This window comes from Aegilops tauschii, chromosome 3 (assembly GCF_002575655.3).
Source record: "Aegilops tauschii subsp. strangulata cultivar AL8/78 chromosome 3, Aet v6.0, whole genome shotgun sequence".
NCBI classification, from domain to species: domain Eukaryota; kingdom Viridiplantae; phylum Streptophyta; class Magnoliopsida; order Poales; family Poaceae; genus Aegilops; species Aegilops tauschii.
The window spans coordinates 475,225,178-475,297,266 of NC_053037.3; the positions used below are offsets into that span (position 1 = coordinate 475,225,178).

Sequence of the window (72,089 nt, forward strand, 5' to 3'; positions counted from 1 at the left end):
GGCGTACTGCGCTCTAAGTCTTTGGGATGTTACCCTTGCTGCATATGGCGTTGTAAGCCGGTAGTGTGAATAAATTGCATAGGACGTTGCGCTCTGAGTCTTTGGGCTGTTACCCTTACTGCATATGGCATGGTAAGCCAGCAGTATGAACAGATCTCACAGGTATGATATTTAATTTTTATGACTACATGAGGTTTTGATAAACCCGCCCTGGTTATGGACTATACAGTCACTAGTGGATTTTATATAGGGCATTATGACCCGCCCTAGGGTAAACCGCCAGGGCACGTGTTATCTTCTTGTGTGCAGGGAATATGATAAACACAGTCTGCATGATGGATTCTATAAGCATAAAGTAGCTGATCTTCAACATATGATCGGCGGTTCAACAGTATTATGCAAATAAACATGCACGATGGCATGGCAGATCATTGTTTTCATCTACCTATTACAAGGCGCTAGATGGCCCAAAAGAATAAGTGTTTTGAAGCACACATTGACTCATGCTGCAGAGGTTAAGCCGGCTCTTGAATTAGCTTTCCTGGCCCTGGTGAGTTGAAGATTCCGGGTTCTCTTGTGCCGGCTCTTCTTCTTCTTCTTCCTCACCCGTTGGCTGGAAGTCAGATCTGGCCCAATTGATCCCAGTCAAAGCTTTGAAAATAGCTTCCTCGTCTATAAGAGTTGAGGGGTCAATGTCAGGGGAAAAGGTATGCTTACGGGTTGGAGCGATGAGGTCCACGGCCTCATGAACCGGCACCTTCACTTTGGCATTTTCTGCATCATAAACCGAATGGTACTTGGAGAGGTCTGGCTCTTCAACCAATTTACTTGCCCAAGGATGCATCTCCTTCACTATTTTGGTGAAGTCATCAGCACTGAAGCGAGACCCATCTTCTTTTAAGCTGGGGCAGCCGGTTGATATCTGTTCCGGGTCAAGTTTAGCTTGCCATGCTTTTGCCCGGCTCAAGGCAGTGATGGCACCGGCTCTGGCGACTGATCGCTTTAGATCCTCAACCCTTTGGTGCAGCACAGACCGCTTTTCCAGCGTGTCCTTGATGAGGGACGGTGGTTGCTTCTTATGAGAGGCAGCAGAGATAGCTCATTGCGCGCCAGTATATAATTGCTCTACAAGAGTGTAGGCGACTTTCGGCTTCATGCGCATATCTGCGCCAAGATGAGAAATTCTGGAGCCTGCATTCCCAAAGAAATGGATAAGCTGGATGAATGATTATTCAAGGCATTGATGTTAACAGATTGAAATACAGTATTACTTACCAAAGATGGCGGTTGTCAAGCTATTAATTTGATGTTTTAAACCGGACAACTCATCAGTTACCGGCTTAAGAGCAGCCTCGGCGTCTTCTGCTCTTTTCAATAGAGCTACCTTCTCGGTTTCCCAGCCGGTTTTATCCGCACTAAAGTCCCGTTTTAGCTTTTCAAATTTTTCCAAGGCAGTCTTCAGCTCTGATTTGGCCTTTGAAGTTTCAGATTGTTGGGTTTGGATGTTGGCCCTCAGATCATTGACTTGGGATTCTTCATATTTAATTCAGCCTGCAATATAAGCAAGATAAGAAGTATTATGATCATCTTGTTTCAATGTCCCAAGCACAATACAAGTATGTCATTGGCACTTGGGGCTAATGCACATTGCTCTTTTTTGAAGACAATTCTATGACTATAGCCGAGTCATGGGGGCTACATACTTGGATTTTATTCACAGTTATGGTGATAAGTCCTGGGTTATCCATGCTGATTAAGCCGGCCCTTGGGGGCTACAGGTGCAAAGTTAATCACTCTCATTTAAAGTCCCGGCTTAGCCATGCTGATTAAGCTGGCCCTTGGGGGCTACCGGTTCAAAATTGCGTGCTATTATTTGAAGTCCCGACTTAACTTGTTAGTTTAAGCCGGCCCTTGTAAGCTATATATGTGAAATTAAAAACTATATTTGGAAGACTCGGCTTCAGCTATGTACCTTAAAGCCGGCCCTTGGGGGCTACTTGTGTTGATTCTGCAATTCTGACATGCTATGACATGGATGTCAAGATCAACAAGGATATTTAAAGTCTACAGCATATTCAAGTTTATCTTATCTAGTAGACTTGGCGGCTGACAGGGATGTATTTATATGGAGAAGATTGTAATGTTAACCTCAAAGCGTTCCTTCATAAGTTTGACCAGGCCAGCTTCAAAGTCACGGCTGGTATGAAGGCGGTTTAAGTAACTGGAGTGAATCTCTTGAGCACTGAACTGGGCATAGTTTTCCAAGTCCACTTTCCACTTGCCCTTGTCAACAACAGAAAACTCTTCTTTGGCGTTGTGCTTGGATAGGGCAGTGGGGTTGTGTGGGGCTATATGAGTTGTGCCAGTAATCATTATGTCTTCAGTCTCTTGAGCCGGTTGGGCAGGACTGGGTGGCTTAGCAGGTTCTGGGTCAATATTCATAGGATCCACTGTGACCGGGTGTTCTGGTGGCGGATCATCCATGGCTGCTTCTGAAGTTTGGTGCAAAGACTCAGATATTGTCTTCTCCGGGTGAGTGTGCTTGGCCGGTTTATCAACCTTCAGCTTCTTGCTGGGTTTGGCCATAGCACTGCAAGTATAACACATGATGATATTAATATGTCAATTGGCTCTGTGTTGAAGCAAACAAAGTTTAATGATCTTTACCCAGGGACAGTCTTGAAAAGAGGGACCTGAGTCCGAGTTGAGTCGCCATAAGAAGAATGAGAGGTCCCCTGATAGTTTGAGTCAGACGGGTTAAGAGGTTGTCAAAAAAGACCCACCTTGGGATAAGCTAAGTCGGAAATATTTGAAACCTCTAGACGATGCTTGCGAGGAGCCGGCGTGTTTGGTAAGCCGGAGGAGAGAATCCCGCCACCGCTGTTCCAGGTCGTGCAGCAAGCTTCATGTTGCTACTTCTTCAAACTAAAGTTGGGATCCAAATAAGCTAAAGGATGATAAAACCTTACTTTCGGGCTTGCTTGACGAACTTTCTGTCTTGGCAGAGGTTCTGAGTCGGAGGAACGGATAGTTACCTCTTCGCCATCTACGTGGCTGCCTTCCGCGTCATCCTGATAGTGATCATTGTCAATAAGATGTACAAAAAATGAGCCAAGGGCGGCAAGTTCTACCTCCGACTCAATGTCATCCAAGTCAAACAGCTAGGAGGTGTTGGACTTCTTCTTGGCAGGCTTTTTCTGAGCCTTATTCTTCATCCGGGTCTTCTTGACCTGTTTATCCTGCAGCTTCCTATTCCAAAAAGATGAATCAGCCTGCAAAAATCAAATGAGTATAAGAGGGCAATTTAAGTGAGGATATAATTCAACTGGAAATTATTTAAAAGCTTACAGTTGGTGGCTTGTTGAGAGCGCAGAAAGGATTCAGCCCAGTTTTGCTGCAATCTGCCAAGCTCTCGTTTAGTAGAGACTTGGTCATATCGTTGATGTCATCATCAGTTAGCTGAATCTGGGGGTGGCATTGTGGATCTTTTAAGTCGCCGGTGTACTCGGACATCAAGCTGGGGCGGCGGCTTAAGGGCAGAACTCTCGAGGCGACCCAGCATCGAACCAGATCGATTCCGGTCAAGATGTTGGCCATTAAGGCTCTAATCTTCGAAAAGATGGTCATATATTTGGCCTGTTTGGCTATGCTAATCCGATTGGGGAGGGGGTTCCTGTTGCTGAGCCGGCCCACACGATAAGCCGGCAGAGGGTTCTCCCCTTCTGGAGAGGTGTCTTGACAGTAAAACCATGTTTGGTTCCAGTCCTTGGGGTGACTGGAGAGCTTGGCGGCTGGGAAGGTGGTGTCCTTCCGCCTATGAATTGAAATACCGCCTAATTCTAGGTTCGGCCCGTCCGTGAATTCAGTCTGGCGGATTAAGTAGTAGAACTCTCTGAATAGTTCTTCAGTGGGTTCTTGCTGAAGGTATACTTCGCAAAACACTTGAAAATTGCAGATATTGGTGACAGAATTGGGTCCGATGTCTTGAGGATGGAGTTGGAAGAAGTGCAATACATCACGAAATTTTTTTGAACCAGGCGGTGTGAAACGCCGGAGCATGTGATCAGTGAAGACGAAAACTTCGCCCTCCTTAGGTTCGGGGATGGTTTCTGTTCCCGGGGCTCTCCAATGAATGATATTCTTTGCCGCTAAAATGCCTACTTGAACATGTTCGTTCAACGTTTGTTCGGGAACCCGGGAAGTGACCCAGTTGCAAGAGGTGACAGTCTTGGTCATTTTGAGAAGATCTAAAAAGGAAATATTGCCGGTTTAAAATTATGCTGTTAAGCCGGCCATTGATTCAAAAGTAAGTGCTATAAAGAGCCAACATGTTAAGCCGGAAGATAGTACTGAGTTATGCAGGTAAATATATTGGCGGCTTAAAAGGGGACTAATGATATATGGCGGGTTATGGTTTATCAATTAAGCCGCCCGAAGAGTTGCCATATTTCATATCTATGGGTGAGGTTTTGCTAAGTGATGACAAAAAGATTCCACAGATTTGTGCTATAATTTTGTATCTACAGCAATTCAGAAAATAAAATGAATTCTAAACCTAAGGTGGCGGCAGTAGCAGAGCTCGTGTGCTCAGATGAGATCTGTTACCAAGGGAATATCTTCTACTATTGAAAATGAATACTAAAACAATGGCCGCACAACTTTAACGCCAAGTTCAGATCTAACCATGCAATCTAAGAGAGGAAGCGGAGGAACAGCGAAGAACTTTGATGAACACAGAAACCCGAAACGCAGATCTGATATAAGTTAAGGCAAGTACCTGGAGGTGCCGATGAACAGCAGAGAGGCACCGCTATGCTCTGGTCCGTTCAGGTTGATGCAGCGGCCGGAGTTGATGCAGTTGACGAAGGACGATAGCGGCGGAGCTCGGGAGCGCGTAGGTGTTGCGAGGAGGAAGACAAAGACGAGGAGGCAAGGGAAAAAATGAAAAGGACCCCTGTCCCTATTTATAAGGAGGTGGATAAATGGCATGTGCGGGAATCAAGGAGGCTGAACAAATGATTATGTGGCTACAAGGACGCCTCGATTTTCGGGAGGTCCATTAAAAATAAAAGATATGATGAGATGATCTCGGTTTCATGTGAAGTTAATGCGAGATGGCGTCATGGCGGGTTAACACAAATTTGTGAGCTAACGTCATGGCAGGTTACAACAATTTCAGAAGGTTGATGACGGAAGATTCTACTAAGTCAAGTACTGAATATTGATGTGAACAAGTTCAAATCAACCTGGGGCCTAATGTTGGGGATATCGCTATTGGGTATGACCTGCCCAGGAGGGCCGGGTCATACCGCTGGCAACTTAAGGATGAAGATGGCGGGTTATGAAGCAAGCCTATTGAAGGCCCAAGACCCAGAGGCGACTTGAGGCCCAAGAGGATAAACCGCCATATGTGTCACTTGTATTGTAAGGCAAGCTTAGTTAGTCACCGAGCCGGACACGTTGTGTATGAGCCAGCCGGGGCTCTGTAAGCCGCCGGGCATCAACCTGTGTATATGAAGGGGTGATCCGGCGACGGGTTGAGACAAAAAACAAGAGATCGAGAACTAGGTCAAGCGTATTCGTTCCCTGGTAATCGAAACCCAAGCAATACAATGCCAAACTGGAGTAAGCCTTTAACTCATTGAGAGGGGCCGAACCAGTATAAACTCTCTGTGTCCTTTGTCCTGATTAACCCTTCAAGCTAACCTAGCTGCGATGGCTCCACACCTAAGTCCTTTCGCTAGGGCATCTGCCGTGTTAAGTCCACGACAGTTGGCGACCACCGTGGGGCCAGCGCAAGGTGGTTTCGAGTTCTTGAAGGCCAACTTCGTAGGGATCAAGGGATACGCCATGGGCCGGATGACTAAGAGTCGTCGCGGCAAGCTCTACATCGACGACGCTGGCTGGGGCCTCGAGGCCGGCTCGATTGAGTGTGGGTACCGGGTCCCCTTTGGCAGAATCCATGTCTTAATCGACAAGATCGGCGAATCGAGGCCTGAGCCGGACACCTGCACTGACATCGTCGAGACGGCTTAGCGCGCACGACCCGCCAAGGTTCAAACCACCGTGAAGCACGCCTTTGTTGGTGTTGTCCATGGGGCGGACTATGAGGAAGGATCTGTGTCCGGTGGAGAGACAGCCATCTAATGTGACGGTGAATCATCAACCGGTGAGACGAATTCTATATATCAACTGCAAGACGGCCGGCTTGGGGGTTGTTCTGATGGCAACAGTATTTCGGACCCCTATGAGCCACCGGGCCAGGTTGCGATCTTCATGGCCGGTACACAACCAGTGCTCGGTTCGATGACCGTTGCAGCTATGACCTCTAGTTCAACGGTCGCAGCGACGGCTGGTGCTGGCGGCTCTGCGCGCCTGCCAGCTCAGGTGTTATCCGAGCTCTTGGAGGCTTTAGCGACCTTATTAGCTGCGGAGGTGACGCCAGAGAATCAAGCACAACATAAGGTGGATGTGGCAAGATTGCGAGATGAGGTAGCTCAAGCCAAGGAGGAATTCAATGCTGAGAATGCTAGGATGGCAACGGAACAAGCTGCTTTGCACGCTCAGGCACAACGGATTCAGGCAGAGTCTTTCTGACTTACCTTGGATCGAAACGCTTCGAACGCCATCATGACTAGGAGGCACGAGACCTGTCTACCCATAGAGTTTGATGCTAGGAACCTTTTTAACACGCCTGGGGCAGGGACCAATGATCCGCCCGTGGTAAACCGGGTTGTTGAGACACCCGTGACCGGAGCGCCGTTTCAGCCACACGCTGCGGACCCGCCTCGTTTGAATTTGACTCCGCCTCAACATGTTCCGACACTGCCGGGTCATTATTCTAACCCTCTAGACAATATCATCGCCGCGGCGACACGATTGGCGGCTCTCCCTGTTGAAGGCGAGTCACCGGCCACGATGGAGATATGGAGAGCTGGAGAGCTTCTTGAAATAGCAGTGGCACAGCAGGCGGCGTATTCGTACAGTGATGAACGGATTCATTCGACCCCACGTCCAAGCCGGAGTTATAGAAGGCATATTGATTCGCCAGCAGTTTCAAGCAGTGAGCGGCAACGTAACCAGCCCCGTAGGCATGACCTGCCACGTACGGATAATAATGCCCAGGCTTTGGTGGATCAGGGCAGGGCACATCAAGAGGCGGAGCTGTCGGCTCAGTTGGCGGCTCAACAGCAATCTCTGGTTTACCCATCGGTGTTTGTTGAGGCAGGAGTGACCTCTAGAACCCTTGGTGTACCATGTTTGGTGCCGGCTCTACGTAATCAGCGCCTGCCCAAGGATTTTAAAGGCCCCCATAAGGTGCCTAATTACACGGCGGATCAACCCCCAGAGGCTTGGATTGAGAGCTATGAGATGGCCATGGAGATGTTGGATGTTAGCGATGCGGCGTGTGCCAAGTACTTCACCATGATGTTAGATGGGCCGGCTGGTACTTGGTTTAAAGGATTGCCCGCTAACTATGTTAGGTCATGGGCGGAGTTGAAGACGCGGTTTATCCAAAAATTTAAAGATACGTGCAAGCACCCTATGTCGATTCTGGATTTAGACTCTTGCGTCCAAGGTGAGGGCGAGTCAACAACCAATTGGGTGCGCCGGATTTCAGCCATTATCCACTCATCGGACAGTATCAACGCCGGGTCAGCAGTCCTGATGTTGAAGTAGAATTTTCGGTTCCTTCCCCTTAAGCAGAAGCTGGGGCGGCTTCAGCACCACTGCAATGATATGCGGTATCTTATGGCGGCTCTTGTCAAATATGCCGACTTTGATAGTACGAAGGACCCTGAGTCTGATGAGGAGAAGGCTGGCAAAGGGAAGAAGAATGGCACGCCAAGGGGCAGCACAATACGGCGGGTCAAGGTAACAACGGTAAGCGCAAGGCCGATCATAATTCAGACTTTGTGGGCTAATACCAATGCGCAGAATAATAATCAACGTCGTAAGGGAAAGCGTCAACGCCCCGGTTTGGCGGGCCAAAGTTCAACCTTGAGGCAACGATGAATCCGCCTTGTCCAAAGCACGGTACGCAATATAAGCCGGCCAGCCATCTGTGGAAGGATTGCTTCATCATGAGGGAGTATAGAAATTCCAGTTTCTTCCAGAATAATCATGGCCCGAATGGCGGCTCAGGATCCGGCTCTCACGGACCTAGCTTTGGAGGCGGCGGTTCAAGCTCTGGTTTCCAAGGCCAAGGTAGTCAAGGTGGCTTTAATCAACAATCTGGTCAAGGGAATCAGCAGTAGCAGACTTGTTATAGGAGTAATCCGAAGCAGCTGAATAGTGGGCAGTATCATGTGTTCACCACAAGTTTATGCAAACGATTCCAGAAGGTTCATAAAAGGGAAGTGAACGCAGTTGAGCTGGCTGTCCCTCATTACTTGCGGTGGTCTGAACATCCTATTGTCTGGAGCCGTGAGGATCACCCGCCCCGGGTTGACAATCCGGGTCAGTTGGCTTTGGTCGTCATGTCTTAGGTTGGGAGGAACAAGTTTACTAAGGTGCTCATGGATGGAGGCAGCAGCATCAATATCCTTTACTATGATACTTTCCATCATATGAATTTGACTGACAAAGATCTTAAGCCGTCTAATACTGTTTTTCATGGCGTGGTGCCTGGTAAGTCGGCGTATCCAGTGGGCAAGATAGCTTTGGAAGTGGTTTTGAGTGATGATCATGATTATAGAGCTAACACATTGACTTTTGAGGTGGTCAAGATCAAGAGCCCTTATCAAGCCTTGTTTGGGCGGCCGGCTCATGCTAAGTTTATGGCAAGACCTTGTTATGTCTATCTGCAGCTTAAGATGTCGGGTCGTAAGGGTACTATCACAGTGCATGTGAACAGGAAGATAGCCTTAGAGTGTGAACAGGGCGATGCTGCTTATGCTGAGTCTGTTTGCGCAATAGAGGAGTTGAAGTTTTACAAAGATAATGTTGACCCGGCAGATATGACACCTTTGAAGAAGCCAACCATACAGCATGACCCTTTGTTGAAGTTTAAGTCGGCAGATGACACTATGCTGGTTGACACTGTTCCCGGTGACTCGTCCAAGCAATTCAGTATCAGTGCTAATATGGATCCGAAATAGGAAAGCACGCTCATCAAGTTCATCCGTGAGAACCGGGACATCTTTGCATGGAAACCTTTTGACATGCCAGGTGTACCGAGGGAACTCGCTGAGCACACTCTTAATGTTGATCCAAAGTTTAAACTGGTCAAGCAATTCCTTCGTCATTTTAATGAAGAGAGGCACAAGGCCATTGGTGAAGAAGTGGCCCGGCTCTTGGCCGCTGGGTTTATCGTTGAAGTTTTTCATTCTGAGTGGTTGGCTAACCCGGTGCTTGTACTTAAGAAGAATGGCACTTGGCGTATGTGTGTGGATTACACAAACCTTAACAAGGCATGTCCGGGCTGATCCTTTTGCTCTCCCCCATATTGATCGAATCATTGATGCTACAGCAGGTTGTGAGCATTTGAGTTTTTTGGATGCTTACTCTGGTTATCATCAGATCAAGATGGCAGTTAAGGACTAGGAGAAGACAACTTTCATCATTCCCTTTGGAGCCTTCTGCTATGTGTCTATGCCTTTTGGGCTCAAGAGTGCCCATGCGACTTATCAACGGTGTGTTCAGAATTGCCTCCATGACCAGATTGGATGCAACGTTTATGCTTATGTGGATGATATTGTTGTGAAATCCAGGAAGAAGGAGACTTTGATAGTTGATTTGAAGGAGACCTTCGATAACCTCCGGGTCTACAAAATGATGCTTAACCCGACCAAGTGTGTCTTTGGTGTGCCAGCAGGCAAGCTTTTGGGTTTTTTGGTTTCTGAAAGAGTCATTGAAGCTAACCCGGAGAAAATCAAAGCTATCACTTCTTTGGCTAAGCCGGCATGTATTAATGACATCCAGCGTCTGGCGGGTCGTATTGCGGCTTTAAGCCGGTTTATAAGCCGTTTGGGCGAAAAGGTTGTCCCTCTGTACCAGATGATGAAGAAGACAGATCACTTTGTCTGGAGTGATGCTGCTGATCAGGTGTTTGAGGCGTTGAAAAAGCAGCTGGCTGAGCCGCCAATCCTTGCTGCTCCTATCGTATGTCTAGAGGGGGGGTGATTAGACCCTTAACAAGCAAAAGTGGCAGTTTTTAATTTCTTCAAGTTAAGGTTGAGTTTAGCACATGAAGCACTCACAATACATTTAAAGCAAGCATGACAATAGTATATGCAGAGGAAAGAGTAAAGCATGCAATTTGCAAGAAAGTAAAGATATGGGATTGGACTGTGCAATCGCAAAGGAGATGTGGAGAATTTTTGGCATGGTTCCGATAGGTGGTGCTATCGTATGTCCATGTTGATGGAGACTTCAACCCAGGAAGGGTAACGGCTGCACGAGTCCATGGAGGTCTCCAGCCATGAAGGGTCCACGAAGAAGCAACCTTGTATATCCCACCATGTCCATCACCCACGAAGGACTAGATGCATGCTGGATAGCGGTCGATGTGTGGAGTAATAGTAGTAGATGCAGGCAGGAGTCTGTCTACTTGTCTCAGACGTGATTCCGATATACATGATCATTGCCTTAGATGTCTACATAATTATTCGCTTTTCTATCAATTGCTCAACGGGAATTTGTTTACCCACCGTATGTTGTCGTTCAAGAGAGAAGCCTCTAGTGGAAACTATGGCTCCCGGGTCTATCTTTTAACATATTATTTTTAGATCTACAAAACCAAAAACACAAAAATACCTTGCTGCAATTTATTTACCTTTATCTTATTTTGGACTTTTACTTCTCTTTTATATCTATCACTATCAGATCTCATCCTTGCAAGTAACCCTGAAGGGATTGACAACCCCTTTATTGCGTTGGGTGCAAGTATTTGTTTGTTTGTGCAGGTGCTATCATTGGAGACTTGTGTGTTCCTCCTACTGGATTGATACCTTAGTTCGTAACTAAGGTAAATACTTATCTCTACTTTGCTGCATCACCCATTCCTCTTCAAGGGAAAAACCAACGCAAGCTCAAGAAGTAGCAAGAAGAATTTCTGGCACTGTTGCCGAGGAGGATCTACATCAAGCCTACCAAGTACGTATCATAAACTCTCATCTCTTGCATTTACATTATTTGCCATTTGCCTCTCGTTTCCTCTCCCCCATTTCTAAAAGTTTTCAGAAAAATACAAAAATATTTGCCTTCTTTCCGTTTGCCTTTTTTGTATGCTTCTTGTTTTCTTGTGTGCTAGATTGCTTGCTTTGTCACGATGTCTCAAGAAAATACTAAGTTGTGTGATTTTTCCAACACTAATAATAATGATTTTATTCGTACTCCAATTGCTCCCGCCACTAGTGCAGAATCTTATGAAATTAATGCCGCTTTATTTAATCTTGTTATGAAAGAACAATTTTCTGGTAGTCCTAATGAAGATGCCGCATCCCATCTAAATACGTTCGTTGAATTGTGTGATGTGCAAAAGAAAAAAGGATGTGGATAATGATATTGTCAAATTAAAATTATTTCCATTCCCACTACGAGATCGTGCTAAAACTTGGTTTTCGTCCTTGCCTAAAAATAGTATTAATTCATGGAATAAGTGTAAGGATGCTTTTATTTCCAAGTATTTTCCTCCTGCTAAGATCATCTCTCTTAGGAACGACAAGGCTATTGCTGCCTACCGGGCCAGGGTAGCACGTGCATATAACCTTCCCTAGTTGGAGGCATCGGCAAGAGGCATGACAATAGATCGAATTAGGTCCTCCCCATCCAGGCAAGTGTGGCTGCACTCGTGAGCTCGATTCGGTGGCACCTGACCAACGAAATGATGGAATTTGTCCCCAGGATATATATATATATATATATATGATAGAACTGTTACTCCAATATCATATATCAACCTGTAATCCAAGTTATAGCAATATCCATCCAATAATCCAAAGAATAATATAGTCCTATAATTATCATAACTGCATAGGTACAAGATTAAATATGATCATGTTGAATCCAAGGCAAATGATCCTACTGATCCAATAGCAATATCCATATTGTTAACCATATATCAATAGGATAGCATCAAATCCAAATAATACTCCAAGGCATAATATCCAATATAATCATAATGAAACCATAACTATTGTTCCTAGTAATCCAAAGGCAATATATATCATTCTTAGTCTGCAAAGCATAAGTCCTAGAAATCCAAGCATCATCATGGCAGTAGCAAGATCAAAGATTACTCCAAAATGCCATGAACAAATCATATTTAACTAATGCAAATTTTTAACCAAGTCTATTAAATAAACCATGAAATTGCATTGCAATCATGTAAATGGAGGGTGTGATTTGTCTTGCTCCAAGGGAGGGTTGGAATACTCCCGGTCTTCACGTACACACATCAACCACCCTAGAAAACATTTTTGAAAGCATTTGTAAATAACACATAAGGCATATTCTTCTATCCAGAAATTCTAGACAAAAGAGAAAAATACCAAACTCTACCAGAAATTAAAGAAGCTCAAAAATAATGCAAAAATAATTAGCTCATTTGGACTTGTGGTTTGGGAGATATTCCTGGTCAAAGTTATGGTCAAGCTTGATTTAAAATGAATTTCTGGAATGCCTCTAGGGGGTGACGTCGAAAGTGTAAAACAAGAATACGCTTTCACTTAGAAAATGCTTCAGGTGGTCTCGCTACGGCTAACGGGTGGGGTCGGCTTGGCCGGTTTAAGAGAGAGTGAGAGGGGCAGAAGGACAGTGGAGCTCACCAGAAACGGACGGTGGCGCGGAGACCATGGTAGGATTGTGCTATGGCGGGGATGGAACATGCACTCCATGACGGAGCTACCCGTACCCATGGCTCACCGGGAGATGGGTGGACGGCGTCGCCCCCTTCGTCTTCAGCAGCAGCAGGCTTCGGTCGTCGGCAAGTGCGGCAACTCTGGCGAGCATTTAGGCACTAGAGAGACCGGGGATGATCGTAGGAGCGCTAGGCAGTCATTGGTGGTGGTGGTTGGAGCAGAGGTTGCCCGTAGCGAGGGGGAGAGCGCGGAGCTTAGTGGAGCTGAGCGGCTGAGCTCCTTGCCAAACAGGAGGCAGATGGCTCCACAGTCTAAGGACCAACGGAGCAGAGGGTAGAGCAAGGGATGCAGAGGAAGGAGTCAGGGCGGGCACAATGGCTGTCAGCCACCACAGCGCACTGTGCATCGTCCACGCGCATGCGACGACTGGCGCCAACGAGAGAGCTAATGGAGAGGAAGACGAGTCACGGGGTTACGTGGGAGTAGGAGAGAGGACGGCACCAGGGAAAGTGCGGGCTCAGCCGGGAAGATGAAGCCCGATGCTACCCGACGCGTAGAGCGCGGCCACAGCGAGCAGACCACGCGCACAGGCGTGCTAGCAATGCGGTCACCGCGTGGCATGGCGAGGAGAGGGCACGAGGGCCTAACAAAAGATGTCTAATATGTTGTCCTTGCATCCTGGGGCCCTCCTAAGGTGACAGCTTGACTAAAGCAACTTTGGATTGATGGGATGCATCAGATAAAGTTTGTTGTAGCAAGCTTGGGCATGAAGCTGTGGTCAAAATACTTGGGCAAAAAGAAAACAAGCTTGCCAATGGGGTTAATGGTAGGAAGGACTACAGTCCTGTGAAATTTGAAAAGATTTGGACAAATATTTATCATAGTTGCTTTGCAACTGCAAATCTGGTCCAGAAAAGGGATTTGGATGATGCACTCACATGGAGTGTTGAATTGGGCTAAAACTTAGTATATGATGATGATATGGACATAAGAATATACTGTAAAAAATTCATACCATTTGGACATGCCAAAATGGTACTTCCTTCACAGTGATCCTCACATGATAGAAACTTGAGAAAATTATGGAAAGAAATTGGCTTGATGAAATGAGCCCAAATTTGATGGAGGAAGGTTATATAGGTACGAGCATGCTCTGGTATATTTTTAATTTTTATGGAGCAATATAAAATATAGTTGCTTCACAAACTCAAAATATCACCAGAAACAAAGAGTTGAAGATATGCTCACATAGATTGTTGGGTGGAGCTGAAATGTGGTGGAGAGTCATTATTTGATCATATGAAGGATCTTGCAAAATTTTAACTCAGTTGGATATTCCTTGCTAGTACTTCCTTCACAAATATTCTCTCTGAACAGAAACTTTGAGAATATGTGGAGGAAGATTTACTAGGAAAATGGAGCTGAATTTTGTCATGTGGCAATGATATGGATAGGAAAGAATGTCCAGGGAGCAATCAAGAAAGGATAAATAGCACATCCTTCACCAAGTGCCATTCTGGACAGAATAGAAAATGAATATTTCTAACTTATACTAGGCAAGGAATGGTTTTGACATATTTGTCGAAGGTATGATCCAAAGAATTTATGAGAATTTTGTGATAATTTTTGGAATGACAGAAATATATGTTGTTTCACAACCTAGGTCAAACATGGTTATTCCTTTAATAGAAAAAGGAATCTTCCCAAGAAATAAATATTAGGTTGGGCTAGAATGGAAATGGCATGATCTTGGGAAAGATTTGAGAATGATGAACCACTTGAGAGAAGAAATAATGATGATCTCCCAAGTTTCAAGTCCACCGAACTGTTCCAAAAGAAAAATCAGAGCAAAAACCAAAGAAAGCCAAAAGAAAAGGAAAGGGCCAAAACCCGGGGTGTTACAAGGGAGGAAGTCAGCCAGCGCGAGAAGGTATAACATATGCATAATCCCTTTCCTCGTAATTTTATTTAAGAAAGAATTTTCATTTGACTGGCTGCACTTGAGTTAGTTTCCCTCGTTAGTTGAATATCATTTAGTCATAACTCCCAACTTCAAAGTTTGCTAGGGAAACCTTGTTGTGATGCATGATTTTGCTCTAAATGAAATACTAAGAAAAACTTAGGGGCTCGGATTTTTGAAGAAAATGAGCATTCAAACACTTCAACTCCATAGTCTTGAATTTGATTATCTTTATAACACATATTGATAGAGTTATTTTGAGGAATGAATATTTGAAGTGATTGAGATTATGCCAAAATTTATCCGTGATGCTAAAATCATGGGGCTCCAGCTCTTGGCTGGATTCATGTCCCATTGCTATATGTTGAGATCATTCGCGTAACTGCGACGCCGTCACAAACTTGGAGATTTAGTGGTAAATGATCGACCTTCTCCAAGGAAGTGTGTATGTGGTAAATAAGAGCCATGATCGCTGAGCTCAAAATAGACAACCCTTCTCGAACCATATTGCACAAAATTAAGCCACGACGGAAACCAACTACATATAGTAAATTTTGGCATAACCCCGTCATAGAGAATTGAAGTTCCAAAGAATAATGATTGAGAGAAGTGTTTGAATGCCATGACTAGGAGGTACTTGTGGGTGTTACTGAAATGCTTGAATTCTTTGTTCTCTTCACTTCCGAAACCCCCTAGTGCATTTGTTTTATGAAGAAACCAAGAAGAATATCCATCCAAAGAAAGAAATGTTTTTTCTTGCCTGAACACTTGGTTAACAATGAAAAGCATGGGTTGAGAAATTATAACTAGTTATAGAAAACTACATGTGGTTAGGCAACGAGCTTAAGTGTAGCTATTCGAAAGCAAATACTTTCTTGAATGAAATTAAAGGATAAGTGAGGATGGATATGTCATACTCTCTCGAGCTGGTAAACTTCTTTCTACTCAATCAAGCTCCATTTCATTCTCTTGATTTGTCGTTTACTCTAGGACGGGCAAGTTTTAATCTTGGGGAAGTTGCTAGCTCAAGAATTTGTGATATTTTTCGAGTGATTATTATTTGGTTTTCATTGGATATTTATTACTTCTCGGTTATTACTAACGGTAATCCTTCAAGAGAGAAGAAAATTCATTTTCCCATTGTTTGGCAGGAAATATCATATATGGAAGGAAACCAAGGAGAATTACTGCAAATCAAGTCAAATTGAGCAACTTCTACATGGAGAGCCAAGCCACCCGGCACACGAGAGCAAAAGACAGCCTTCCATATGACCGCAAGTGCTCGTATGAGGTGCCAACAACTCCTCCACGTCTATACAAGATAGTTTTGTGAAGGGACCCGGGGAAAAGAGAACCCTTGCCGCTGCCACCACATCCAGAACATAAGAGGAGGAGATCCGAAGAACCTTTGAGATCTTCTTAGTATTGGGCCTTTCATCTCCATCACCATCTCATCCTCCACTATTGTAAGAGGAATTCCAATTCAATCTCATCTGGAGATCAATACTATTTGAATGATCCATTTCATCTTATTGTGGATCTTCACGGTATAATCAATATGATCTTCATGGGTTTAATCTCTGGTGTGATTGATTTCTCTCTTATGATGTGTGAGTAATCCCCCATAGGCGTGGGAGATGTAGGTGAGTGGTAAGATTCATTTGTGACTGATCTATATGTCATCATTTGTATTTGTAGTAGTATGAGCTGTCTAATACGTTGTTATACTGTGGTGAACCCTATGCATGTTGTCCGATTTTAAGGGCCCAGGCAACACGATCTTACAACCTACACAGGTAACACATATTGCTTAAGGAATCTGTGATCACTGACATGAAAGTTGGAGATATTTTTGAGGATTGAAGACAGTATGAGATAACGGTGATCCAAAGTTAATGCTTGGTTCCGATCCAAGGACCTTAACTGTGGAGACGACCACTCTGTGGCAACGGCAAAGCAGGACCATAGAATGAAATATAATACCACGAGGAGGAGTTTCGTAACTTTAGGGTGATCCGCCTACAGAACACACATATCAAATACTATGAGTATGATACAAGGTAACTTGTATTATCATCGCAGTGGCACACTTGATACATTCTTACCATGAAATGAATTCTCTTTGCACCTATTATCTTTATTGCAAGAAACACATCTCTACTTTCACTATTATTCAAGTTATTTACTTTTTAGAGTTTTTACCATCTTTACTATAGACCTTTTACCTTTGTCATTCTAGTTTATTAGCCCACCATGACAGTAGCATTATTTGCATAAGATCAAGCTGTTATTTCATACAAGACCTGTGAAACCTTGTGTGTGACAGAAGTGTTAATATAAATACTCTCCTCTGCTCTTCGTTGGGACGATAACTAATTGGGATGCTTCCACGAAAGTGCTACACAACCCTGTTTGGCTTGCACGCATCAATACTGGATTTCGTTTCCCTAGTGTTTAATTTTCATTGAAGATATTTGAGGCAATGAATGTACAAACCAGCTTGATTAACTTCATAGATGGCATTCGATACAACTTTGAGAAATTGTCTTGTGTTCCTCTAAACTGTTGTGAAAAACTCCAACAGAAAATTGGTGGGCTATATCCTTTTCCATTCATTGCTAATAGACGCTTGGTTGGATTCAGCTTGGAACCTTCATTCAGTTAAAAAATTGTTGGACCATATAAATCTTCTTTTTGTCAGCAATCGAGCAATGCACCAGTGGGATGGCTAATATCTGCTAAGGATATGCAAACACAGAGACGTCCGGCTGGCTACATTTCATTTGTTTGGATTGCTCTGTCACTTCCATAAAAATTACTAATGGCAAAAGAGTGGTGGAACGCCTAGTTTTCACTTGAATAGACTAATGGGACAAAGGTTTTTTGAGATGGTGATTACTATCAGACTTCTACCACCATGGGACCCGGGTGATACAAGTGCAGTATGTTTCAGATTTTCAGATCTTCATATTGTGGGCAAGGAAGAGTTCACGGAAGGAGGAGTGTCATGCCCATGGCCATGTTCCTCAATCAACTATGCACCGGTCAGAAGTACTACTACTTCGCCTTCGATTAAGTCCAGGCCAAGAATGACTACCACCTCGATGATACCTTCGTCTTTCTCCTTGATCAGGTCTAACTCGACCGTCACTTCTACCATGGCCCTACCACCGTGACTCTAGCAATGCCAAGGAATGTCAAGTGTCATGGGACCCAAGCAGGAATTCGACAACATGAGCTTGGTGTCAAGCCGAATCTTAGCGAGGGGGGACTATCAACGACTCTTCTCTGGGTTACCAATGTGGGCCATGTGCCAGCATCAGAGTGCAGTGGGATCCAGGTGGGCGTCGGCTTGGGTTCGAGACACTTTTCAAGGAGGGGGGATGTTAGGAGCCCTCCAACCTATAAAGTTTACATTGGACCAGCTCATGGACCTGGCCCATTTGGGAAGCACCAAGACTACAAGTATCTAAGAGGAGGCAACGAACAGGATATCCAGTGGATCAATGGCGAAATGAGACTGATGACCCACAAGTATATGGGATCAATTGTAGTCTTTTCAATTAGTAAGAGTGCCGAATCCAACGAGGAGCATAAGGAAATGACAAGTGGTTTTCAACAAGGTGATGTCTGCAAGTGCTGAAATTGTAAGTAACAGAGTAGTTTGATAGAAAGATAATTTGTAACGGGCAAGTAATAGTAATAGTAAAAAAAGTGCAGCAAGGTAGCCCAATCCTTTTGAGGAAAATGACAGGCCAAAACGGTCTCTTATAATAAGAAAAGCATTCTTGAGGGTACACGGGAATTTCATCTAGTCACTTTCATCATGTTGGTTCTATTCGTGTTCGCTACTTTGATAATTTGATATGTGGGTGGACCGGTGCTTAGGTGTTGTTCTTAACAAACCTCCTAGTTATGATTAACCCCCTCGCAAGCATCCGCAACTATGAGAAAATTATTAAGAATAAATTCTAAACATAGCATTAAACTTTTGGATCCAATCGTCCCCTTACGGAATAGCACATAAACTAGGGTTTAAGCTTCTGTCATCCTCGCAACCCATCATCTAATAACTACTCCACAATGCATTCCCTTAGGCCCAAATATGGTGAAGTGTCATGTAGTCGACGTTCACATGACACCACTAAGGGAATCACATCATACATACTATCAAAATATTTGAACACATATCAAGTTCACATGATTACTTGCAACAAGATTTCTCCCGTGACCTCAAGAAAAAAAGTAACTAATCACAAATGATAATCATGATCAAGATCAGAGGGGTATTAAATAGCATATTGGATCTGAACATATAATCTTTCACCAAATAAACCATATAGTAATCAACTACAAGATGTAATCAACACTACTAGTCACCCACAAGTACCATTCTATAGTTCCGGTACAAAGATTGAACACAAGAGATGAACTAGGGTTTGAGAGGAGATGGTGTTGTTGAAGATGTTGATGGAGATTGCCCACCCCAAGATGAGAGAGTTGTTGTTGATGATGATGACGATGATTTTCCCCTCCGGGAGGGAAGTTCCCCCGACGGAATCGCTCCGCCGAAGGGCAAAAGTGCTCCTGCCCAAGTTCCGCCTCGAGACGGCGGCGTTCCGTCCCGAAAGTCCTCCCCTTATTTTTTCTAGGTCAAAATGACTTAGATACCAGAAGATGGGCACCAGAGGTGGGCTGGGCTGAGCACAACCCACCGGGGCGCGCTTGGGAGGCCTGGCGCGCCCTGGTGTCTTGTGCTCACCAGGTGGCCCCCTCCGGTAGTTATTTGCTCCAGTATTTCTTATTTATTCCATAAACATTCCTCATGAAGTTTCAGCTCATTTGGAGTTGTGCAGAATAGGTAGCCTGACGTAGCTTTTTCAGGTCCAGATTTGCCGAAATTCTCCCTCTTTGTGTGAACCTTGCATATTATGAGAGAAAAGGCATTAGAATTACTCCAAAAAGCATTATTATGCATAAAAATATTATAAATAACAATAGGTAAACATGATGCAAAATGTACGTATCAACTCCCCAGAGCTTAGACCTTGCTTGTCCTCAAGCGAAAACCGAAATCGAAAAACATGTCCACATGCTTAGGGAGAGAGAGGTGTCGATAAAAACAAAATACGGACATAGAAGCATCATGTAAATTATTTTAACAACAACAAACTTAAACATAAAACTTTCATCATAGAACTTTTGTCATTGACTTCTCATGAGTAAGTAACAATTCACCACAACATCAAAGTTATAAAGCATAAACTCTATTGGAAACCAACAAACTATGTTCTCAGTCAACTTTGCAACTACAATTCATCATCTTTTTAGGAAGGGTCACATATCGGAGCCTTTAGGCAAGTCCACATAGTCAACCATCACATAGTCTTCTATGATTGCTAACACTCACCGCATACACATGAGCAAAACATTTCAACCGGACACACAGAAAGATAGGGGCTTATAATTTCGCCTCCCAACGTATTCACCTCAAGGGTGATGTCAACAATAATAACTCATGCTATCCATATCCAACTGGATATATGTGCCTAGATCTTTCCTCGCCACATGATGCTTGCCAAAAGATAAAAATTAAAAGGAATGGAGAGAAAAACATTGACTCTTGCATGAAAGTAAATACATAAAAGTAAAAGATAGGCCCTTCGCAGAGGGAAGCAGAGGTTGTCGTGCGCTTTTTGTTTGTATGCTCGACCCCTTAGTGCAAAAGAACGTCACGTTATATTGCCCCTTGTGATGGCAACCTTTATTATGCAGTCTGTCGCTTTTATTCATTGCCATCACAAGTTCGTACAATGCTCAATTTTCTCTTACACTAAATGATCTAACACTTTTAGAAGCAATTTTTATTTCCTTATTGCACTGGTGAAAACTTACTTGAAGGATCTTACTCAATCCTTAGCTAGGTATGGTGGACTCTTGAAAATAAGATTGGGGTTTAAGGGTTTTTGGATGCACAAGTAGTATATGTACTTGGTGCGGAATTTTTGGCTAGCAAAGATGGGGGGCAAGCACCACATGTTGATCTATGACAATATAACTTCTATGTGAATATGAACAAACATAAATCATTATGTTGTCTTCCTTGTCCAACGTCAACCATTTTGGCATATAATAATTTGATGGGGGTTCACAATCATAAAAGATTTCCGAGATAGTGTATTTGCATGTGAATCTTCTCTTCCCTTATTAATTCTTTCATGAATTGCATTATTGACCAATGCTATGTTTGTCAACCTCCTATAAAATTTTCTACTTATACTTTTCCTTATGTTATGTCATTACTTACCATAAGATTAGCATATGATCTTTTGCATTTATTTCCTTTCTTTTTATTGAACATGGAAATAAAGAAAGCAAAACTCAAACTAAACTTTATTATATGTCTTGCACATGATTACAAAGATAGATCACTAAACAAACTCTCAAAAGGAAAGGATCGAACTAAACTTTTATTCATCTAAAGCAAAAGATAACTATGGATCGAACTAAGACAAGTAAAGGCAAAAGATAGTGGAGGTGATACGATACCGGGGCACCTCCCCCAAGGTTGGCTCAAGCCAAGGGGAGTTCCCATACCCGATACTCAATTTTCTTTTGGTGAAGAAGGATGTGGTGGTGATGAAGTTGTAGCGATCTTGTCCTCGGGTTTCCACGGCAGAGGCTCACCATTATAAGAGGAGGAGTGAGTCTCACTGGTCCTGCAACTGGCAGCAAAACTCATACCTTTAAACCTCGCCTCATATTCAAAGACTTGGTTTTGGAGATCGTAGATCTGGCTTTGGAGGAAGTTGATTTGCTCCTTGAAGGTGAATACGATGTCCTTCATGGACTTGCCGTCCACCTTGAGTTCACAGGTGTAGTTCGTGATCATGAGGTGATTTGCATTGAGTCCATGTTCCACCATCCCCTAGCACTGGAAGACCTCCTGCTCCATAGCTTCAAGCCTGGCCTCCACGGTTCCCGTCCCTTTAGGACCTCGCACATCGCGGATGTGAAGCACCCCCTCATGCATCTGGATAGCCTGAGGATGCTGCATCACCTCCCACAAATATGGGTTGATGACGATCTCAAAGAACTTGTCCTTGGATGAGTGTGAAGCGGCCATGGTGGATGGGATCTCTCAAAAAACAACAAGGAAAAGAAAATAGGAGATTTCTCTGCGATACAATGGTCAATAGGTCCGGGGGGTATATAAAGATTTCTCTGCGATACAGTGGTCAATATCTTGGGAAACAAGTAAACAGAAGAAAAACGGAGTCCGGAAGGTACACGAGGTGGGCACAACCCACCTGGGCGTGCCTGGCAAGCCAGGCCCGCCCTGGTGTTTTGTGCCCACCAGAGGTGCCTTCACGGTTGTTCCTTATTTTCCTAATTTTTGTTATATTCTAAAATAGACAGAAATATTTTTGCAGATTTTTCGGAGTCCGTTTACTTACCGTATCACGTACCTCCTATTTTTTCACGATTCTGGAGTGTTCCGGAAGGTTTCTTTTATGTGTTCTTCCGGTGTCATAGTTTGGATAATATTACTTTCAACATTGGCGTACCTGACATATAATGTTTTATTCGTTGCCCATTAACAACCTTTGGGTTAGTACCTTCGACATTATTTATTTTGATATCTCCAGATCGATAAACCTCCTCGATAACATAGGGTCCTTCCCCTTTGGAGAGGAGGTTTCCTGTAAACAATCTGAAACGAGAGTTGTACAGAAGAACATATTCTCCGAATTTGAACTCACGCTTTTGGATTCTTTTATCATGCCATCTTTTAACTTTTTCTTTGAATAACTTGGAATTTTCATAAGCTTGGTTTCTCCATTCCTCTAGTGAGCTAATATCAAATAACCTCTTTTCACCAGCAAGTTTGAAATCATAGTTGAGTTATTTAATTGCCCAATAAGCTGTATGTTCTAACTCAAGAGGCAAATGACAAGCTTTTCCATAAACCATTTTATAAGGAGACATACCCATATGATTTTTATATGCTGTTCTATAAGCCCAAAGTGCATCATCTAATTTCTTAGACCAATTCTTCCGGGACCTATTGACAGTCTTTTGTAAGATTAATTTTATTTCTCTGTTGCTAAGTTCAACTTGACCACTAGACTGAGGATGATAGGGTGATGCAATTCTATGGTTAACATCATACTTGGCAAGCATTTTACAGAAAGCACCATGAATAAAGTGTGAACCACCATCAGTCATTAAATATCTAGGGACTCCAAACCTTGGGAAATTAACTTCCTTAAGCAATTTAATAGAGGTGCTGTGATCATCACTACTAGTTGGAATAGCTTCTACCCACTTAGTAACATAATCAACAGCAACTAAAATATGAGTATACCCATTAGAGGAAGGAATAGGTCCCATGTCATCAGATCCCCAAACATCAAATGGTTCAAAAGCAAGTGAGTAATTCATAGGAATTTCTTGACGCTTACCAATATTACCTATTATTTGACGTTCATCACAAGATAAGACGAATTTACGAGCATCCTTGAAGAGAGTAGGCCAATAAAACCCATATTGCAATACCTTGTGAGTAGTTCTATCTCCCGCATGATGTCCTCCATAAGCTTCAGAGTGACATTTCCGAAGCATTTGTCCCTGTTCATGCTCAGGTACACAACGTCTAATAATACCATCTACTCCTTTATAAAGATGTGGCTCATCCCAAAAGTAATGTCTTAAATCATAGAAGAATTAACATAGTCAGCATACCAAGGAGTGCTATTAGAAACATTTATTGCAACTAACTGCTCATCAGGGAAACTATCATTAATAGGTTGTGGGTCATCAAGAATATTTTCAAGCCTAGACAAGTTATTAGCCACGGGGTTCTCCGCTCCTTTTCTATCAGTGATATGCAAATGAAATTCTTGTAGCAAGAGAACCCATCGAATAAGCCTAGGTTTGGCATCTTTCTTTTCCATAAGATACTTTATTGCAACATGATCAGTATGAACAATTACTTTTCAATCTACAATATAGGATCTAAATTTATCACAAGCAAACACCACTGCTAGAAATTCTTTTTCAGTGGTAGCATAATTTCGTTGTGCACTGTCTAGAGTTTTACTAGCATAATGAATTACATTCGGTTTCTTATCAACTCTTTGTCCTAGAACAGCACCAACAGCATAATCACTAGCATCACACATAATTTCAAAAGGCAAGTTCCAATCAGGTGGTTGAACAATAGGTGCAGAAATTAAGGCTTTCTTGAGTGTTTCGAAGGCTTCTAAACAATCATCATAAAAAACAAAAGGAATATCCTTTTGCAAAAGATTTGTAAGCGGCCTAGAAATTTTAGAAAAGTCTTTGATAAATCTTCTATAGAAACCAGCATGACCAAGGAAACTACGAATACCTTTTATATGTTTAGGACATGACATTTTCTCAATTGCATCAACCTTAGTTTTGTCCACCTCAATACCTCTTTCAGAAATTTTATGGCCCAAAACAATACCTTCGTTAACCATAAAGTGGCACTTCTCCCAATTCAAGACAAGATTTGTTTGCTCACATCTCTGCAAAACTCCATCAAGATTGCTTAAACAATCATCAAAAGACTTCCCAGAAATAGAAAAGTCATCCATGAAAACCTCAACAATATTTTCACAAAAGTCAGAGAATATAGCAGTCATACATCTTTGAAAAGTAGCAGGTGCATTGCATAAACCAAAAGGCATACATCTATAAGCATAAGTTCCGAAAGGACAAGTAAAAGTGGTCTTTTCTTGATCAGGTTAAGAAACAGGTATTTGTGAAAAACCAGAATATCATCAAGGAAGCAAAAATGTGTGTGCTTAGATAATGTTTCTAGCATTTGATCAATAAAAGGCAGAGGGTAATGATATTTTCTAGTTGCTTTGTTTAATTTTATAAAATCAATCACCATTCAATAGCCTGTAACAATTCTTTGTGGAATAAGTTCATTCTTATCATTAGGAACAACAGTAATACCTCCTTTCTTAGGGACACAATGAACAGGACTTACCCATGTACTATCAGCTATTGGATAGATTATACCTGCTTCCAGAAGTTTTAATATTTCTGTTCTTACCACTTCTTTCATCTATGGATTTAACCGACATTGGTGATCAACAACAGGTTTAGCATCAGGTTCCATATTAATCTTGTGCTAACATAGAGTGGGACTAACGCCCTTTAAATCATCAAGAGTATACCCACAGCTCGGTGCTTCCTTAGAACTTTCGGAAATCTTTCTTCTTCATGTTCTGAAAGGTTAGCACTAATAATAACAGGATATATCTTCTTCTCATCAAGATAAGCATATTTCAAAGTGTCTGGCAATTGTTTTAATTCAAACACAGGATCACCCTTCGATGGAGGAGGACCTCCTAGAGTTTCAATAGGCAAATTGTGTTTAAGAAGAGGACGTTGCTCAAAGAAAATCTTATCTATTTCATTATTTCATGCATATGTAAATCATTTTCATGGTCTAGTAGATATTGTTCTAAAGGATCAGTAGGGGGTAAAGCAATAGAAGCAAGACCAATTATTTCATCCTTACTAGGAAATTCTTTTTTATGAGGTTTCCTATTAAACTTTGAAAAATTAAACTCATGAGACTCATCACCAAAGCTAACACCGACAATTTGTTTTTCACAATCTATTTTTGTGTTCATGGTGTTCAAGAAAGGTCTACCAAAGATAATGGGACAGAAGTCATCTTGTGGGGACCCAAGAACAAGAAAATTGGTAGGGTATTTTATTTTCCCACAAAAGACTTCAACATCTCTAACAATCCCAAGAGGTGTGATGGTGTCTCTATTAGCAAGTTTAATAGTAACATCTATGTCTTCTATTTCAGCGGGTGCTATATCATTCATAATTTCTTGATATAAGGTAAAAGGAATATCACTCACGCTAGCACCTATGTCACATAAACCATGATAATAGTGATCTCCTGTCTTAACTGAGACAACAGGCATGCCAACAACAGGTCTATGTTTATCTTTTTCATCGGGTTTGGCCATTCTAGTAGCTTCATCACTGAAGTAAATAACATGCCCATCTATATTTTCAACCAGGAGATCCTTAACCATAGCAACACTAGGTTCTACCTTGATTTGTTCAGTTGGTTTGGGTGTTCTAATATAACTTTTCTTGACCACAGTTGAAACTTTAGCATGTTCCATCATCCTAAGCAGTAGGAATAACTGGATCACATTATAAATAATAGTTTCATCTTTAGCTATTACCGGTTCTTTAATTTCTTCTTTAATAGGTGGGTGATATTTGAACCACTTCTCCTTAGGGAGATCAACATGAGTAGCAAAAGATTCACAAAAGGAGGCTACTATCTCAGAGTTAAGTCCATATTTAGTGCTAAACTTTTGAAAAGCGTCGGTATTCATAAAAGATTGAACACAATCAAACTTAAGCTTAATACCTGACTCTTTACCTTCGTCGAGTTCCAAATCTTCAGAGTTGCGTTTAAATCTTTCCAAAAGATCCCACCAAAATTCAATAGTCTTCTTCATAAAGGAACCAGTACAAGAAGTATCGATCATTATGAGAAAGCCGAGCATAAAAATTCTGAATAATAATTTCTCTTGAAAGCTCATGGTGGGGGCATGAATATAACATTGACTTAAGCCTCCCCCAAGATAGAGCAATACTTTCTCCTTCACGAGGCCAAAAATTATATATATAGTTCTGATCACGACGAACTAGATGCATAGGATATTTTTTTGGTGAAACTCCAATTTCAATCGATTCCAATTCCAAGATCAAATATCATCACATAGCCTATACCATGCCAATGCTTTTCCCTTCAAATATAAAGGGAAAACCTTCTTCTTAGTTTCATCTCCGGGTAAACCTGCAAACTTAAATAATCCACAAATTTCTTCCACATATATCAAGTGCATATCAGGATGTTCGGTTCCATCTCCTGCATAGGGATTAGCTAGCAGTTGTTCTATCATACTTGAAGGAATTTCATATTCAATATTTTTAGTAGGTGCATTAGGTTGAGGGGTGACTAATTGCGGTTCTGGTCGGGCTGAAGATACCCCAAACAAACCCCTCAAAGGATTGTTCTCCATAGTAACAAGTGACAATAAATTTTAGCACGTACTAATAAATTTTCCTTACCAATTTCCACTTACCAAGAGCGCTTCACTGCCCGGCAATGGCGCCAGAAAAGAGCCTTGATGGCCCACAAGTATATGAGATCAATTATAGTCTTTTCAATAAGTAAGAGTGTCGAACCCAACGAGGAGCAGAAGGAAATGACAAGTGATTTTCAGCAAGGTGATGTCTGCAAGTGCTGAAATTTTAAGTAACATAGTAGTTTGATAGAAAGATAATTTGTAATGAGCAAGTAACGGTAATAGTAACAAAAGTGCAGCAAGGTAACCCAATCCTTTTGTGGCAAAGTACAGGCCAAAACGGTCTCTTATAATAAGCAAAGCGTTCTTGAGGGTACATGGGAATTTCATCTAGTCACTTTCATCATGTTGGTTCGATTCGTGTTCGCTACTTTGATAATTTGATATGTGGGTGGACTGGTGCTTAGGTGCTGTTCTTACTTGAACAAACCTCCTACTTACGATTAACCCCCTCGCAAGCATCCGCAACTACGAGAAAAGTATTAATAATAAATTCTAACCATAGCATTAAACTTTTGGATCCAATCGGTCCCTTACGGAATAGCACATAAACTAGGGTTTGAGATTCTGTCACTCTCGCAACCCATCGTCTAATAACTACTCCACAATGCATTCCCTTAGGCCCAAATATGGTGAAGTGCCATGTAGTCAACGTTCACATGACACCACTAAGGGAATCACAACATACATACTATCAAAATATCGAACACATATCAAGTTCACATGATTAGTTGCAACAAGATTTCTCCCATGACCTAAAGAACAAAAGTAACTACTCACAAATGATAATCATGCTCAAGATCAAAGGGGTATTAAATAGCATATTGGATCTGAACATATAATCTTCCACCAAATAAACCATATAGTAATCAACTACAAGATGTAATCAACACTACTAGTCACCCACAAGTACCAATTAATCTATAGTTCCGGTACAAAGATTGAACACAAGAGATGAACTAGGGTTTGAGAGGAGATGGTGATGTTGAAGATGTTGATGGAGATTTCCCTCCCCAAGATGGGAGAGTTGTTGGTGATGATGATGACGATGATTTCCCCCTCCGGGAGGGAAGTTCCCCCGGCGGAATCGGTCCGCCGGAGGGCAAAAGTGCTCCTGCCCAAGTTCCACCTCGAGACGGCGGCGTTCCGTCCCGAAAGTCCTCCCCTTATTTTTTCTAGGTCAAAATGACTTATATACCAGAAGATGGGCACCGGAGGTGGGCTGGGCTGAGCACAACCCACCAGGGCGTGCCTGGGGGGCTTGGCGCGCCCTCGTGTCTTCTGCTCACCACGTGGCCCCCTCCATTAGTTATCTGCTCCAGTATTTCTTATTAATCCATAAAAATTCCTTGTGATGTTTCAACTCATTTCGAGTTGTGCAGAATAGGTAGCCTGACGTAGCTTTTTCAGGTCCAGATTTCCAGGTGCCGGAATTCTCCCTATTTGTGTGAACCTTGTATATTATGAGAGAAAAGGCATTAGAATTACTCCAAAAAGCATTATTATGCATAAAACCATTATAACTAACAGTAGGTAAACATGATGCAAAATGGACGTATCAGACACCCACTGACTATATCCTTGCCCTACACTTATCATTCTTTTCCATGCATATGTCACAAACGCCTGAACTATTTGAGCTTCTGGGCCGGTCTTAAGTAAGCTAGTAGGTTGTTGTTTCATGCCTAATTAATCTGCATCATCTTCTCTTCTAGAACCACTTGTGCACGCCCAATTATATGGAAATTATCCTCTTGTCTAGAATATCCCATATGTCGCTTGATTTCCCACCTAAAACGTCTATTTTTTTAAGGAACAAATAAACAAGAATAATTGCAATTTTTTGCATTTATTAGCATTAGTGGAAAAGTTGAAATGATAATCTCAAAATATATAAGAATATATGGTTTAAACATGGGTAAAAATGAGTGTAAACTCCACTCATCAATCCTCTGGACTACGAGTTCCTAGCAGTAGCTATTTGTCATCCTATGTTCCATGATTCAACATAGTGATCATATTCGATGGTTGTGATCCATATGATGTAATCTATGCGGTGATTTTTTTATGTTGTGTGATGATTTATTACTTTATGATCAAATTATTTATGTTGTCCTAGATGAATTTTAGATTATACTATTGCTCTACGATTCATTAGTCTAATATATGGGTTAGAAGTATTGAGTGTCGTTCTAAGGAGATAATAGATATGTCTCCTATTCTCTCATGTTATGTATGCCACTCCAACAACCTTTTATGCACTTATAATGTCTAATTTACCTAGAGTTCTAAAACCTTAACACGACCATCATTGTTGCCACAAAAGCCACCCCATCAACATCATTGGCCTACACGTCATAACCAAAATGTCCTATGTGTATGGCACAGGGAAAGTATAAATGGATTTATGGCCTTCAAGATGAAGCACCAGAGAGGGAAGCAACATTTGGAAATGTCGCAGTGAACAATATATCAAGGTTCATACGAATAACATGAACATCTATGAAAAAGTTCAGGAATATCTACTCCATGACAACCCAAGGAGGGAAAACAAAACCCACTGTCATCATCGTCGCCGTACCCAGCACTTTAGGTTGGATTTTACCCCAAGCAACAAGACCCAACACCCTCCCTCAACCGACCAAGGCATAAGACACAAGGAAGCTCCCATGACGTTGCCAAGACACACCTCCACTAGCCCACACACCTTCGTAGCAACAACCACATCATCATCACGTTGGACCCACCTGAAATCCTCACCATTTACAAGGAACTAGCTAAGCCCATCAGATTAAGCGAATACCTAGTCCATACTGTTGGGGAACGTTGCATGGAAAACAAAAAATTTCTACGCACATGCAAGATCTATACATGGAGATGCATAGCTACAAGAGGGGAGAGTGTGTCTACGTACCCTCGTAGACCATTTAGTGGAAGCATTTATCAACGCGGTTGATGTAGTTGTACAACTTCACGATCCTTCCGATCAAGTACCAAACACACGGCACCTCCGCGCTCAGCACACGTTCGGCTCGATGACGTCCTCGCCTTCTCGATCCAGCAAGAGAGGCGAAGTAGTAGATGAGTTCCGGCAGCACGACGGCATGGTGACGGTGGTGGTAAAACTATCCGCAGGGCTTCGCCAAGCACAACGGACGTGGACGGAGGAGGAACTAGAACTAGAGGGAGACGGGGCGCCGCACACGGCTTGGGGATCGTGGTGTGTGTTGCCCCTCTCCCTCCTCTCATATATATAGGTGGGTCTCGGTGTACAAAAGTAGGGGCACCCCTTTGTACCACTTTACTTGTGCACGGGCAGTCGGAGCCGCGCGCTGCGACCACACTAAGAAGGGCAGAGGAGGGTAGCCGGAGAGAAGCCAAAGCACAAGATGGCCAAGGCAACGCCAAGACCAAGAACACAAAGGACAGAAGGGCGAAGGAGGCTCCCCCGGCAAGACCCTTGCCGGGGCAGCCTCGGCAGCCCCGGTAAGGGCCTTGCCGGGGCGGCACGCCCGACGCCAACAGAGTGAGCCACCCTTGAGCCCACGGGTTCCAACCCAATCAACTACATTGGAACTAGGGCTCAGGAGGCACCTCCGTGGTGGCATGCAGATCTTTGTCAAGACCATAGATATGTGAGATCAGATGAGAACCAGAAGACGGCGACCCTCGGCGGGATCCTTGCCGAGGAGATCCACAAGACCCCCGACATGCGCCTTGCCGGGGACGACTGCAGCGCCACAACAAGACCCTTGTCGGGCCCCCGGCAAGGCCCTTGCCGAGGGCGTCAGCAGGGCCACAGCCAGGCCCACGTCGACCAAGACTCCACCGCCGTCCCCAAGCAGCTGCTAGCTCAACCAGCTGGGCAGGCACCTACGTGGCGACGGGCGACCTCTACGCCAACTCAGCAAGCACCTGCGTGGTGGCGTGCAGATCTTCGCGAAGACCCTACCACCACGCCACCTCAGCTGCCTGCCTGCCTACATGGCGCCACATGCATCGCTGGCCTGGGCGCGTCTCGAAGCAAGGCGAGGCAGCAACAGATGGGACGGGCCCTGTTCCCGTCCCCGATAAAGCTAAGGGACACCTAAGCGACGCATTAAATGTGTCTTGTCCTGTAATACGTGCGATAAGCTCGCGCACTGTAGACCTTTCCACCTCTTGTGTGCCACTGTGGCAACCCCTTTTTCCCTATAAAAGGAGGCCCGAGGCAACTAGGAGGGGGATTCGTCTCTTTCGAACAACGCACCCACCATAGCTAGTTCGAGAGCTCAAGAACTCTCTCAAATACACACCAAAGCAGAACTAGGGTATTACGCATCCTCGCAGCCCGAACCTGGGTAAACGATCCTTGTGTTGACTGTTACTCCTGCTCTTCTCACAACCCCGCGCCCCGGCAACCGTAGTAGGGATTCTTGTGATCCCATAGGTGTCGTTTCCCACCGACATCTTTGGCGTGCCAGGTAGGGGGCGCAGTTGTGAGAATCTGGTTTAGCGGCCAGCCTAGCAGTCTCTGGTGGCCACGGCTTCCAGAGAAGAAGACGGCCAAGAGGATGGCGCCGCCCGCATACGCGAAGGGCACCCATTCGGCGACAAGAAAGCTAAGTCATGCAAAACTTTAGGTTTTCCTTTTTATATAAGGTTATTCCCCTCGAAGATCTTATTCTTTGCATGGAAAACCTGCATGCAAAGGGGCCCTCCCGTGATTGGCAACGCCTTTGTTCTGTTTCGAGTCCGCTCAACAGCTCAAGCGGCCGCATCGAGAGTGGCAGGGTAGCCTTCCGCAATTGGCAACGCTCTCGATTCTGACTCGAGTCAAGCTCGACAGTTCGGGCGGCCGCGTTAAGGGCGGTAAGGTGGTTCGCCCGGCAGCAAGCTCACCCGACAGGCCAATGGGGATCCGTCCTCAAGACGCCGCCCTGGGTTTACGCACCGACAAGCCTACCCGGTTAACGTAGGGTGGACATACAAAGGAAAATCGAACAGGAAGATAACATGCATTGTATCAAAAGTACTGCAGAGTCATATTACATCACTTGTTGCCGCAGTTCTAACTAAAGATAGAAATCGTCTTGGTTGTGAGCCTGCAGCAATGGAAAGAAATGGGGTGCCTAATCCCGGCGCTAGCCCTCCACCCTCTGGATTCCATCGATGCGTCTGATCATGGGCTTGATACGCTCCTTGAGCGCCGCGGTGTCCGCATCCTCCGGCAGGCTCTCCAGCGCAGCTTCGAAGTCGAGGTCAGGATTCCAGTGCGCCACCTTGGCGAGGACCTTGGTCATGGCACCCCGGCAGAGCCTTCGGGACTCATCGGCCAGAGAGGCCTCCCGGTTGGAGTGGAGCTGCCCCAGGGCCCCAAGGACACCCTCGAAGAACAGGGTCAGCTTGGCGTTGGTAGTCCCGCTGCGCTCTGGGGTGTACCTCACATTTGGCATCCCCATGGTAGCCAGCTGCGTGGTGATCCTACCGGCGACGTCCTCGTGGCGGCTGATCCAGCGATTCTCGCCCTCCACAAAATCCTTGTGGCTGGCGGCTTCATTCTTCCGCTGCAGCTTCTCGGCCTCCAGATCCTTGGTCAGGGTCTCCTCCCGAGCCTTGGCCTCTGAGAGCATCTCCTCGAGGCCCTCCAGCTTCAGCTTTAGGTCTTTGATGGAGTTGTTGGCTTCGGAGAGCTCCCTGGCCCTGCTGATGGCCGCGCCCTGCGCCTCCATCAGGGCGTCGTTGAGCGTGTCCCTCTCTTTGGACAGCTTCAGGGCCTGCCCCTTCAGCCCATCCCGCTCCACCTCTAGCTCCTTCAACCTGCCGACGTGAACCAGAGCCTGGGCATCGAGCGCCTCCCTGTGCCTCTGCTCCAGCTCTTGGGTCCGCTGCACGACGAGCTTCTCCACCTCCTCATCCTTTCCGCGGAGCGTTGCGGCAAGCTTCTCCTCTCCCGCGGCGAGGTCCTCCTCCTGGGAGTTTAGCGCGGCCTGGTGCTGGGTCGGAGCGGCCTCGGCTGTGGCGGCGAAGCTCTCTGCCGTCTCCTGGGCCTTCTCGATGTCGGCCACCTTCGTGGTGAGCTCCACGTCGCGCTTGGCCAGCTTGCCCTAGACGGCCTTCAGCTCTTCGCTAGCTTGGCGGAACCAAGTCTGCGCCTCGGCGACGCGCACCTTGAGGCCCGCCTCCGCCTTGTCCACCGTTGCCATCCTGGACTTGGCCTTGTCCAGTCGGGCGCGGTGGAGCACCTGGAGCTTCCGAAAATTGGCACCCATGGCCTGGAGAAGCCGCTCCTCCTGGGAGCCGTTGCCACCGGCGCTCGGCTCATCGACGACCTCGAGCCCGGCGGCGGCACACACCTCTTTGTCGAACACCTCTCCCTCGATGGGCGCCCTGGAGCTGGACGCCCCTGGAAGGTGGACGAAAAGGTCGTCACTTACCCTTAGATACCTGCCGGAGCCAGAGGCAGGAGAGGAGGAGGGCTGGTCATCGACCACCTCCTCCTCGGAAGCGGCCTTGCCGGCCTCCTCGGCAGGTCCCTTGCCGACCTCCTCAGCAGTGGCCTTGTCGGGCTCCCCGGCAGGCCCCTTGGCGGCGTCTTCAGCAGCGCCCTTGGCGGTCTCCTCGGCAGCAATCTTCTCGGCCTCCGCCGCGGCGTCCTTGGCGACATCCTCGATGACGGTGTCGACGTCCTCTGGGTCCACCAAGGCGAAATCTAGATACCGAGAAGGGGATGAGGCGAGGCCAAGATCAAGATTCAGAAGGAACAAAAAGAAAAAGAAGAACAGGGACGGAAGGAAAGTGGCTTACCCGTGCCGGGCTGGGAAGCAGAGGTCCCCTCGCCGCCAATGTTTGGTGCTGAGGCAAAGCCACCAGTGCCCGAGTTCGCCTCCTCCTCCTCAATGTGCATGGGCTCGGTGCTTGGCGCCCTTGCCGGGGATGCCCCTCGGCGCGGCGTGGTCGATGGGGGCGGCCTGTTGGGGGTAGCCCTCTGTGGCTCCTCCTGCTGCTGTCCCCCTCCTGCAATCGCGGCAAGGTCAGCACCAAGGGGCCCGTGCCCCCAACACACATTGACGAAGGGCGAGTGATGGACTTACGCTGGGGGCTGTGCCGGGAGCTGCTGTCTGAACTGCTCAACACCACCAGCGGTGCGCTAGCGGCGCGTGCCGGGGGCTGGCCGCCCGCCGAAGCCTTGGCCCTCTTCACCCTCTAGGCCAGTGTCTCCGCGTCCCTGCAAAGATGAACACAAATCAAGATAAGTGGCACGGTCTGAGGGGGGTGGAGATGGCAGAAAGGAAGAATACTTAGTCGTCCTCCACCTCCTCCTCTGCTGCTTTCCTCTTCCTCCTTGAGCTGAGGGACCCGAAGTCGAAGGTGACCCCTGTGTCGTCATCTGCCGGAGGAGGGGAAGCTGACGGAGTCTGAGGGCATTCGGACGACGAAGAGGCGGTCGCCCTCTTCTTCTCCACTGCAGCCTTCACTGACTTCTTCGCCGCTGCGGCCCTTGTCTGGCGCCCGGATCCCTCCTGGTCTTGCCGCGGTTGTTCGGTCCTGCCCGGCCGGACCGGCTCACCAGAGGTGGCCCGCCGCAGGACCCGCCCTCTCCCCGTCACCGGAGGATCGACAGCCTCAGCCTCCTCCTCCGATGACTCATCGACCACCTCCTCGACGAGAGGAGCCCCGGTGCCGGCGCTGCTGGCCTCCCCAGCGGCCTCCGCCCACTGGGCGACCTCCTTCTCTTCCGCTTCTGCCGCGGCCTTGTCCTCCACGCCACCGGCACTGCCGGCCTCCTCGACAAGCTTCGCCTCCATCGCCCTGGCGGCGATGTAGTCCAGCTCCGCCTGGGTGGTGTCCTGGATGAGTCGCGGCTCGGCGGTGACGTACCCCTCATGCAAGGTGTCGAAGAACTCCTATACTTGAATTTCCTCCGGCTCGACCCAGCTCGAGTCAAGGCCATGCGCGTTGAAGTCCGGCATCATGGCGATCATGTCGGTCCAGCGTGAGTTGTTGCTCAGCAGGACCACTCCTGCCGGCAACTTGAACAAGGGCCCCTTGGCGACCTTGCCGGCCTTCGCGGCGGCCCTCGCGGCCTTGCCGGTCCGCTCGACCTCGCCGTCGCGGTTCACGTTGAGCTGGAAGAGCCTCATGATGCTGGCAGAGATGGGCGTGCCTCATCAACGTGAGGTTGTGGTCGAGGCCGGGGCGGAGCCTCATGATGTCGGCGGCGTTTGTGAAGAGCCAGGCCGGCCTCCCCTTGTTATACAGCGGAGCGATTCGGCGGCGGATGAAATCCACCCCGATCATCTCAAGGGTGAGCCCGGCCTCGGTAAGGCGAAGGATCCTGGTGGTGGCGACCGTGAGCTTCACATCGTCATCGTCAACCTTGCTCCAGTCGCCCCGGCGAACCAGCGGCGCGTCGCGGACCCGGCAAAAGTTCGGCGGGTCCTTCTCTTCAATCCAGCACCACCGGCCCCGCCATTATTCCCACCTCTCCTTCATGGCGCCCTCCGGGTATGCCCCCTTGAACCGTGGGATCCAGGCGACACAACCGGAAATGGCGCCCCGGGTTGGATCCAAGGGAAGAAGTAGTGGCGGAAGAGCGCCGTGTTGGGATGCACCCCGACGAAGCCCTCGCAGAGGTGCACGAAAAGAGCCATGCACGCCACGGCATTCAGAGTAAAATCCAAAAGGTGGAAGTCGTAGGTGTGCATGACGTCATTGGAGAAATGAGAGAAGGGGGGACAGAGCCCGCAGGAGAAGTAGTCGACAAAGAATGGGTACCGATTTGGGGCGGCCTCGACGCAATTGGCGGGGATGACGCACGTGGCTGGATGCCCCGTCGTCTCTCCCCTCGTCTTGCACCCCCAAAGGGGCTTGAAGCAGTCCCGGAGCTCTAACACGTCGACCGTCGAGGGGAAGTAGGCGAGCTGCGTCCGCTGCGCCGCCAACGCACTCTCCGGTGGCTCCGTCGCCCTGGCATCTTTGGCCACTCCCTTGCCCTTGGTGGATTTAGGAGCCATGGTGGCTACGAGAAGCAAGGGGCGGAGGATAGCAAAGGCGCAGCGGCGGCAGGCGAAGGCGAGAGATCGAGAAGGAGGAAGGAAAGGGGCGGCGGCTCTGAGATTGGAGAAGGCGCGAGAAAGGGGGTAAAGTGAGCAACGGCCCGCGGTTAATCCTTTTTACGAGGAAGGCGCGGGCCGCCTCCTTTCCCATTAACTGCGATGTGACACATGCGTGCGGGAACTGCCCCACGCATGCCCCCCACGTCACACATGACCCCCCACGTCGCGCGTTCAACGCGGGTCGTGGGGAAGCGCAGCGGACAAAAAGTTACTGCAGTAAAACTCCGTCCCGCCTGCCCGCGCACCGTTTTGGGCCTGGCCCAACAACGTGTCGCGCTTATGTGTGGCCTAGGCCCGGGGGTTCCTGTCGGTGTACAAAAGTAGGGGCACCCCTTTGTACCCCTTTACTTGTGCACGGGCAGTCGGAGCCGCGCGCCGCGACCACACTAAGAAGGGCAGAGGAGGGGAGCCGGAGAGAAGCCAAGGCACAAGATGGCCAAGGCAACGCCAAGACCAAGAACACAAAGGACAGAAGGGCGAAGCACACTCCCCTGGCAAGACCCTTGTCGGGGCAGCCTCGGCAGCCCCGGCAAGGGCCTTGCCGAGGCGGCATGCCCGACGCCAACAGAGTGAGCCACCCTTGAGCCCAGGGGTTCCAACCCAATCAACTACATTGGAACTAGGGCTCGGGAGGCACCTCCGTGGTGGCATGCAGATCTTTGTCAAGACCATAGATATGTAAGATCAGTTGAGAACCAGAAGACAGCGACCCTCGGCGGGATCCTTGCCGAGGAGATCCACAAGACCCTCGGCAAGCGCCTTGCCGGGGACGACTGCAGCGCCACGGCAAGACCCTTGTCGGGCCCCCGGCAAGGCCCTTGCCGAGGGCGTCAGCAGGGCCACAGCCAGGCCTGCGTCGACCAAGACTCCACCGCCGTCCCCAAGCAGCTGCTAGCTCAACCAGCTAGGCAGGCACCTGCGTGGCGACGGGCGGCCTCTACGCCAACTCAGCAAGCACCTGCGTGGTGGCGTGCAGATCTTCGTGAAGACCCTACCACCGCGCCACCTCAGCTGCCTGCCTACCTACATGGCGCCGCATGCATCGCTGGCCTGGGCGCGTGTCGAAGCAAGGCGAGGCGGCAACGGACGGGACGGGCCTCGTTCCCATCCCCGATAAATCTAAGGGACACCTAAGCGACGCATTAAATGTGTCTTGTCCTATAATACATGCGATAAGCTCGCACACTGTAGACCTTTCCACCTCCTGTGTGCCACTGTGGCAACCCCTTTTTCCCTATAAAAGGAGGCCCGAGGCGACCAGGAGGGGGATTTGGCTCTTTTGAACCACGCACCCACCATAGCTAGTTTGAGAGCTCAAGAACTCTCTCAAATACACACCAAAGCAGGACTAGGGTATTACGCATCCTCGCAGCCCAAACCTGGGTAAACGATCCTTGTGTTGACTGTTAATCCTGCTCTTCTCACAACCCCGCGCCCCGGGAACCGTAGTAGGGATTCTTGTGATCCCATAGGTGTCGTTTCCCACCGACAGTGGGGGAGGAGGGGAGGCAGCATAGGGCACCCTCAAGGGGGCCGGCGGGCTCCTACCCTAGCCGCCCCCCTTCCTTCTTAGGCGCGTGGGAGGAAGGCTGGAGGGGTGGCGCCCCCCTTTCCTTTCTCTCATGAGAGGGGAAGGCAGGAGGGGCTAGCCCTCCCCCTTTCCTTCCCTTGGGACGGCGGCCTAGAGGTGGGGCGCCCCAGCCCCTTGTGGGCTAGGGTGCTCCCCTCATTTGGCCCATATGGCCCAATAACCTCCCGGGGCCACCTGGAACCCCTTCCGGCGATCGGATAAATACCCAGTAATTCTGAAACCTTTTTGGTAACCAAATAGTATCGTCTATATATTAATCTTTACCTCCGAACCATTCGGGAGCTTCTCATCATGTCCGTGATCTCATCCGGGACTCCGAACAACATTCGGTCACTATTTCACATAACTCATATAATACTAAATCGGCAATGAACGTTAAGCATGCGGACCCTACGGGTTCGAGAATGATGTAGACATGACCGAGACACCTCTCCGGTCAATAACCAATAGCGGGACCTGGATGCCCATATTGGTTCCTACATATTCTACGTAGATCTTTATCGGCCGAACCTTTATGACAACATACGTAGTTCCCATTGTCTAACGGTATGTTACTTGCCAGAGAATTGATCGTTGGTATCTTCATACCTAGTTCAATCTCGTCACCGGCAAGTCTCTTTACTCTTTCCGTCATACATCATCCCGTAACTAACTCCTTAGCTACTTTGCTTGCAAGCTTCTTGTGATGTTGTATTACCGAGAGGGCCCAGATATACCTCTCCCTCATACGGAGTGACAAATCCCAATCTCGATTCACCCCAATTCAACAGATACCTTCGGAGATACCTGTAGAGCATATTTATGATCACCTAGTTATGTTGTGACGTTAGATAACACACAAGGTATTCCTCCGGTATCCGGGAGTTGCATGATCTCATGGTCAAAGAAACATGTATTTTACATTAAGAAAGCAGTATTAATAAACTGAATGATCATATGCTAAGCTAACAGATGGGACTTGTCCATCACGTCATTCTCCTAATGATGTGATCTCATCATCAAGTGACAACTCATGTCTATGGTTAGGAAACCTTAACCATATTTGATCAACGAGCTAGTCTAGTAGAGGCTTACTAGGGACACAGTATTTGTTTATGTATCCACACATGTACTTAAGTTTTCGGTCAATACAATTCTAGCATGAATAACAAACATTTTTCATGAATAAGGAAATATAATAATAACAACTTTATTATTGCCTCTAGGGCATATTTCCATCAGTCTCCCACTTGCACTAGAGTCAATAATCTAAATTATGTATTAATGAATCTAACACCCATGGAGTATTGGTGTTGATCAAGTTTTGCCCGCAGAAGAGGTTAAGTCAACAGGTCTGTTACATTCAGATCTGTATGTACTTTGCAAAGTTCTATGTCTCCATCCTTACATATTCATGAATGGAGTTGAAGTGCCGCTTGATGTGTTTGGTTTTCTTGTGATACCTAGGCTCCTTGGCTATGGCAATTGCTCCAGTGTTGTCACAAAATATTATCATTAGACCCGTTGCATTGGTTATTACACCCAGATCGGATATGAACTCCTTCATCCAGACTCCTTCATGCGCTGCTTCTGAAGTAGCTATGTACTCCGCTTCACACGTATATCCCGCCATGACGCTTTGCTTGGAACTGCACCAACTGATAGCTCCACCATTCAATATAAATACTTATCCAGTTTGTGACTTAGAGTCATCCGGATCTGTGCCAAAGCTAGCATCAGCGTAACCTTTTACGATGAGATCTTCATCGCCTCCATAAACGAGAAACATATCCTTGGTCCTTTTTAGGTACTTTAGGATATTCTTGACCATTGTCCAGTGATCCACTCCTGAATTACTTTGGTACCTCCCTGCCAAACTTATGGCAAGGCACACATCAGGTCTGGTACATAGCATATCATACATGATAGAACCTATGGCTAAGGCATAGGGAATGACTTTCATTTTCTCTCTATCTTCTGCCGTGGTCGGGGTTTGAGTCTGACTCAATTTCACACCTTACAACACAGGCGAGAACCCTTTCTTTGACTGGTCCATTTTGAACTTCTTTAGAACTTTGTCAAGGTATGTGCTTTGTGAAAGTCCTATTAAGCGTCTCGATCTATCCCTATAGATCTTGATGCCCAATATAAGAAGCTTCACCGAGGTCTTTCATTGAAAAATTCTTTTTCAAATATCCTATTATGCTATCCAGAAATTCTATACCATTTCCAATCACAATTTGTCATCCACATATAATATTAGAAATGCTACAGAGCTCCCACTCACTTTCTTGTAGATACAGGCTTCACCGTAAGTCTGTATAAAACCATATGCTTTGATCACCTCGTCAAAGCGTATATTCCAACTCTGAGATGCTTGCACCAGTCCATAGATGGATCACTGGAGCTTGCACACTTTGTTAGCACCCTTAGGATCGACAAAACCTTCTGGTTGCATCATACAACTCTTCTTTAAGAAATCCATTAAGGAATGTAGTTTTGACGTCCATTTACCAGATTTCATAATCATAAAATGCGGCAATTGCTAACATGATTCGGACAGACTTAAGCATCACTACGGGTGAGAAAGTCTCATCGTAGTCAACCGCTTGAACTTGTCATAAACCTTTTGCAACAAGTCAAGCTTTGTAGACAGTGATATTACCATCAACGTCCGTCTTCTTCTTGAAGATCCATTTATTCTCAATGGCTTGTCGATCATCGTGCAAGTCCACCGAAGTCCACACTTTGTTCTCATACATGGATCCTATCTCAGATTTCATGGCCTCAATCCATTTGTCAGAATTTGGGCTCATCATAGCTTCTTCATAGTTCGTAGGTTCACCGTGGTCTAATAACATGACTTCTAGGACAGGATTACCTTACCACTCTGGTGCGGAACGTGTTCTGCTCGACCTACGAAGTTTAGTAGTAACTTGATCTAAAGTTTCATGATCACCATCATTAGCTGCCTCTCTAGTTGGTGTAGGCATCACGGAAACGGTTCTCTTCGGTGTGCTACTTTCCATTTTGAGAGAAGGTACAACTATCTCATCAAGTTCTACTTTCCTCCCACCCACTTCTTTCAAGAGGAACTCCTTCTCTAAAAAGGACTCTTTCATGATGCTAGTGTTGGGGAACGTTGCATGGAAAACAAAAAAATTCTACGCACACGCAAGATCTATCCATGGAGATGCATAGCTACGAGAGGGGAGGGTGTGTCTACGTAACCTCACAGACTGTTTAGCGGAAGCGTTTATCAATGCGGTTGATGTAGTCATACACCTTCATGATCCTTCCGATCAAGTACTGAACACACGGCACGTCTGCGCTCAACACACGTTCGGCTCGATGACGTCCTCGTCTTCTCGATCCACCAAGAGAGGTGACATAGTAGATGAGTTCCGGCAGCACGACGACATGGTGACAATGGTGATGAAACTATCTGCAGGGCTTCGCCAAGCACACCGGACGTGGACAGAGGAGGAAGTAGAACTAGAGGGAGACGGGGCGCCACACATGGCTTGGGGATCGTGGTGTGTGTTGCCCCTCTCCCTCCTCTCATATATATAGGTGGGGTAAGGAGGGGAGGCAGCCTAGGGCGCCCCCAACGGAGCAGGCGGCCACCCTGGGCTCCTGCCCTGACCGCGCCCCCTCTTCCTTCTTAGGCGCGTGGGAGGAAGGCAGGAGGGGTGGCGCCCCCCTTTCCTTTCTCTCATGAGGAGGGGAAGGCAGGAGGGGCTAGCCCTCCCCCTTTTCCTGCCCTAGGGCCGGCAGCCTAGAGGTGGGGCGTGCCAGCCCCTTGTGGGTTGGTTGCTCCCCTCGTTTGGCCCATATAGCCCAATAACCTCCCGGGGCTTCCCGGAACCCCTTCCGGTGATCCGATAAATACCCGGTACATTCCGAAATAGTTTCGGTGACAATCTTTACCTCCGGACCATTCCGGAGCTCCTCGTCATGTCCGTGATCTTATCCAGGACACCGAACAACTTTCGGTCGCTATTTCACATAACTCATATAATACTAAATCGTCAACGAACGTTAAGCGTGGGGACCCTACGGGTTCGAGAATGATATAGACATGACCGAGACACCTCTCCGGTCAATAACCAATAGCAATACCTGGATGCCCATATTAGTTCCTACATATTCTACGAAGATCTTTATCGGTCGAACCTTTATGACAACATACGTAGTTCCCTTTGTCTATCGGTATGTTACTTGCCCGAGATTTGATCGTCGGTATCTGCATACCTAGTTCAATCTCGTTACCGACAAGTCTCTTTACTCGTTCCGTAATGCATCATCTGTAACTAACTCCTTAGCTACTTTGCTTGCAAGCTTCTTGTGATGATGTATTATCGAGAGGGCTGATACGTCATTTTGCATCATGTTTACCTACTGTTATTTATAATGTTTTTATGCATAATAATGCTTTTTGGAGTAATTCTAATGCCTTTTCTCTCATAATATGCAAGGTTCACACAAAGAGGGAGAATTCTCGCAGTTGGAAATCTGGACCTGAAAAAGCTACGTCGGGCTACCTATTATGCACAACTCCAAATGAGCTGAAACTTCACGAGGAATTTTTATGGAATAAATAAGAAATACTGGAGCAAATAACTACCAAAGGGGGGCCACGTGATGAGCACAAGACACCAGGGTGCGCTAGGCCCCCAGGCGCGCCCTGGTGGGTTGTGCTCAGCCCAGCCCACCTCTGGTGCCCATCTTCTGGTAGATAAGTCATTTTGACCTAGAAAAAATAAGGAGAGGACTTTCGGGATGGAGCGCTGCCGTCTTGAGGTGGAACTTGGGCAGGAGCACTTTTGCCCTCCGGCGGAGCGATTCCGCCGGGGGAACTTCCCTCCCGGAGGGGGAAATCATCGTCATCATCACCAACAACTCTCCCATCTTGGGGAGGGCAATCTCCATCAACATCTTTAATAGCACCATCTCCTCTCAAACACTATTTCATCTCTTGTGTTCAATCTTTGTACCGGAACCTCAGATTGGTGCTTGTGGGTGACTAGTAGTGTTGATTAACTCTTGTAGTTGATTACTATATGGTTTATTTGGTGGAAAATTATATGTTCAGATCCATTATGCTATTTAATACCCCTCTGATCATGAGCATGATTATCATTTTTGAGTAGTTACTTTTGTTCTTGAGGTCACGGGAGAAATCATGTTGCAAGTAATCATCTGAACTTTATATGTGTTCGATATTTTGATGGTATGTATGTTGTGATTCCCTTAGTGTTGTCATGTGAACGTCGACTACATGACACTTCACCGTATTTGGGCCTAAGGGAATGCATTGTGGAGTAGATATTAGATGATGTGTTGCGAGAGTGACAGAAGCTTAAACCCTAGTATATGCGCTATTCCGTAAGGGACCGATTGGATGCAAAAGTTTAATGCTATGGTTAGAATTTATTCTTAATACTTTTCTCATAGTTCCCGAAGCTTGCGAGGGGGTTAATCATAAATAGGAGGTTTGTTCAAGTAAGAACAACACCTAAGCACCAATCCTCCCACATATCAAATTATCAAAGTAGCGAACACAAATCAAACCAACATGATGAAAGTGACTAGATGAAATTCACGTGTACCCTCAAGAACGCTTTCCTTATTATAAGAGACCGTTTTGGCCTGTCGTTTGCCTCAAAAGGATTGGGATACCTTTCTGCACTTTTATTACTACTAGCATTACTTGCTCGTTACAAAATATCTTGCTGTCAAACTACTCGCTACTCATAATTTCAGTGCTTGCAGATAATACCTTGCTGAAAACCACTTGTCATTTCCTTCTGCTCCTCGTTGGGTTCGACACTCTTACTTATCGAAAGAACTATGATTGATCCCCTATAGTTGTGGGTCATCAAGGTCCCAGAGATACCTCTCTGTCATACGGAGTGACAAATCCCAATCTCGATTCACGCCAATTCAACAGATACCTTCGGAGATACCTGTTGAGCATCTTTATGATCACCCAGTTACGTTGTGACATTTGATAACACACAAGGTATTCCTCTAGTATCCGGGAGTTGCATGATCTCATGGTCGAAGAAACATGTATTTTACATTAAGAAAGCAATAGCAATAAACTGAACGATCATATGCTAAGCTAACGGATGGGTCTTGTCCATCACATAATTCTCCTAATGATGTGATGTCGTCATCTAGTGACAACTCATGTCTATGGTAAGGAAACCTTAACCATCTTTGATCAACGAGCTAGTCTAGTAGAGGCTTACTAGGGACATGGTATTTGTTTATGTATATCCACACATGTATTTAAGTTTTCGATCAATACAATTTTAACATGAATAATAAACACTTATCATGAATAAGGAAATATAATAATAATAACTTTATTATTGCCTCTAGGGCATATTTCCATCAAATACCGCTACAAAAACCACCAAAGGCCGTCGGAAGAGGGCATGTTTCAAAGAAAATGATTCACAGACCAGGCATGGTGTTTGAATGATAGAAGGTCCATAGGTGATTTTTTGTATAGCTTTGACCTAATCTTACCTCTTGGAGTCCTTCAAACCATGTCCTAGTTTCTAGATCAAACACAAAAGTTGATTATAAGGCATTAGCTAATGGAACAACATAGAATATTTCAGTAGAGTCAGTTCTTGGCGAGCTTGGTGGCACTCAATAAAGAATTGCATAGTCGTGTGACAATTTTTCTGTACTTATATCTTTGCGAATCGAATATTTCTTGCTAAGAAAACATATAGAGGTGATATCAATCTGTTCAAGAACGTGTTGCTAGCATATTGTCGCGAAATTCGATTTGTGGCTTCAAGTGGGCATGTTGTAGATGAATTCACCAAGCCTTTACCAATGTAACAATTATAAAATTTCAAGTGGAACATCAAGTTGGACAAGTTGGTAAAAGGGAGAATGTTATGGTAATTCCTTGTGAACCATTGTGGATTATAAATAGCGACTTTTTAAAGAGAAAGATATGATATGTAGATTGAGAACCAAGTTGTAATATATGTTTATCCTTGATTTTCTAAGTTACCCTGTTGGTTGATGTTTGCAATCTAGCTCCCTATTTCATTCGTTATAATAATAAAATTATGATACCAGTCATTTTTTCTTATAAATGTGTGATAATTTTGGTCTCAAAATGTAGATACCAAAAATAAATATTCAAAAACATCCAAGTGTACCAGGCATAGGTTGATAAGGCCAGAATGCTGCTATTTGTTAGTGGTAAGCATGTACATAGAGAGGACGCATCCGTTGCACCGAAGGAATTACACCATGTGTCGGGGTACACAAACAAGGGTGTTTACGTTTCACCTGACTTGTGCACGCACGGAAAGCCTCCACCTCAATGGCCAAGGCTTGCCGGGGAAATGGCTGTCTCAATATAGCTGGACCCGTCAAGTAGAAGCCCAAGTCAAGTCCACACAAAGCTAGACCAGAGAAGCCACTCTTCGTGAGATCAAGGAGCACATCAAGAAGACCAAGCCAACGTACAAGTCAAGGATTCCAAGAAGTGTCCTTTGCCGGGCAGGCGAGGCCGGCAAGGTCGACGAAACAAATGGAAGCAAGATCAAGTCGCGCCAGCCGCGTCCCCGGGGGCTGCCGGGGACCGAAGCGCGCGCCCCTCCGGGAAGGCCCGGCAAGCCCTGCCCCCAGCAGGCACAAGCCAGTTACCACCGCTCCACCACACCGCAACGCCAGTTAGTTATCAATGCAGTGTCAAGCCCCCCAGGGGATTAAATGGCCTGACTGGTAAATGGACTATTGGCATCTTAGCAACGAAGCCCTCATGCATTATCAAGATTAACCTGCACTCCACCATTTTTCTCTCCCATCACTAAATGCATATTTTTTATTCCTTTCTTCAAACATATGAATGACCATATATGTCAAACCATATATCTGAATTTAGATTTGGGTTTACCATCATGTTTGTTTTGATGAGATGTTTGAAACAAGACTAATGTTGAATATATTTTCTATTTTTCCATTTTGAAACTTGACCACAACATTTATAAGTTCCTGAAATGGGCCCCAACCGTCCTACATTCGCTTTGGTAAGAGCCCCTTTTTTGAATGTGTGTCTTGTTACCTTAACAAGGGGGGAAACATACTTCGTCTTTTTATAAATTAAATAGTTGGTGCATAGATTTAAAGAAAGTTCATGAATTTTGGATAAGTTCCCGAAATTGACAATATATTCAAGAATTTGAAAAAAAATCAACTTTGAAAAAGATGTTCATCAAACTTAAACAAAAGTTCTAGATTAAAAAATCATGAATTTTAAAAAGGTTAACAAACTTTTAAATATTAATGAATTTAGAAACTATTCATGATTTTTTTAAAAATCACCACTTTTACAAAATAATATAAAATTTAAAAATGTTAATGGATTTAGGAAAACGTTCACGAACTTAAAAAATGTTCATGAATCTAAAAAATAAGATGTTCAATAATTTTGGACAATAAAGAGGGAAACAAAACAAAAACAAAAATAAAAAAGACATTAATACAGTTAAACCCAAAAGAAATCCATAGAAAAAGTAATCGGTCGGAAGCTTATGCAAGCTTCCAAAAACCGGCAGAAAGGGGGAGCTACATGGGCTTGCCAATTTACCGCATGCAGCGTGCATGTACATGGGTGTTTTGTACGAAAATACCTAGATGAAATGCGTGAAGCACCAAATAGGACATTCCAATGGTGGGGCCAGAAATTTTGTTGTCCAGGTTGCAGATTGGGGCCAATAAGCTCAGTCAAAATATGATTTCTTAAGCATCTGGCCTATAAATGTGAAAATTTCATAGACACATCCTCACGTGGGACCATGCCAACACAAGTATTTTTCCATTTGTAGCAAATCGCCTCTGCCCATGCATGTACGAATACATGTGAGAACATAGTATCACATTGCTTACATGATAGACTATCACCAACATATAAAGCCAAGGATTCCAAGGCAACTAATCGAGCTAAATAATTCGCATGAGTTGGGAATATATGTGAATGGTTATGGTTGCATACTCTGTGACGAATATAGAGAGGATTTTGTATAGTAGACATGAAATCCAGGAGGCTATAAAAAGTATTGAACACCATAAATAAATGAATAAAATACAGAACTATGAAATTTTGTTTATACATAACTACAACTATGAGGTTTCAACAACTCCTAATTTTTAAGGGTTAGACTTCGCGTTGATTAAATTAAAAAACATGAAATTCATGTTCATAACATCAATTACATGACACGATGTTGAACTTATATTCACTATAGCACTTTGAGCGGTAAAATTTGGTGGAATATAATATATGGGGGTGATTACCAACCAAAAATTCCTAGTGTGACATTATTAGTAGAGACAATTATTGCCATGGGAAATACTTCACATATGGCTGGCAAAATTAATATACATACCTGTCTCCAATGCGAAGAAACTAGTCAATATGCAATGGCCCACACTTTATATTGTTTCCTCCTCTCCTGCCCCAAGAAAATAATCTTACCATTTTCGCCTTCCCCTCCCCCACCCAAGCCTTCTATATAACCCCATTCCCGGTTCTCTTTCCATGAGCAACATGAAAAATATCTCTGAGTTCGCTAGTTATCATGGAATGCCCGTAGGTGGTCAACCCCTCTTGTTGCACCGATGACATCCTCCAATCTGATAGTCTCATCTCTGGATGCGCCTCTCATCCATCAATCATCATGGATATCACCCCTGCGTCAATTATCAAGGTGAGGAAATTTTGTTGGTTTCAGATCTAGAATCCTCTCCACAAATCCAGGGATTGTCGAGATTTGTCATAGAAGTGGCTTAATTTAGCTGGATCTAGGTCCGATCATAGTCAAGTTATGATGTATCGTATCAAGGTTTGGATCTTGATGTATGTGAACATTCGAGCCATTCAAAGTAAATATACGACTAGATCTGGGTGCATCCATACAGATCTAGCACATTATATGTGTGATTTTGCGATATCGCGGGTACATAAGGCCGGATCTGGGAAGATCCACTCTGACGCGGTCATCTAGAGGGCATGATGCGGCAATATATGGTAGGAAGTTGGCATCTAATACGGACACCATGAATTATGCATTTTCCTTGGCCACAGACAACACCCTTTAATTTTATGGTGGAGCTAGCAGTTCAAGGGGATTTCTTAATCATCTTCATATATTTTCCGGCCCATAAACTCCTCATGACGAGTGAAGTTCCACTATAATGCTCTGGTGAGTATTTTTTGAGTTCATCCATTTCTAATCTTGTTTCCCCTTCCTTTTTTATTTACATGTTGTGTTGTCTTGTGTTAATTATATTCATCTCCTCCCGTCATGTTATTGTATTTTACATACTAGTTATCTCTTGTTTTCACTTCAAGGAGTTCAAATTGGTTATTTTCATGTATAGATATCTCTAAGAGGGCCAATATTTTGGAAGATGCTTGATTTTGATTTTTGCACAACATGAGGACGATGCTTGGTTAGTTTACAATAGTTTTGCTAGCAAAACTAATATATTGCAATGCGAAGAGACTACTTAGTATACAAGAGCCCACAGTATATGTATGTTTTCCTCCTGTCCTCCCCCAATAAAATCAACTTACCATTTTTGCCTTCCCCTACTCCACCCAAGCCTTTTATATAACCCCATTCCCGGTTGTCTTTCCACGAGCGACATGAAAACATCTTTGACTTCTCTAGTTATTGTGCAATGTCCATAGGTGCTCAAACTCTCTTATTGAACCGATGACATCCTCCAATCTCATAGTATCATCTCTGGATGTGTATCTCATCCGCCGTTCTTCATCGACATCGCCCCTGTTTCAACTCTCAAGGTGAGTAAATTTTGTTGGTTTTTAGATCTGGAATCTTCTCCACAAAACCAGGTATTGTCGAGATTTGTCATAGAAGTGGCTTAATTTAGCTTGATCAGGTCCCATCATAGTCAAGTTGTGATGTATCATATAAATGTTTGGATCTTCATGTATCTGAATATTCCAGCCATTCTATCTAAATATACGACTAGATCAGGATGCATCCATACAGATCTAGGACATGATATGTGTTATTTTGCGATAGCGCGGGTAGATAAGGTCGGATCTAGGAAGATCCACTCTAATGCGATCATCTAGAGGGCATGATGCGCCAATATATGGTAGGAAGTTGGCATCTAATACGGACACCATGAATTATGCATTTTCCTCTGCCATAGGCAACATCGTTTACTTTTATGGTGGAGCTTGCAGACCATGGGGATCTCTTCATCATCTTCATATATATTTTGGCCCACAAACTCTTCACAGCGAGAGAAATTACACTACAATGCTCTGGCGAGTATTTCTTCGAGTTTATCTATTTATAATATTGTTTCCCCTTCCTTTTTTATTTACGTGCTCCGCCATCTTGTTTAAATTATATTCATATCCTCTTATCATGTCATAGTAGTTTATATACTAATTCTCTCGCGTTTTCACTTCGAATAGTTCAAACTGGTTACTTTCATGTATAGGTATCCCTAAGAGGATCAATATTTAGGGGCATGCTTGATTTTAATTTTTGCACAACATGTGGATGATGTTTGGTTAGTACACTATATTTTTGCCAGCCAAATCTTGTGGCCTTGAACATGAAATGGTAGTTAATATGGTGGGCTATCCTAATGATTGTCGGAACCATGAATAGGGAATGTTAGCTATTATGTTGTACAATACCTCCTGTTGTCAAAGTTGTAGCTTGGGGCCAACAAGGTCACTCAAAATAGCATTTTTGTAAGCATCTAGCCCGTAAATGTGAAAATCCCATTGACACATCATCACCTAGGTTGTGGCAATAATAGTATTTTTCAATTTGTAGCTCTGCGCCTCCGCACATCTATGTACGACTACATGTGAGAAATAGTCTCACATTGCTTACATGGATAGACTACCATCAACATATAAAGCCAATGATTCCATGGCAACTAACCTGGGTAAATACTTCACACGAGTTGGAAAATTATGTGAACTGTTAAGGTTGCACACTTAGTGACGAACATAGAGAGGATTTTGTATAAGTGAACTTGGAGACAAGACTACTATACAACATATTAAACACAATAAATAAATCTAATATAAAACTATGAAATTTGTTATTCATAACTACAACTATTATGTTTCAGTAACTCCTAAATTTTAAGGGTTAGACTTTACATTGATTAAATACATAAACATGAACTTCATATTCTAACATCAATTAGACGGCACAAGAGATTACAGTTATGTGGAACTTTGATTCGCTATAGCAATTTGAATGGTAAAATTTGCTGGAATATAATATGGTGTTGATTACCAACCAAAAATTCCTAGTGCGACGTTAGTAGTAGAGACAACTATTGCCAATGGAAATATTGCACAAATGTCTGGGAAAAATAATATACATATCTCTCTCCAACGCGAAGAGACTACTTAATCTACAATGACCCACAATATATATTGTTTTCTCCTCTTGTCCCACGAGCAAAGCATATTACAATTTATTACTTCCCCTCCCCCTCCAAAGCCTTTTATATTACCCCATTCCACATTCTCTTTTCATGACCAATATAAAAAACATCTCCGACGTCTCTACCTGTCATGCAATGCCCAATAGGTGCTCAACCCCTCTTCTTGCACTAATGGCATCCTCCAATCTCATAATCTCATCTCTGTATGCGCCTATCATCCATCATTCTTCATCGATATGACCTCTGTGTCAACTCTCGAGCTGAGTAAATTTTCTTGGTTTTGATATCTAGAATCCACTCCACAAAAGTAGGGATTGTTGAGATTTGCCGTACAAGTGGTTTAATCTAGCTGAATCTAGGTCCAATCATAGTCAAGTTATGATGTATCATATCAACATTTGGATCTTGACATATGTGAACATTCCAGCCATTCAAAGTAAATATATGACTGGATTTGAAAGCATCCATATAGATCTAGCACATGATATATGTGATTTTGCGATATCGCAGGTACATATGGTCAGATCTAGGTAGATCCACTCCGATGCAGTCATCTAGAGGGCATGATGCATCACTATATTGGTAGGAAGTTGGCATCTAATACTAACACCATGAATTATGCATTTTCCTTGGCCATAGGCAACACCTTTACATTTATGGTGGAGCTCGCAGTCCATGGGGATATCTTTGTCATATTCATATATTTCAAACTCCTCATGGGGACAGAAATTCCACCATAATGCACTTGTGAGTATTTCTTCTACTTTGTCCACCGATAGTCTTGTTTTCCCCTTCCTTTTTTTATTCACGTGTTGTGTCACCTTGTTAAAATTACATTCTTCTGCTCCCATCATGTCACATTAGTTTATATTCTCATTTTCACTTAAGAGAGTTCATATTTGTTTTTTTCATGTATAAATATTTCTAAGAGGAGCAATATTTAGGAAGATGCTTGATTTTGAATTTGGCACAACATGAGGATGATGCTTTGTTAGTTTAGTATAGTTTTCCCAGCCAAACCAATATCTTGCAACCTTGAACATGAAATGGTAACTAGTATGATGGGCTATCCCAATGCTTGCTACAACCATGAATGAGGAATGGTAGCTATTATGTTGGGCCAGCCCTTTTTTCGTCAAAGTTGTAGCTTGGGGCCAACAAGGTCACCCAAATAGCATTTCTTAAGCATTTGTCCCATAAATGTGAAAATCCCATAGACACATAATCGCTTGGAGTCGTACCAACACTAGGATTTTCCCATTCGTAGTACATGTGAGAAAATACTCTCATTGCTTACATGATAGATTATCACCAATATATAAAACTACGGATTCCAAGGCAACTAACCGGGCTAAATATTTCACACAAGTTGGAAAAATATGCGAGGGGTTATGGTTGCACACTTAGTGTCGAACATAGAGAGGATTTTGTATAAGTGGACTAGGAATCCAGACGACTATATGAAGTGTTGGAAACAATAAATAAATGTATCAAATATACAACTATGAATTTGTTTATTCATAAATACAACTATGAGGTTTCAATAACTCCTAACTTTTAAGGGTTAGATTTTACATTGATTAAATTCATAAACATGAACTTCATATTCATAACATCAATTGCCCAACACAAGAGATTATAGTGATGTTTAACTTTGACTCGCTATAGCACGTTGAGCTATATAATTTGCTGGACTGTAATATGGGGGTGATTACCAATGAAAAATTCCTAGTGTGAGGTTACTAGTACAAGAAACTATTGTCAATGGAAATACTACACATATGGCTGGCAAAAATAATACACTTATCTATCTCGAACCCAAAGAGACTAGTTAATATGCAATGGCCTACACAATATATTGTTTCCTACTCTCCTCCCCTGAGAAGATCATCTTACCAGTTTCGCCTCCCCCCTCCCAGCCCAAGCCTTTTATATAACCCTATTCACGGTTCTCTTTCCATGAGCGGCATGAAAAAAATCTTCGACTTGTCAAGTTATCGTGCAATGGCCATAGGTGCTCAACCCCTTTTGTTTCACTGCCGACATCCTCCAATCTCAAAGTGTCATCTCTAGATACCCTCTCATCCATCATTTTTCATTGATATCACCCTTGTGTCAACTCTCAAGGTGAGTAATTTTTTGTTGATTTCCAGATCTAGATTCCTTTCCATGAAACGAGGGATTGTCGAGATTTGTCATAGAAGTGGCTTAATCTAGCTGGATCTAGGTCCCATCAGAGTCAAGTTCTGATGTATTGTATCAATGTTTGGATCTTGACGTATCCGAACATTCTAACCATTCAAAGTAAATAGATGACTGGATATAGATGCATCTATATAGATCTAGCACATGATATATGTTTGTTTTGAGATATCGCGGTTGCGTATGGCTGGATCTAGGTATATCCACTCTAATGCAGTTATTTGTAGGGCACGATGCGTTAATATATGGTTGGGAGTTGGCATCTGATACAGACGGCATGATTTATATGTTTCTCTTGGCCATAGATAAAACTGTTTACATTTACGATGGAGCTAGCAACCCATGAGGATCTTTTGGTCGTCTTCCTATACTTTCTTAGCCCATAAACTCCTCACGGCGACGTTAGTAGTTGAGACAACTATTGTCAATGGAAATACTGCACATATTTCTGGCAAAAATAATACACATGTTTGTCCAACGTGAAGGGACTCATTAATATATGATGCCCCACACTATATATTGTCTCCTCCCTCCCCCAAGCAAATCATATTACCATTTCTGCCATCCCCTCCCCACCCAAGCCCTTTATATAACCCTATTCCCGGTTCTCATTCCATGAACGACATCAAAACATCTCTAACTTCTCTAGTTATCGTGCAATGCCCATAGGTGCTCAACCCCTCCCGTTGCACCGATGACATCCTCCCATATCATCATAATCTCTTCTCTGGATGTGTGTGATACCACCCCTATTATAACTCTCAAGATGAGTAAATTTTGTTTATTTTTAGATCTAGAATCCTTTCCATCAAACTAGGGATTGTCGAGATTTGTCGTAGAAGTGGCTTATTCTACCTGGATCTAGGTCCCATCAGAGCCAAGTTATCATGTACCGTATAAATATTTGGATCCTTGACGTATCAAGTAAATGAACGACTGGCTCCAGATGCATCCATACTGATCTAGCACATGATATGTGTTATTTTGCGATATCATAGGTACATATGGTTGGATATTGGAAGATCCACTCCGATGCGGTCATCTAGAAGACACGATGTGTCAATATATGGTAGGAATTTGGCATCCAATACAAACACAAGGAATTAAGTGTTTTCCTGGGCCACAGACAACACTGTGTATATTTATAGTGGAGCTAGAAGTCCATGGGGATCTCTTCATCAAAATCATATATTTTTGGCCCATAAACTCCTCACGGCGAGAGAAATTCCACTACAATTCTCCGGTGAGTATTTCTTTGAGTTTAATCTTGTTTTCTTATTCATGTGTCTGGTCGCCTTGTTATAATTATATTCTTTTGCTCTTCCTTTTCTTATTCACGTGCTTGGTCGTCTTGTTAAAATTATATTTATCTGCTCCCATCATGTCAAATTAGTTTATATTCTAGTTCTTTCTCGTTTGCACTTAAAAGAGTTCAAATTGGTTATTTTCATGTATAGATATCTATAATAGGACTAATATGTAGGAAGAAGCTTGATTTTGATTTCTGCACTAAATGAGGATGATGCTTGGTTAGTTTACAATAATTTTGCTAGCCAAACTAATATCATGCAACCATGAACATGAAATGGTAGCTAGTATGATGTGTTATCCCAATGCTTGCTGCAATCATGAATGGGTAATGGTAGCTATTATCTTGGGATAACTCAATGCTTGGCAATTTATCTGGGCTAGATGCCTACAAATCACTAGTTGTATGTCTAGACCGCACATTAATAAAAAAATTATTCTATTGGTCCATTCCAAGGCCCACATACTACAGGTCCATGTTACGCATGGTCCAATGCCACTTTTTTTAAACCAGAATTGTGTACATGCAATGCTTGTTAATATTAGGCAAGATATTAATTGTATTGCATTAATATTGGGTTAGATATAAACTACACGTAAATATTAGGTAGCATATAATTACTTCATTAAAATTGACGTTGAGATTAGGCATCATATTAATTAGGGGAGGGTGCTAAACATGTGTAACACCCAACACTCGAGCGACTTTGATTGTTTCATAGATGTTGCTAAGCGAATGAGATTTATTGGATCTCTGCAACACTTTTGATTTGTTTAGATTTGATTCATCATCATTGAATGTGCGTTATGCATTGCTAGATGATCTTAGAAATCGTCTACAAATCTCATGGTTTTATTGGTGTTTAATTTGTTTCTAATTGTAGTGATAATTAGGTGGCATGGAATTAATTATTTCTATACAAAACATAAGATTTTTGGCAAACCATTTAGGAAAATTCAAACACTTGTTGGTAACTTGATGGGTTAGTTTCATAAACCAAAAGCATTAATGATTGTGAAACTATATGTAATGTAATCAGTATATGGGTGTGTCCCAGCTCATTGAGACATGCCCTTCCATTTCATTACATTACGCAATTAAGAAGGGAACACCATACATACTAAAAGAAAGACCATATGGAAGGGTGCAACCATAGTGCCATAGCGGTATAATGTCTTTAAATTAATATAAACAAACATCAAACTAAAAATAGATGTATTTGCACACACTGCCAGCTTGAACATGTGCCACGTTACACATCTATACTACGCTTCATCAACGTCAAGTTTCTTTGGGTTCAAAATTATTCAAAATGTCGTCCAAAGTATTACATAGAACATCGTCAGCATTCAAGATACCAAGGTAAATCAAAAGCAGTTGTTTGGCTCCAACTAGATGCTACAATAACGATGGAATACTAAAAAGGAAACACGATCCCTAGATAGAGATCACAAAACAAATTTTGCCAAGTAACATTACCAAGAACCCTCTCCATCTCCTCAGCCCTCGGTGGAGAACTTCATTGTATTGATCTTCAAGTCATCTTGCCGCCGGAGAGGAAGAGTAGTTGTAAACTAGGGGGATGCCTCCATGGGGATTAGAACTCCCAAAGCCATGTGCGGGTTCAGCGACGGTGGCACCGCCACCATAGGGTCAGTTGGCACCAGTGAAGCCATTGCCAGCATGAGAGATGGTGGATCCTCCACCATGGGGTTAGTTGGCACTGCTGAAGCCAAGGCTAGCGATGGTGCTTCCACATCTTCACCTGCCACATGCACACACACACATAATAAACTTAGCACCTTGATCTGTGGTATGAAAGAATGCTCATGAATGCATGTAAACTAAAGTTTGTACATACACAACAGAGGATTCATTAGCAGCATGCACATATGCTTACCTGGCTGCACAACTTGCTGCTCTAGAACGATGAGCTCTGGAGGTGGCGGCGGCAGTGGTGATGATGGCGTGTTGGCATTTATCCAAAGCACACGATAAGGACATCAATGGTGGCTGGAATGCCCGAGGCCACTACCGTCTCATCCACAGAGCTAGCGATGACTTCTGTGCATCTGCGCCATGGAAGGGAAGGTGAAGGCGACCGCATGGATCTCATTCTAAGCGCATGGTAAGGATGGTGGATGCGGCTTGATCTATCGACACCGTCGTTGGAAGCCATCTCTCATTGGATAGAAACCAGGGAGGTGCTAGGGGTGCTTGAATGGGGAGTAGGTGAGTACTTTGACCCGTGCTTTAACCGTCTACTTATACTGTGCGCATGTTGACATGGGCCGTTTCCCTAAGACCGACACCAACATAGGCCTTTGGTTTCTTTCATTTTTAGGGTTTATTTTTTTTGAGAAAAAATATTTTTGAATTTAGTGTGAACCTTTCAACCTTATCGATCCATAACAACCGCATAGGAGAGTCAACTGTGTAAAGGTTAAAAAAATCTCATGAGTTTCACATCCAAATATAGTGGATTGATAAGGTTGATCGATTCACACTAAATTAAAAAAATCATTTTTATCACAACAAATAAACCCTCAAAATAAAGAAACCTAAGGCCCATGTTGGCCTCGGTCTTAGGGAAACGCCCCATATCAACATGCACACGGCATAAGTAGATGGGTAAAGCACGGGTCAAAGAACTCACCTACTCCCTGTTGAAGCATACCTTGCTCCACCCTGGTTTCTACCCAATGAGAGATGGCCTCCAACGACGGTGTTGATAGCTCCAGCCGTGGTTGCCATCCTTGCCGTGCGCTTAGGATGAGAGCCATGTGGTCGCCATCACCTTCACCACCACGGCGCAGACGCACGCAGGTCGTTTCTTGCTCGTGGATGAGATGACAGTGGCCTCGGGCATTCCCACTACAGGATCTAGCCGATGTCACCATCCCTACTGTACGCTCCAGATAAATGCCAGTGCGCCATCATCACCAACGTGTCATCTCCACCACTTCTGGAGCCCATCACGCCAGAGCAGCAAGTTGTGCAGCTAGGTAATCATACGTTGCACGCCCGCTAATGACTCGTATGTTGCGTACATACAAAATTTAGGTTACATGCATGCCTGAGCATTATTTTGTACCATAGACCGAAGTGATAAGTTTGTTACATATGCCTGTGTAGGTGAAGCTGTGGAAGCGTCGCCGCTAGCCTTCGATCCAGCGGCGCCAGCTGACCCCGTGGTGCCAGATCCATTGTCTCTCGCGTCGGTAGTGGCTTTGATGGTGCAAGCTGACCCTATGGTGGTGGCAGCGCTGTCAGCGAACCAAGACGTGGTTTCAGGGTTTCTAGTACCTGTGGAGGCATCCCTGTAGTTTACTACTGCCCTTTCTCCGTCGGCAACATGACTTCAAGATCGATGCAATAAAGTTATTCGCCGGTGGCTAAAGAGATGGGGAGGGTTCTTGGAAATGTTACTTTGGGAAATTTTGTTTCTTGTTGTGAGCGTCGTCTAGTGATCGTGTTTCTTTTCTGTATTTCATCGTTGTTGTAGCAGTTGGGGGAGCTAAATTGTTGCTTTTGATTTACCTTGTTATGTTGAATGGCAGCGATTTTCTATGTAAGACTTTGGAAGCCATTTTGAATATATTTCTACCAAACTCAATTCTACGCCAGTGAAGTGTAGTATAGATGCATAGCGTGGCACATGTTCCAACTGGTAGTGTGTGTAATGAAATCTGTTTTCAGTTTGTTGTTTGTTCTTAATTGAGATACATTATATCATCGTGGCGCTATGCTTGACCCTTGCATGTGGTCTTTCTTTTAGTACGTAAATGGTGTTTCTTTCTTAATTTCGTAATGCAATAAAGCAGAAGGGCCAGGCTCAATGAGCTAGGACGCAAGTATAGACTGATTGCATTACATATACTTCGGTAATCATTAATGCTTTTGGTTTAGGAAACCAAATCATCAAGTTACTCTAATGTAAGTTCTTCGGCAATCAAACATGACAAGCAATAAGATAAAACAAGTGTTTGAATTCCTTAATGGTCTGCCATAAATTGTATGCTTTGTGAAGAAATAACTAATTGCATGCCACCTACTTACCACTATAATTGGGAACAAATAAACATCAATGAAAACCATGAGATTTTTAGATGATTTATAGGGTAAGGGTGAGCTAGCAACACATAATGCACATTCAATGTTGATGAAATAAAACTGTACCAATATGAAAAGAGTGAGTTGCGGAGATCCAACAAATCTCATCCATTTAACCTCGTCTATCCAACAATCTTCGTCCGTCCACTTTTTAGCATTACACATGTTTAGCACCCCCTCCTTACTAATATCATGCCTAATATCAACATCAATGTTGATCAAGTGATTATGTCCTACCTAGTATTCACATGTATTTTATATCTTACCAATATTAATGTACAATACAATTAATATCTTGCCTAATATTAACGTGCATTTCACATACACAATTACTAGTTTTAAAAACAAGTGAGATTGGACCATGAGTAATATGGACCTAGAGTACGTGGGCCTTCGAATGGGCCAACAAATATGTACTACTTAAAAAGAACACAAGTAGTTTCCTCAAAAAAAAAGAACACAAGTTCCGGTTTCACCCTCTCCTTCATCCTATATATATGATGCCGCCTTCCCTTCTCCCGTTTGATTTTTTCCTCCCACCTCTCGCTTTTCTCCCAAATAATAATATTCTTTGGTAAGTCAGTAAATTCTTGCCAATAAATGCTTAATAATAAGAATATTTTGCCTCCCATCTCTAATCTCCCCCCTAAAGACATTTTCTTTGGTAAGTCAGTAAATTGTTACCAAATAAGTCTTTAACAATAAGATGGCAGGTAAATCATGGCAATTGCGTACAAAAATATTTGCTAAAAGTTAACGCACTAATGTAATAATAGACATGTAATCACGAGCTAATCTACTAAAATGTTTACACCCCATTGCAACACACCGACAATTATATAGTTAAATAAAAAGTTAGTAATCTAGCCCAAATAAAATTGCCAAGCATTGAGCTGGACCAACATAATAGCTACCATTCCCCATTCAAGGTTGTAGCAAGCATTTGGATAGCCCATCATACTAGCTACCATTTCATGTTCAAGCTAAGTTCCCTCGAGTAGCCTGGACTCCTTAAGCTCAAAGGCCTGCTTCTCGAGGTTCTCGGCATCGGTGTCGCTCTCCACCTTCAGTTGGTCATATTGTTATGCCGGCTGAGGTTGCCTTGGACGACGTGGCTGCTTCTCGAGATGCTTGGCATGCCTCTTGTTCCTTCTGGAGTAGGGCACCATCTTTTAAACTTCCTCCTTGGAGTGTTGAGCTTCTTCCAGAGGAGCTTGGGCTTGCTGCTGAGCAGCTTGGAGCTGTGCCTTTGTCTCAGTCATGCGCCTCCCAGCGCTGCAAAATGATATAAAAAACAAGTTAGTGATAGTAGGAATATATCACACAGGAAGACAAGTTGGTTGAGCTGCCATACCTGGGGCGATGCTGACGTTCTAATCAAGGCGCTGCACCTTGAGCTTGAACTAACCCAACTGGTCCTTCACCTTCACTAGGTCCATAGTGAGGAACTGGATCTCCTAAGCAGCTTTCTGCACATGAAAAAATATACAAGGATCAATAATAAGCTACCGGCATGATTCGATCCAGCGGTCACCACTTTGCAATGACCTCACTCTCGGTGTCTATTGTGTTCGCATTTAAAAAATCTGAAGTGTTGTACGGAGCCCGAGGTTAGATTGACGAGCTCAAGATCCAATAATGAATGAGCTTGTTACTGCTGGAGTAATTCATGTTGTCTTCCCTTTCCAAGCTAGTTTTCATGATTTACAATCTACACAAGTTTATTGTTCCCTTGTACTTCTGCAACCACCAATAAACAATTTTTTTGCAAGTTGTTGGTGCAATGATAGGCCCCTTATGTTTTGGTGTGTGTTGACATAAACAGTATGGGACTTATGTGTTTGCTAGTGTACACACAGTAACAGGTCCCTGAGATATCGAGGAATTTGATGCAAACGACGAAGATAATCTCCCTGTGTTGCAGCGAAGGTTATCACCGAAGAATATGATGACAAGAGTGACCCCTCAAAAATTGCCGAAGTGAAGCAATTGGTTCGGTCTCTATCTGAGGAAAATGACTACGTCCAAGGAGATTAAAGACGAAGTGAAGATGTAACATTTATTTCATTGTTCTTCTTCTCTTCATTGAGTCATAGGACCACCGTACTATTAAGAGGGGTGTAGCATTTGAAACTTTGATTCTCTGACGCTAAACCCAAATCCTATGAAAGTTGCGAGAGAAATTTCTTTCTGTTCCGAGCAAATACTTGCCAGCAAGAGATGATGTTCTACACCGCGAGAGATTTGTCTCAGACCGAGGAGTTATCATTACTTGTTCCTCAAGTAATGTTACCGTTGCTCCCAAATTCGACCGTTGCAAACGTGTCGGTTGGCCATTGGCTGGACCTCGTGTCCAAAATGGTCATTTCCCATCCGGGAAGGCCGCGGCTATAAATAGCCACCCTCTACTGGATTTGCCCGGTGGTTGCTCCGTTTGATTCTGGGAAGATTGTTGAGCAAACCTCTCTCTGAGCGATTTGAGTTTAAAATCCACCGAGAGAAAAAACCCTAGAGCCGAAGAATTAGATAGTGGTTCAAGATCACTCGAATCTAAGTCCAGTACACTTCGCCTATTATTCTTGAGAGCTGTAAACTCTCTAGACGGTTACGTGCCAATTTCTTCAGAGACCAAGAGTGATTGTGGTTCTTGAAGAAGTAGTCTGTAAAGGTTCAGAGATCACCTTCAAGTATCTACCACGAGTGATCAGCATTGGTTGATGAACCAATTGTCAAGGAGAATAGGGCGAAGAGAGTTTATCTTTCGTGTTAAGTCACAGCCCCTCCAACCAGACGTAGTCCTTGCGTAGAAGGGCGAATTGGTCGAACAAATACCCTATCGCCGTCGAGCATCAGGGGTTACCTCTGTCACCCATGTTTACCTTCGATGTATTTTCATTCATGTGATTTGTCTCAATGCATGACTTAGTTTCTTTTCAGTACTTAGTTTTAGCTCGATGTAGTTTGTTTTTCATTCGCTTCGCTGCTGGGTTCCGAGAGTTTTGCGTTTTCCAAAGAAAATTTAAAACTCCGATTCACCCCCCCCCCCACTGGTAGACATACTTCGTTCCTACAATTGGTAGCAGAGCAAGGTACTCCTTAACTCTGCTCATTTTGGTTTAACAACCTTGGAGTTTAAGTATGTCTTCAGTGAGCTACAAGTCGCATCTCAAGATCCCCATATTCGATGGGACGGACTACCCCTTTTGGAAGGAGAAGATGAAGATCCCTCTCCGAGCAATAGATGATGATATGTGGAATCTGGTGCGGTTCGGGTTCACAGTCAATATACCTCAAGCCCCCACTGACAAAGAGAAGAAATTCATTCAAATGGATGCTCAAGCCAAAGATGAAATTGGTGGCCATCTCTCTCGTGCGCAATTTCTTCGCTATCGCCATTGTGAAACTGCAAAGGATTTGTGGGATGTCCTCGAGAAGATAAATGAAGGTGTTTCAACTCAGAAAGAAGCTCGAATCGATACTCTTCGAGCTAAATTCAATCGATTCAAGCGCATTAGAAATGAAAGCTGCCAGCAAATGTTTGATCGTCTGAGTGACATAGCAAATGAGCTTCAGGGTCTTGGCGCCAAAGACATCACTAACCATTAAGTTGTGAAGAAACTGCTCTGATCTCTTGACAGTTAATTCGACAGACTTGTTTTGATGATCCGCGAACGAGCTGACTTCAAAACCCTTGATTTTGCTGATATCATGGAAATACTAAACACCCACGAGGAACAAGAAGAGAAAAGAGATTTGTATGGCTCAAGTCAACGCAAAAATCATGCTCTCAAGGTTGTGGCTGATTCTTCCTCTGATGGAAATGCCGATGAAGATTCAGATGATCCAGAAAGACTCAGCAAGGATCTTGCACTGATCTCGAAAAGATTCCAGCACTTTCACAAGAACAGCCAGTCCCAGAAAAGAAGTTCAAGCAACTCTGGGGGTTCAAAATCTTCATCAAAACCTACTGGGGAAAATACGTGCTTCAAGTGCAAAAAGCTTGGACACTTCATTTTGGACTGCCCTCTCTGGGAAGCTGAAATTCGTGCTAGTGGAAGATATGACTCTGGCAACTATCGAGGCAAAAGCAAGAGCAAGAACTATGAGTCCGATGATGAGAAGAAAACGAAGAAGTTCTTCAAGAAGAAGGATAACTCCACTTCAAAATCTCCGTCGAGATCTTCATCAAGGATCCCTTCCAAGTCCTTCTCCAACCGCAATAATAACTCCCGTAAGGCCAAGGCGTACATCGGCAAGGAAATGGATTCCGATGAAGAAGAATCGTTAGGATTCGAAGAAGATGAAGAATCCGATGAGGATTCTGACTCCGGCATGGCTGGCATAGCATGTGTCTAATCTCCTGCAACAAACTTCTTCGAGAATCCGTCAAGTGACGATGAATCTCCTGCCTACTACTTCATGGCTAAGGCCTCGAAAGAAAAGGTATCCTCCAAAAATCACAAGATTCACTCCAGTGATCAATATTCTTCTGATGAGGATGCCCATGCTAAGTTGATCAAACTTGCTTTTATTCAACAAAACTCACTTGAGAAAATTGGGAAAACCCTTAGAAAATCTGAAGGGTTGTTGGTTGAGGAGATGGAGAAAAATATGTCGCTGACCGAAGAATATTCCACTCTCAAGTCACAGATGGAAGAACTGACAAATCGTCATGATTTTCTCTCAGCCGACCACGAAAGATTGACCTATGATTACTTGAAAAGGAAACAGGAACTCGAGGCGCTGAGAGAGGCTCATGAGGATTTGGTTAGAGAAAATTCTCTTCTCACCCAACAACTTAGAAACCTGAAGTATTTGTTCCACCTTGCTTAAAATGCCTTGAACGAAGCAATCCAGAATCAAATGCTGAATCTTCTATGAATGCTAACCCCTCTGTCGAGGATAATGGTTCTGTTTCTGATGAAAATGCTAGGTTGAAGGATCTTCTTCAGACAGGAACGTTCAAATCTCTCAAGGGACATCAAACCCTTTGTGATGTTCTGAAGAAATCCACCCTTCACAAAAATCTCAGGAAAGAAGGTGTCGGTTTCGAAAGGAAAGTAAATGAGGATGGCTCCTACTAGAAACCTGACCAATATCCTCGCACTGTGTGGGTGCCAGCTAAGAGCAAAACATGTGATCCAGCTTTGCTCTCGGGATATGACTCTCCTAACACTCACATGATGATTCGTTGAACAACTATAAATTGTTCAAAAATCAACGTGGTGAGGTATTTGCTCGCTATGTTGGACGGCCTAACTGCAGGAACGCCCCCCCAAAGAAAGCTATTTGGGTGCCCAAGAAAACTATCGATGAATTGCCTATTACTTCTTCTCTAACCATGCAGGCAGATAATGCTCGTCATTTCATTCGACAAAATGAATACATGTGTACTTCATACAATCACTACACTCATGCCTCTAGAAAGAACTTTAATGCTTATTCTTTCGATTATGCTCTCACCTCATCGAGCAACAATTATGTTTATCGAAAGAAATCATATCCTGCTTGCTTTACCGTTTCAAAGCCACCTGCAAAGATGTGGGTGGTTAAGAAAGCCTAATTCTTCTGCAGGACTATGTCTCCGGGTGTACAGAATGGATAATGAATAGTGGTTGCACTAGTCATATGACCGGAGACAAGCCGTTGTTTGTCGACCCCATCTTAACTGCTTCTCCTCTGAAGTATAATACTTTTGGCGACAACAACAAGGGAAAGGTAATTGGACTAGGTAAAATTGCTATCCAGAGACAAATCCATTGATGATGTTTTACTCGTTCAGTCTCTTGGATTTAGTATTATGTCAGTTGGCAAGCTATGTGATCTAGGCATGCTAGTCTTATTTTCCATATCGAAATACATTGTATTTATGGCCTCTGACAATTCCTTCGTCTTCGAGGGAATTAGAAAAGGTGATCTCTATATTGTGGATTTCACTAAGGGTCCCTCAGTCCAAACTTGTTTGCTTACAAAAGCAACTGAAGGTTGGCTGTGGCACCGAAGGCTTGGTCATGAAGGTATAAGGAATCTGCAGACTCTAGTGAAGAAAATGCATCTTTGTGGCATTCCTGATGTGAAATTCGACAAGGATCGTCTTTGTGCTGCATGTGAGGCTGGTAAATTGGCCAAGAAACATCATTCATCAAAGTTTGTCATGACCACGACAAGACCTTTGAAATTCTTCATATGGATTTATTCGGTCCTCAAAACTTTGCAACCTTCAGTGGCAGTCATTATGGTCTTGTTATTGTTGATGATTTCTCTTGATACACTTGTGTATTCTTTCCCGAAGACAAAACCTGCACCCAAGACATCTTCAAAAGCTTCGCTAAGAAGGCCCAAAATGAACATGATGTGCGAATTAAGCATGTCAGAAGTGATAATGGGACTGAGTTCAAAAATACTCATATCCATGAATTTCTCAATGAAAATGGTATTACTCATGAATTCTCTGCTGCATGCACTCCCAACAGAATGGAGTTGTTGAACGAAAGAATAGAACTCTCATCGAAATGGCGAGAACAATGCTCAGCGATCTGGGCTGATGCTATTAACACTGCTTGTCACGTTATCAATCGTGTTTATCTTCACAAGTTCCTTAAGAAAACTTCATATTAGCTTATCACTGGCAAGAGACCAAATGTTCCTTATCTACGTGTTTTTGGTGCACCTTGTTACATTCTTGATATGAATCATTCTTCCAAGTTTGCACCCAAAGCGCATGAAGGTTTTCTTCTTCGTTATGACTCAAACTCGCATACTTATCGTGTCTATTACTGTCACCATGGGAAAGTTATGGAAACGGTAAATGTGCGGTTTGATGAATCTAACGGCTCCCAAAAGGAGCACCTGCCAAATGTGATAGATGAACCACCGATCTCGGATGTTATTTGGCCAATGGCTATTGGAAGCGTCAAGCCAGTCGAAGAACATGCACCTCATTCTTCCGACGATGATACTCCTATGGCTCGAAACAGAACTCTCCAAGCCACTGCCGAACAAAATACCACTCCAAATGCAAATGGCAATCAAATTACAAATGTCGAACAAAATGGAGGCCTGAAGGAAATGGCAATACTAATGCCGATGCTGATGAAAGTGATAATAATCATCACGATGAAAATCCTCATCCTCGAGTGGCTAATCGAGTTGATCCCTCATTAATTCTCGATGAACTCGAGAATCCAGGTTATCGACCCACAACTCGTTCACACACTCATTTGGCTAACTATTGTGGTAGTTTCTCCTTTGTTTCATTGGCAGAACCAACCAAGTATGAAGAGTATTAGTGAAACCAACATAATGAGAAGTGCAGGAAACAAGCTTGTCTCATCACATAATTAACAGTTTGATAAGTTGTTTAAAAGGAGCCTATATATATAGCGTCTAGGGACGCCGACAATCGTTGAGAACAAGTCAACAACGACGTCCTTCATATGTTTGGTGTTCCATTCAGGCGTCTCGTTTGTCCTTTGTCTCTGCTTCATAGTGGAATATCCCTCCTCACTGGTGACCTCAATATTCATGATTGATAATCCCTAAGTGTATGGATTTGTCATACCACTTCCCGATGATGGAGGTGGTAAGTATGGAGTGACAAACCCACATGGAGCTAAAGGTAATATTTGTATTCTCTCAGGTTCTATCTTCCATTGATACAACCCTACATGTACCAAACTTTTGCTCTACCCAAGAAATAATACTAGTAGTACTTTGTGGATATAAAAGGGTAGCTTTGCAAGATAATAAAGAACTCAAAAATAAAGGTTAGGTGTTTTAATATAAAGGTACAATAAAATAAAGGATAATGAGTGTGGAGTAGTGGTGGTGTATGGTACGGAATTGTCCCCATGCAATTGGATATGAAACTAAAGTGATAATCATCTAGGCCTACGCTAACATACAACAAAATCCATTGACTGGAATTACATATGATTAGAACTCTAGAAAGCATAAGAAAATACCAATGATCCATTTAGGTTAAACATGGAGTCCCTCCGTTTGGAATTACTTGTCGCAGAAATGGATGTTTCTAGACATATTTTAGTCTTAGATACATCCATTTTAATTCATTTCCGTGACAAGTAATTCGGGGCGGAGGGCAACAACTCAAAAATTAGGGTTTAGGTTTCTGTCATTCTAGCAACCCATCATAAGCAAATCAATCACATATTGCAAAACCCTAAAGCGTGAACCCCACATCTGTGCGCAAATGGTGGGCACCGTAGGACAACACCAATGCAACATACAACTCAAACGGACAATAGCATATCACAATTACCCCACAGGACAAAAAGGATCTACTCAGACATGACAACGATGAAACAAATCATTAATAATTCATATGTCACACCCCAAAAAATTTAAATTCAGAATGTGCATTTCGAAGCATTGCCTCTCATCATTTCAGAGCATATTTGGTGTTTGGAAAATCAAATTGACCAATTCTTAAACCCTAAAACAATTTAAAGTTTAATTAGAGGTCAAAATGATTTTCCTTTATGCATAAAACCTTTTTCAAATTGCATAAGGGCAGAAAAGTATTCTCTTTATATTTGCCCTATTTTCTTTGTGTGTTCAAAGGGCTAAAAGTAGTATAAATGTGGGCAATTCAAATTATAAGTAAATCTTGAGTTTAAAATAAAAAAGGAAAACAAAAAAGAAAACAAAAAACTAAAAAAGAAAGTGATAAAGAAAATAAATAGAAAAAGACCAAACCGGATGGCCAGCTCAACACATGCGCATGCCTGCAAAAGATAAAATAATGGAGCCGTACATCAGGATCTAATCCTGGCCGTCCGCACAATTTTTTTCACATAATTTGCTTCTTTAGTTCTTTTGTTACTCGCTACTAAAGTTGAGACAGTTATTTTGAGATGGAGAGCATATTACGTATCGCTTTGAGAACAAGGTGTCACCCTGGTGGCTAGGCTCGCAAGGAGCTCGAATCCCGAAATGGCAGGCAGTGCTTAGAGAGGAGTTGAGCGATGTGGCAGGCACGACGTGAGGTGAGAGGACTGAGGACAGAGGATGTGAGGTGTGTCCGTGTGTGTATCTGCTTGGGACCTTGGGCTCGGCAGTTGGGCCTTAGGTGAACATAATGTCTATGGGCTTTTGTAAATTCGGTCTATATCGGCAATTCGGTCCTGAAGACAGCATGACCGATCAGACCATAATTAGTTTGGTCTTACAATTATGCAGACCGTATTTTATTTGGTCCTTCCGAGTTTGGTCTTTTTGGGTTTAGTCTCTGTCTTTTCAGGTTCGGTTTTTGGTGTTTGGTTTTTATGCCCGGGGTGACATGCAAGTACTACATGCTTAACATATTATAACGAAGCTTAGTCACATCAACCCTGAACAACAGTTGCAAGTCTTGCTGAGCGGAAAATCCTATACAACTATAGTATTTGCCAATTTGGTACTCATACTAAAGAAAATAAGTATCCTACACTATTTTGCTCCTTCCAACCATGTGTTATTCTAGTCTATCTATACCTATATACCTATACCTACCTAATAATAAAAGGGCTATTGCTTCTTCCAACCGTAATTTTCGTCCGTCTGGTCTGTTTCTTCGTACATCATAGGACTTTCGTCGGTCCGTTTCTTTGTACCTAAGTAGGTTGTGTTCAATTTTTCAGTGTGTCGCTCGACTGGGCCTCAACATGCTGCTTTCCTTGCTCAGGTGGGTCTTTGGCTCCACTAAAACAATTGGGCCTCTGGCTGGGCATGTATTGATTGTATTGGGCCTCCTTCTTCTCCTGAATGCACGACCGCACGACCTCCTTCTCCTGAACGCACACAGCCGCCATGATTCTCGCCTCCACGTCGCCGATTTGTCGTCTCCAACTTCCTTCCAGTGCCCTGTTCTCCTTTCCCTCCCCACCCACCCCCAATCCCCACGGCGCCACACCCAGCCTCCTCCATGTTGACCTGCTGGCGCTGGCGGCCATGTCCAATTTGGATTGGATTCAGTACCGCCGTACAGGAGAACTGGTCCAACACGATAGCCATGGGTGCCCGACCCGGATTTCACATATTCTTCGGTGTCATGAAAAGAAAGCCTTGACCGGATCACATCGCAAATTCTAAAGACAAACAGTCCAGTGTTGCCTCCGCCGACGCCTCTCCCAACTTCGCCGGAAGACCATCCGCCGTCGTCCCGGCCGACTTTGCCCCAAGAGCATCCGAAATCTCCTTCGCCGACTTTGCCGGAAGATCATCAGTAAATTTTGTCGTCAATCGCCCCTCCGCCTACTTCACCGCAGGTATCTTTTTTTTGTGCAAATTATGATGGAGCTATTTTTGATTTACAATTAGAGTTTACTGATGGTTATAGGATGAAAAACAGGGCATATAGGTTGCAAGATTTTGAATAGCAATTCCTATGTATATGTTCTGCACTTGTGTTGATGAACTCACTCACTCATGGACTCCGGTTAATTAGAAGAGACAGTCACATGTGAGGATGAAAGCGTGGATCAGCTCATGTAGTAGCTATCTTTGATTTACAACAGAGTTTACTTATGGTCATAGGATGAAAACTTTGTATTACTAGCAAAAGAGCCCGTGCGTTGTAACGGGGGAGAAAACATAACACACGCTCTTAACCCAACAACCATCACTCAAGACCACAATAGGTCCATCTCCTTTATTTTTGCGAGACATCATATTTGTGTTGCCGCTTATCCTCCTTCTCACCCTCGCCGGCGATGGCCTCGGTGTTCACACAAAACAAAAAAAATGTGTTTGAATATGGTTAATCGTAAGGCGTCTCTCTCTCCCTCTCTCCTCCCTCTCCCTCTCTCTCGCTTTCTCTCACTCTCGCGATGAGAAATCTGTTGTTTTCCCCTGCGAAATTTTTCAGAGGTATGCATGTGTAGTTATCGATGTTTTCTTTTCCCTATATGGTTATAGTGGGGTGTTTATTTGCAATCTGGATCGCCGTCGGTATGAAAAAAAACCGGATCTTGCGCTATAAATTATAAGTTTGCTTCCAAAACAATATTTTAAAAATATTTAACTGGTAAAATTAACAATATATTTAGATTCAACACATTTTTCTAATAAAATTTCATATATAATATGTTAAAATCGAAGTTACGGTTTAAAAGATACTGATAATTTAGAAAATCATTTGTTTGACTTAGATATATTCCAAAATAATATTTAAAAATACTTAACAGGTAAAAATAATCTCATATTCATATTCTACATATTTTTCTAATCGAATTTCACATATAACATGTTCAAATCTGAGTTACGGTTTAAAAGATATGGATGATTTTAAAAAGGATTTGTTTGACTTAGATATGATCCACGGATGAATTACCTAAAACATCAGGGGGGTTTTGAAAAAATATAAAATAACGGTTCGGGTGTAACTTAAATCCGGACTGCGGGTTGATTTCATCAAAACACAAGGACTTTTGTGTAAAATACGAAAAAACGATTCATTTTAACTTAAAACAAGACTGCGGGTTGAATTCTCTGAAATAGAAGGACTTTTCTAAAAATTGCCATGACGGATGACCAGAAACCCGATTTGCTTTATTATTAGGTAAAAATTTACCATCTTCTTTCCTTTGTGAAACTAGCTGCAGCAAATGGAAATTTAGATTGATACGAGCAAGTATCTGTTCTTGAATGTCCAGCTGAAGATTTTTCAATACCGAAAACATCAACCAAGGTACAACAGAGCCTCATGGTTAGCAATCTTGTCGCTCTATAGTTTCAGTCATCCTTTTAGATAATTATGTGTTAGTTTTTAGAGAAAAGTATGTTTTTGGTCCCTCAAGTTCCTCAAAAGTACAGATTTGGTCCCTCAAGATTTTTGGTATACATTTCGTCCCTCAAGTCTCAAAACCCGACAAGTTTGGTCCTAAACCAGATTTTGACCCCATTGACCGGGTTTGACCGCCACAAAACCGATCGATGAACAGTAAATTCGAGTTTTTATAAAAAAAATCTTCAAAAAAATCTGAATTTTTTTGGGGTCCAATATGCTTACATGCAAGGTGCGACAAAATTTTCGTGATCTTTCGACACTCAGGAGCTCGTGGCAAAAAAAGAAAAATATCTACGTCCGATGAACAGTAAATTTCAAAACCAAATCAGAAAAATTCCAAAAAATCTGAAATTTATTGGGGTCTAATATGATTACATGCTCAAGGTTCGACCAAAATTTGGTGGTGTTTCGAGACTCAAGGAGCTAGTGGCAAAAAAAAACAAATTTCCGCTAACAAAAATTTGCCAAAATTTGGATTTTTGCTAGAGCCCGTCCTACGTCATTTCATGACAAAATGTTGGTCGCACCTTGCGCATGTAACCATATTGGACCCCAAAAAATTTCAGAATTTTTTGAATTTTTTTTTTTCAATTTACTAACATATATTTTTGTTCTTTTTGTCACGAGCTCCTCGAGTGTCGACGACCATGAAAATTTGGTCGCACCTTACGCATGTAAGCATATTGGACCCCAAAAAATTTCAGATTTTTTTGAAGATTCTTTAAAAAAAACTCAAATTTATTGATCATCGAGCGGTTTTGTGGCGGTCAAACCCGGTCAACGGGGTCAAAATCTGGTTTAGGACCAAACTTGTCCGGTTTTGAGACTTGAGGGATCAAATGTATACCAAAAAATCTTGAGGGACCAAGTCTGTACTTTTTTAAAACTTGAGGGACCAAAAACATATTTTTCTCTAGTTTTTAACGTAGCTCCCTAGCTAAGGCCTGAGCTCCTTAACTTTCCATCGTCAGCAATTGTTGTCGAGGTAGTAGTGGATGCTGCAATTGATAGTTATACTTGTGCTCTGAGATGGATGCTCTTGACAATGATGAAACTATACTGATGGTTCAGGACATCCTTGTGATTTTGAAGACGAAGAAGAAAGAGAGTTCTCTTACTTTCTGGATATATTATTACTATAATCAAGGTGCGCCAGTCCCTTGATTGTTCTGCATGTAATGATGTGTTTGACGTGCTCGAAAAAAAATACAAGAAACTTACTCAGTGGTCAAAGGAATAATGTAGACTTGTTGTAACTATATCTACTAATGTGACATACTACTGGTCAGGTTTCACCACTCATCAATAATATGCTGATGGAGTTCTCCTATTCTGGAACAAATTCAGTGGCGCAGTTCAAATGGTGTATCCTCCGTTTGTCATAGGTTCTGAGGATCAGATCATTAGGATAGATCGGGATGGGTTTCATACGTGAAATTTTGCTTAATGGATGCTCAAGTTTCCTCTGATCAGCAAACCTATGGGATACATGCCCCTGTTTTCCCCTGGTACTCCTTATTTTTTTGGCGCTACCCCTCGTACTCCTCATTCAGGAGCAACACTTCCATTTTGATTGCCCAAGGGAAGGGTCTCGCTTCAATTGCTTCAGGGTAGTAGTACATGTTTTTTTTGCATAGAAGCGTACTACATGGGGTTAAACATGTCTAGAACTGATCTTTAGTAGCAGGGACAACAAAATTATCTGAAAAACACTGTCTAGATGGTCATAGAATGCCAAACAGTAAGAAAAATTGTAAAGAAATGCGAACCAAAAGGAAGGGGCTAATTGTTTTGTAATGTGAGAAGTCCAATTGAACTCTGTAGTGGTTATCTTATTTCTATTGATTTTATGCTAACTTGCTTATGTACACAAGTTACTCTGAAACAACACGATAAACAAGGTGATGTATCATGAAAATAAGGTCTACCTAGCATAATCTAATTTGTTTATCTTTATTTCCTACATTCTTTACTTTGGTCCATATGTTTCCAGAGATCTTCTATTTGAAACAACCAACATGTTCTTCGTTCGAGAATGTAAAAGTTGTATAAGTATACTTATTTTTAATATATGTTGAAGAATTTGGCACCAACAGAATTTTTCGCAACTAACAGTGTGCACATTTGTCATTGTTGAGTTTTGTTTATTATTGAAAACCTAAGATTAGAAGTGTATATCGAGAGTCATGGTTAGAAGTTGAATGCTAAGGGATGAAGTAATTGATTTTAGGTCATAATAAATCAAATCAAATGTGATGAATTATTCTCCAGTTGTAACGCATGGGCCCTTTTCCTAGTGTATCCTATGGGAAAACCCTATGCTTGATTAACCAGTTCCTAGCCTCATTCATGCTGCTGCTCAAGTGTCACCGCGCCCCTGGGCGACATGGTGAGCAGTGTTGGAATAAATCCAAGGCGCACAGTAGGTCTACCGAGGACCAAGCAATTACACGAGTACGACACCGAGATTTGTTAACGAGGTTCACCGATATGGCTACATCCTCGGGGCTTGACTACGGGCGCTCTTCCCCGTGACACCGTCATAATGCCACACATCGGCCACCCGGACGCCGAAACACGTCGT

The 72,089-nt window shown here is 43.6% G+C and overlaps 1 long non-coding RNA gene across 3 annotated transcripts; it reads left to right on the plus strand.

Moving 5' to 3' along the window:
- Positions 1–47,186: 47,186 nt before the first annotated feature.
- Positions 47,187–57,225, plus strand: LOC120976851 (uncharacterized). 3 transcript variants are annotated; one of them, XR_006672417.2, is made up of 5 exons: positions 47,187–47,347; positions 47,725–48,447; positions 48,859–50,840; positions 53,294–53,538; positions 56,740–57,225. It is a non-coding gene; the product is annotated as an uncharacterized lncRNA (long non-coding RNA). The 3 variants fall into 3 exon arrangements; XR_006672416.2 differs by having other exon boundaries at positions 47,725–47,842; positions 48,334–50,840; XR_006672415.2 differs by having other exon boundaries at positions 47,725–50,840.
- Positions 57,226–72,089: the final 14,864 nt, after the last annotated feature.